The sequence below is a fragment of the Cydia pomonella genome, chromosome 16 (assembly GCF_033807575.1).
Source record: "Cydia pomonella isolate Wapato2018A chromosome 16, ilCydPomo1, whole genome shotgun sequence".
In the NCBI taxonomy this organism is placed as follows: Eukaryota; Metazoa; Arthropoda; class Insecta; order Lepidoptera; family Tortricidae; genus Cydia; species Cydia pomonella.
This window is the reverse complement of record NC_084718.1, coordinates 19,910,826-19,982,914: the sequence shown is the minus strand read 5'-3', so window position 1 is coordinate 19,982,914 and position 72,089 is coordinate 19,910,826. Positions and strand designations below refer to the sequence as shown.

The 72,089-nt window shown below is 35.9% G+C and overlaps 1 protein-coding gene across 1 annotated transcript; it reads left to right on the top strand.

Annotated features, from left to right (window-relative positions):
* The first annotated feature begins 27,917 nt into the window (after positions 1-27,917).
* LOC133526149 (protein charybde-like) lies at positions 27,918-30,401 on the top strand. Its single transcript, XM_061862633.1, has 3 exons — positions 27,918-28,257; positions 28,513-28,858; positions 29,062-30,401. Exons 1-3 carry the CDS (start codon positions 28,203-28,205, stop codon positions 29,144-29,146), a joined length of 486 nt encoding a protein of 161 aa, XP_061718617.1. The 5' UTR covers positions 27,918-28,202; the 3' UTR covers positions 29,147-30,401.
* The last annotated feature ends 41,688 nt before the right edge of the window (positions 30,402-72,089 follow it).

The following is a 72,089-nucleotide window of genomic DNA, read 5'->3' as shown; positions in this document are numbered from 1 at the left end:
TTAAACATGAGATTTAAGAGGGAAGAATAGCTTTGAGATTCTAACTAAATAACGGTGCTTTTAGGGTTCCGTACCCAAAGGGTAAAACGGGACCCTATTACTAATTAGGCTTCCGTACCCAAAGGGTAAAACGGGACCCTATTACTAAGTCTCGGCTGTCCGTCTGTCCGTCCGTCTGTCCGTCTGTCACCAGGCTGTATCTCATGAACCGTGATAGCTAGACAGATGAAATTTTCACAGATGATGTATTTATGTTGCCGCTATAACAACAAATATTAAAAAGTACGGAACCCTCGGTGAGCGAGTCCGACTCGCACTTATCCGATTTTTTCTATGTAATACCATTTCGGCCGGGAGAAAACGGTTTCCACTAATTATGTAAATCTTAACTAATAACTTTGATTTTGATGTCGATTGCTTCATCAAAATATATCTTAGTAGGGTATTATCGGATTCGCTTTTTTGAAAATAATAATTGTTTTGCAAATTAACCAAGTAGGTTACTACTTTTTCATTGTGTTAATAACATACTAAAAAACATGGGGAATGGAAAATACTTACAGGTGGAAAAACATTTTCTCTTTTTGTATGGACGTCCGTCTTAGAGGCCGTTATCGATTTTAGTCGCTTTAATGTCAAATTGATAGATTTAGCGCATGAAATTGTACACCTTTTGTTAACTATTAAAAATAACAAGTACTGGTTTCTATTAGCACGTCTTGTTATCTTTCATTATAATAAATCATTTTTTTGAAAACAGACTCACTTAATTAGTTTTTTTTTTCTGATGGACATTTAGGTAAACGCGCGTAAAGCAGTGATTTTGTCGATCTTATTTGTAAATTTCGTAAAGTTTGGACTGCTAAAAATGGTAATTTTGTATTACACATATCCTGTACTTCAACTTTAATACACTACATTTTTGTTATTATAAATTTGAAGTGGTGTAAATGAAAGTTAGACGAAATCAATTTTATCCTGAAATTACTTCAAAACAAGTGACAATTTCTCTGAAAATTGACTTAATTTCAACGTAATTTTGATACTTCAACAATCTACAACATTTGCTGAAACTGTTCTTATACATCATTTTGTATAATTTACTACCATAATTTTTTGATGCAATTTTAAAAACTATCTCTTCTCGTCACCTATTATACCGGGGACGCTCGCTTGCGACCTCATTATTAAAAGGCAAGATGAAAAAACGTGCTAATAGAAACCAATACTTGTTATTTAGATATTACGTAACAAAAGGTGTACAATTTCAACAACTAAATCTATCAATTTAAAATTTTTGCTCTAAAATCGTTACCGGGCTCTTGAGTGACAGAAATCGGCGACACAATTTGCCCAAAAGTTATTTAATTCTCAATCTTTATTCTTATAATTTAAATCAAGTCGTTTCTTATGATATAGGAGGCAAACGAGCAATATCGCGAGTTGTAAGTAACGATGAGTGATTCAGTAATTTCGCCATGTATTCGCATAGCAACAGTGGGCAGTGAGTCAAATACAATGAAATTACAGTCAGCGAGGCGCGCGCGCATGACGTGTCACGACGTGTCACGACGAGTCGTTACGTGGGGGGGTGATCCATATTTAATTGACGTAATGGTTGTTACAATTGTGCTGTTACTAGGTTGGTTGCTAAGCGGACATGTCTGTATGTTATGACAAAATAGAAAGCAGTAGTTTAAAAAACGGATTTTTAGCATAAGCAATAAAAAGCGGCCAAGTGCGAGTCGGACTCGCCCCTGAAGGATTCCGTACCATTATGACGTATTAAAAAAAAACAACTTATTAGATCTCGTTCAAACCAATTTTCTGTGGAAGTTTGCATGGTAATGTATATCATATATTTTTTTTAGTTTTATCATTCTGTTATTTTAGAAGTTACAGGGGGGGGGGACACATTTTACCACTTTGGAAGTGTCTTTCGCGCAAACTATTCAGTTTAGAAAAAAATTATTTTAGAAACCTCAATATCGTTTTTGAAGACCTATCCGTAGGATACCCCACACGTGTGGGTTTGATGAAAAAAATAATAATTTTACGACGTATTAAAAAAACTAGTTACTAGATCTCTTTCATACCAATTTTCGGTGGAAGTTTGCATGGTAATGTACATCATATATTTTTTTTAGATTTATCATTCTCTTATTTTAGAAGTTACATGGGACACACACACATACACACACACATATTTTACCACTTTGGAAGTGTCTCTCGCGCAAACTATTCAGTTTAGAAAAAAACATATTAGAAACCTCAATATCATTTTTGAAGATCTATCTATAGATACCCCACACGTATGGGTTTGATGAAAAAAAAAATTTTGAGTTTCAGTTCTAAGTATGGGGAACCCCCAAAATTTATTGTTTTTTCTATTTTTGTGTGAAAATCTTAATGCGGTTTAAAAATTAAAAATAAATAAATAAATAAATATTATAGGACATTATTACACAAATTGACTAAGTCCCACAGTAAGCTCAATAAGGCTAACTAGCATTACAATTTACAAATAAAAAGTAAAATAAAATAAATAAATAAACATAATAAGCACAACATACGGTCAGCAGTGTTTGACAACATGCATGGACGACTAGACGTCCACCGGACTAACATAAGGTTGTCCCAGCGGTTAGCAAACACGCTCAAGATGCGATTGGGACTGCCGCGCAGACGGGACATGAGCGAGGCTCACCTTCACCTCAAGACGGCCGCAAAGCTGTCTGCCCTGGACCTGGACCTGTTTGCCGAAGAAACATGCCAGACGAGCTACAATGTCGCGGCAGCCCCATCAGCATCCGAAACGCGTTATTGTATCGGACGCGAAGATCGCTGTACGCTCTTTGCGTACAATTGACCCACAGGCTGCATGAGTAATAAGATACACACACACACACATACAAGGCTATAAAAAGAGTAATCTTAACTTTTTCTGTGCATCCCACAAACCTGCGGGCCAACATATTGCCTCGCACGGCCAGCGACCTTCGCTCCCATTCAAAGACCAAGTCTTTTAAGTATTATACCTACTTGAATTTGACTTGCATTTTTTACCAATTTGAGCAAGTAGAACAATAATCGTGGAATATATCTGCATCAAAAATGTTGACAGACCGTTCCGGGTATCAGACATTCGAAAAGAGAACTGCTTAGTGCTTACCTGTATTATGAAGCGCTTTAAAAGTCGAACGAATGGGTTTTAGAGAGCAACGGTTTTGGTAACCAAAGCCTTACGAAATACCCCTTCCAAAACCCTCGAAGGGGATACCGGACCGGTCCGTGGCGAAAAATCGAACAGTGCTTGAAAGATTATGGTAGTCGAAGTGCATCATAATCTTCCTAGCATCATCCGAGTGTCATCTTCAAATACGGCATTCTGTGGGCCTACCGCAATTTGCGAAATTCGATTTTCGCGGTTATAGCCCCAGGGTTGACTGCAGCTGCATCACTGTTGCAAAGTCTGTAAGTAAAACCTTACACCTGCGCTGCCAGAGACTTGTACCCTTTTTCACTAGGGCCACAGAAATATTCTTTATTGCACCAATAACAATTAATTTGACATGTAAAACTACAAAGATTTTTAAACTAAATATCAAAGTGTTCTCTTCCAGACAACCTATTTTATTAATACACTATAAAACTTAAAACCTAAATCTAAAAATAAATAATACTAAACTTAAAATAAAATACTAAAAAATATCCCCCTGCGGCATGGTGCCGTAGATACTGGCAGCATTTCCTCGCTGTATTGCAGGACTAATTCTTTGAGCGAGACTAATTCTTTTACTATTTGTAAGAATTGTTGTACCTATAATATTAAATACATACCTATTTAAAACATTTGCAAAGTACTCTTTATCTTAACAACTGTTCAGTTCATGTTACATGTTTATTTCATACAGAAATACTTATTATATCTTCTAACCGTTTTGACCTAATTAATCAGCTGAAAAATAAGGAAATACATCACGGATACATATAACATAACATTATTATATTTGACCGCAACCGTGGAAACCTACTTAGTACAATTCTATCAAATACGTTAGGTATTAATGTAAGTACCTACTTCCTTTTCCGATTACTGACTATTGGAGGTCATGACTCATGACTAATATACACCTCATTATTTCTTAAGTCGATTATATTACATTATATACAGTGTGTAAATAAAATACGGGCGATAAATTAAACCAGATATAGAATCTATCCGTGTAATAACTAATTAAGAAGTTTTTTTTTAATTTACACTTAATTATAACGCCGTAATTATTTTTTGGAAATTTACCGAGCAGCGATATACTGCAAACATTTTACGAGACATGAAATCTAAAGTAAGTTTACTATAAAAAGCTCGTATCTCGGTTACGAGATAAGATCGAATCGCCGAATTATTTTGTATGGTAATATTTTCTCTGTATTTCTAAGGAAAAAATATCTCAATATACTTATTATCTATGAGTTTAACATGTCAAATGAATTGTTATTGGTGCAATCAAGAATATTTTACTTACTAACTTATGAATGAATGAATGAATGAAAACCTTTATTTTAGGCAACTAAAGGCCCGTAGATAAATAACTTAAATTTAGAATAGAATAGAATAAAATCAACTTTCTCTCCATGAAAATAGAATCAATATTGCTTGTTTGACGCAATAAGCGTTGACAGCACAGATTTTATACATTTTTGAATTCGGAAGGGGATACCCTTTTATTTGTAGCGGTAGCTCTGAAAGGGGAACCCCTTTCTAGAGCTAAGCAAAATGAACGGATAATCAATTTAAAGGGAATCAAAATCTTTGGGGCTGCTCGATAAACGACTAAGCCGGTTAGAGACTATTTTCTGAGAAGGGCTGGACGGGTCCCTGCTTTTCACCACGGCTCATGGAAAGCCTGAGGTCCGCTCAGCAACTGATCCCAAGAGGCAGTTGTTTTCGTTCATAGAAAAGCGATTAGTGAAAAAAAAAAACAATTTTTTTTTAAATCAAACCCAGGAATTTTACAGAGTTAGAACCTGCGATCTACAGATTGAAGTTATGGTAGGTAATAAGTCTTACCACTAGGCTACCAACGTTCTTTACCCCTCGGCTACCAAACTTGTAAAATATTAAATAAGTTATCTCAAAAGCTGTTCTCAGCATTGTTACTAACAAATAACAAAGTAAACAAAGGCTCGTTAACTTGACCGCTGAAGTTTCGCTGAAAGGGATTAATTGTTCCAGTGACTAAATACCTTTTTGTAGCCAAGTTATTATTAAGCAGTAAAGTTTGAGAACAAACGGAAGCGTGTGGTGCAAGTGACAGGTTTGAACCTTTTTTTATGAGATAAAGTAACGTAAAATATGTTCAAATTATTGGAGGTTGCATATGTGTATGCTGGCACAATAGTAAACTTATTACGACACATATGTGACACTGATAGCAGCAGTGGGTAGTGACCCTGCCTACGAAGCCGATGGTCCCGGGTTCAAATCCTGGTAAGGGCATTTATTCGTGTGATGAGCATGGATATTTGTTCCTGAGTCATGGGTGTTTTCTATGTATTTAAGTATTTATAAATATTTATATATTATATATATCGTTGTCTAAGTACCCTCAACACAAGCCTTAATTGAGCTTACTGTGGGACTTAGTCAATTTGTGTAATAATGTCCTATAATATTTATTTATTTTATTTATTTATATAATGACACATGTTCGATTTTATAACAATATCTAGTTAAAATAACAATTATAAGAGCCTCGGTAGAGAGTACCATTTTGTACAATTTGGTGTTGGAACTCTAGGTCCATGGAGTCCCAGCGCGCACAAGTTTTTTCGCATAAATCAAAACAAAAACTTCTACCGAATATGCCCTTAAACGAATCCCCCTATTTTTGTTATCCCCTATGTGTGTTGTACATTCTGTATTGGTTGTACAATTTTTTCACACCGATATCTCGGGATCGCTATCGCTACAACTTGTATTTTGTGACCTGCGTAGGCGTTTATTTGCCAGTACTATTAGATCTACTCCGCTACGCACATATGTACAAACCTTTATTCACACAACCTCCTATCTCACTCCACATCACAAACAAAACGCAACTCTAACATCTTAACAATAAAGTTCATTTTTAAACGAGATTGATATTTCTGCGTCCTGGAAAAGTGTGGGAAAACGTTTCAGGAAATGTAATCTAATTTGAACCTTAAATCAACAACGTAAAGTACTTATTGTCTTGTACTGGTGTTCTTGATTATTTGAGCATAACCTAAGTTGGTTAAGTCGGCTAAATGAGCGTTAATGAGACGTAATGGTTTGGTTTGTACTAATTTTAGACTACTTTGAAAACTTAATTAAATGAGTTATGTAATATAATTGACTGTACGTAGTATTATTTATGGGTACAATTTAGTTGTTATAGATCGTGTCATTCACGAAGACGCGTGGCTTGACTCCAATTCTCATATAATTAAAGGTTAGATTTGACAAATCTGCGCGCCATCGTGGATGACACGAACTGTAAAGGAAAGCCGATTGATAATTTTATAGTAAATAGTAGTATTTAACTGTACCCCTAGTATAAACTATAAATGTATTCGATAGGGAAACGTGATGTCCGCGTTTAAGTTAAGTCTCATTTTGTATGGGATTTTGAGTTTCCAAAACGTCCCGCTTGGCGCGCTGTTTCTAAATCCCATACAAAAAGAGACTTAACGCAAACGTGATGTACGTACAGTCAAGTGCAAAAATATGGGTGTACACATCTTACTCACAAATATGTCCCATAGCATCTTATTCCAGTGTAATAAGATCGTAGTACCATATTTATGAGACGATTCTCTCAACACATATTTTTGCAGCTGACTGTACGTCACGTCACGCTATCGAATAAATTTACACTAGGGGTTCTGATATACTTAGGGTCTTTTTCATAATGTCCAAGTAAAGTATTGGATAGGTAATTAACAAATAAATTAACTGCCAGATGAAACTACCTTAAGTTGTAAAGGTATTTATCTACCAGTTAAGCTTATTTGAAGAGTGAGAAAAGCCAACGATGACTTTATTCGTCAGATAAGTGGCAATTAGCTTATTCAGGACTTTACTTGGACATTGTGTAACAGGCTTTAAAAATGATAACATTCATATGTATATGTATGTATGTATGTATTATACTTTATTGTAAATAGAAATAAAAACACGAAAAACACAGTTACAGAGTAAATTAAATACAACAAAGGCGAACTTATTCCTGTATGGGATCTCTTCCAGTTAACCTTAACTAGATGTAAGGTAAGATAAGGTGACTTTTTTTTGGTGCCTACTTAGGCCTTAGAAATCCATAATGATTAAAGACAAAACAAATCCCATACAAGTCGCAAGTGAGTACTAATCAAAATCTAACATACAAAACTTTCACAGATCCAAAATAATGTGTTCTTTGATGCCGCCAGAAGTGGCGGTCCGACCAAAAGGTTCCCAAAATCGATTTAAGTCGGCAATCGAACCCGGTACCCATTGCTCATCTACTAATCCTAGTGAGGATAATCGAAATGTTATAGAGCAAAGCATATTGAACTTAATTGTCACGGAAATAAAGTCTAAAATGAAATGATGGTAATGGTACAAAGTTATTAGTTAACAGTATAGGTGGGAGCCAGAGAGGAAAACCCATTCATTTGTTTTTGTTGTACTAAAAGCTGTAATAGGGAGCGTACATGAACTGTAGGAGGCAGCACAGGAGCCGTGGAGCAGCGCAGGAGGAGATTTTTGGCGCGAGGCGTAAATGTGATGTTTTTTGTTCCGATGTAGCCCACAAGATGGCAGAACCTACTATGCACAAGAAAACACGTGACGTGTAAATGTGCATGTTTGTGGTTACGATGTAGGCCACAAGATGGCAGACCCTCCAACGCGCACGGCCCTTATAGAACTATAAGTAAAGGATTAGATTACCCATGTCCTAAAATCGGAACTAAAATTGCATAAATTTCATTTTGCAACCATTTTTCATGGAATCCAGATGACAGACTCAAAAAGTTCTTAGCGTAACGTAAAATAAACAAAAATATGTTTTGCCCGCAACAAAGACCCTTACATAAATAACAATACACATTAAGAATATGAACTAAACTACAGTCTCGCGTTTCTATAGCACGAAATCTAGGTCTGCTTATAGACAGTAAGCTGATATTTGAAGAACATGCACTAGAAACTCGTCAGCAACTGTTTTTATAGCCTTAAGGTATTATATCGCGTCCGTGGTTTTATAAACGTCGATTTACGCATAAACCTTTGTGAGACGCTTATTATTACTTAAAGTGAGTTACGCTGATTCCGTCTTTGGGGGGTGTATGCTGGCACGTACCTCGGTATTAATGCAATGCATTAAAAATGCTTGTGCCTGTCTTTGCTTTTCTCTTCCTAGCTGTTCTCACATCACACCATTTTTAAACCGTAATAATCTGTTAAATATGGAAGCTAGACGTACTTTACACTTTGCATCATTGCTTTTTGGAGTCATTCACGTTAAACAGCCGTCTTATCTATTTGAAAAACTTAAGTTTTCGAAGGGTCATGTCGTGGTGCCCTCAGACTTAGCAGCGCGCAACACAGTACGTCCGCTTTTCGTGGCAGCTTCCAATATGCTGCAACGAAGTGTTGGAACAATTTACCGCCACCAATCAGAAATTGCAAATCCGTTACCTCTTTAAAGTACAACCTTAAAAAGTATTTACTCGTAACCCAACAAGTTTTATAAATAAGCGGACGTAGTAAAAAAAAATTGTAAATTCTCCCTCTCTCTCTCTCTTCCTTTCTTACACATGTTCTGTTCCTGTCTGTTGCTATTCTGTTATATTTTAGTTTTAAGTTTTAGTTTTTAATTTTGGGTGCCATGAAAACCAGTGCCGCGTCTAACAGACGAGCGGCATCAACTGAGCCTCATCCTATTTGGTGTATGTGTAATTATTTACTTTGTTGTTTTTATGCCAAATAAATATTTTTCTATTTCTATTGTATTTCTAAATAAGAAATTACGCTTCACATTAACAAAATAAACTTGATTATTTTGGCTTAATCAACTTATCAATCTTTTCGACCTCGATTTTCAACAATATTTAGTTATTCTAAAATGTGTGTTATTACAAATACTTTATAGACTAACTTACATATAAATTTCATAAAATAAATACTATTTTGGCGACAAAACTATGCATGTGCGGTCACGTCTGAAAATATCGATACGGACAAAGTGCCAAAAATATGTACACACTACCCTAATATAATAACTCCACGGCCGATTCGGCCACGGCGACTGCTATCAACTCCGTTGCTGTCTCTGGTGCGCTCGCAAGTGACTGATGTAGCCGATCTTGCTACTAAAAGTTCGCGAACATTGCGGGCATGTGAGCACACCATTTTCGTAATTATAGTGCGTAGCCGCGGGTGGTCTGGCTTTTATATCGTCGCGCTTGGCGTCCAGCTCTAAGCGCCGACGAGCTTCGAAATCAGCTACTTTGGCATTTACAGTAGCCCGCCACTCCATTCGTATGGCTGCCTGCTGCTCCCATCGCGAGGGCTCTATACGACACTTTTTCATGTGCCGCTTAAGCACATCTTTGTACCTGAGGAATTGGCCACCCTGTTTCCGCTTGCCTTCCTCAAGCTCAGAATAAAAGATGCGCCTAGCCACACGCTGGTCGTTCATCCGTGAAACGTGACCGCACCAACGAAGCTGACGTCGCATGAGGTATACCTCGATACCACCCACATTTGCTCTACGCAGCACTTCGGTATTCCGAACACGATCAGACCATCGGATCTTCAGTATTTTGCGTAGGCATCTGAGGTGGAATCGGTCCAGCATGCGAATATGGCGGCGATAAACGGTCCACGTTTCAGCGGAGTATAGAAGGTTAGGCAGCACGACTGCCATATAAACGGATATCTTAGTGGCCAGTTTTAAGTCGTGTGAGCTGAGAACCTCTAACTCTAACTTACCAAAAGCTGCAGCCGCAGCCCCGATCCTGCTGTTAATTTCAGCATCAAGGTCGCACTTGGATGTTAACGTGCTCCCCAGGTAGCGGAACTTGTCTACCTGCTTCAGCTGGTCCTCACCGAGTCTAACGACCAGTGTCTGTTGACTGACAACGTCCAGCGACATCACCTCAGTCTTCTTGACACTGATCTTGAGCCCAAACCTGCGACAGGACTCGTCGAAACTGGACATGAGCTGTTGCATGCCTTCCGGGGACTCAGTCACAAAGCACAAGTCGTCTGCATACATGATCTCTGTGATCACTGTGTATGAGACTTTTGTACGTGCTTTAAATCTGGCCAGGTTAAAAATGTTTCCGTCCATGCGATAGCGGATGCGAACACCCTCAGAGCATGTGAGTAGGACTTCTCGGACTACGACAGAAAAATACAATGCGAACAGAGTGGGTGCTAGGACGCAACGCAACCTTGCTTCACCCCGCACGTAACGGAGAAGAAGTCCGATTGTTCGTCATCGGTAGCAACGCAGCACTCCATGTCGTCATGTAGCAGTCTCACTAGCCTTACAAACTTCTCCGTGCATCCAAGCTTGCCCAGAATTATCCATTGTTTTGGCACTATGATCATGTCGATGTTTTCAGACGTGACTGTACAAGCGTTTGATACTATAAAACATAATTTTCTTCATCATACATTCGCTAATAATACAAATAGTCTGTTCTCCCTAACAACAATCGATCGAATCAAAATCGCTCTGAACAATAACTGTCAGCTGTCCACCCCTACTGACTGACCTTGAATCCTCATTTCTAAACTCATCCTTAAACTTCACATTATAAAGTTCAATTTCAATTGAACCAATTCACTAAACTATTAACTAAATAATGTTTATAGTAAAAAGGACTTTAAGTAGTAAAGTTAAGGTTAATTTTAGATTGGGGAGTTTCAGTTAGCAACAGAGGGTGATATGTTCACGCTATTATTTTGTTCGGTGGATATCAGAAAGGTTAAGTTGTAATAATAGCTATTAAAATGAATACGGTTTGCTGACGGAATTGTTTGGAAGTGTTTTTATGTAATAAATGAAAACAATGGGAAAATAGTATCTGTTTTGAAAAATATTAATGATATAAGTAAAAATGCCACGAATAGTAGTTTTGGCCGAATACCGAATGTTCGGTAAAATGTACATAAATAAATAAATAATGAATAAATATAACTATTTATATAGCAAAGCGTGTACCATGGATACTAGGCGACGATATACATAATTGTATAGATATATATGTACATGATAAATAAATAAATAAATAATTATAGGACAATATTAAACAAATTTACTAAGTCCCACAGTAAGTTTTGTCAAATCTATGTAAGTCCATACATTAGGTTAACTGGAGATCCCTCTTAGGGATAAGTTCGCCTTTGTACTACACATGTACGTTTTATCAGATGTAATCAATATTTCTTTTTTCTCGTACAATAAAGTGTTTACTTACTTACATATTTGTACTTGTGACGTCTTTGATTAATTCAAAATTCCAACAACTCTACTAGGGTTTCACTTGAACTAACTTGAAACAAATCTATTAATACAATAACTTCAAACTATTATTCTAAAACACCATCATTCATGCTAAATGGTACTATTATTGTACCAAACTAAAGTTGCGTCAATCCGTTAGACCGTCGAGTGAACAATTTCAATAACTAACTTAATGACAAGCCGTGAAGGGGTAAGTTACAATATTGGTCAAGTTTGTGACGACTTTGTATGCTGTGAGAATAAGAAATAGCCAGTGACTACTAGTAATTTAGAATAAGATTAACTACCTGAGTGTTGTACAAAAAAAAAAAATACAAAATTGTTTATTTCTTAATAAAATACATTTTACACATATTACTATACATATTACACATATTACATATTATTATTTTATTTTATTTTATACATTTTTGTGTGTTGTGAAACTTGTGAATGCCGGCCGCGGTGGATATTCGGCCGGGAAAACGTCCCACTTTGTCGCTGTCATAAGGACGCCTTGTCAGGTTATTCGTATAAAGATACAAGCAGATATCGTCCATATTGCAAGTGATAATGTGGGACGTTTTGCCGGTGGTCACAGTTTTAGTCCAAAAGCTTGCTGATCTAAAATTAATGCTAATCTTCGTTTAGGCGGGACTGTTTGAATGTAGTAGTTTTATGGCTATTTTTATAAATGGAAGGAAAATACAAATTCGTAAGTATACATAATACGTCGTAAACTTATGTACCATAGTTAGTACTGTACTATAGTTTGGTGGACGATAACTACTCAATGACAAGCCGTGCAGGGTAAGTTACAGAAATGGTGAAGTTTGTGACGACTTTCGTCCATCCTTTAAATTACCTCAAGCCACGGCTTGTCATGGAGCAGTAACCGTCCACCAAAATTTTGGATATATTTGAAAATAGGAAATAGTTGACAATTGTAGAAGATAACCAGCAACTACCAATAGTGATATTTGGAATTGGAACAACCTGACAGCAGTTTAAAAGTATATTTTTGGAGTCAGGAATATATCGTAACAAAAGAAGATGAAGTAGAAGATTCGACCACATATTTCTAAACTTCAGGCATTATACTGTGAAGGGTAGAAGGGTGCAGTAGTATCAGTTTCACTAGATATAAATATAAATGCTAAATTAAAATAAATTATATGAGTCAATTTTGAAACGCCACATTGCTTAGACAAAGATACGTGAACAAGTAATTTATACCTATATTAAATTTAAATTTAAATGAGCACCTAATTTAATGTGAACGCAGGCTATGAAGGCATGTATTCCCCCTATAGCTAGCAAGTAATTTTAGTTTTTATATAAGAAAAGAGATAGGTACGGGCTGAAAAACAGCGCTGTGCAGTCACCAGACTCGCGGCAAATGCTGAGTCCCGAGCCCATTGTCGCACTTAAGAGTTTGAATGTAAACAATAGCTCTATATGGTATATTATCATAGTTCTCAAAAGCTGTATACTTATTGCTACTGTGCTGTAATGAATGCTTATAGAGTGGTTGACTGTTTAGTCGAATCAAGTTGCTCAGTCAAAACGATTAGTCAATCATGTTTGCTGCTGCTTGCTGCATATTATGTAATTATCTTTCATGAAATAAATCATCTAATCTAATCTAACAAAAATTCCTATTAAAAGCGTACATATTTTTAATAATAACTATCCAAAAACAGCAAATATAGCTGAAGGGTGTCGGGGGTGACAGATGTGTTTTTTTTTTGCCGCGCCGTGATTGGCCGAGGCGGCGTGTCGTGCAGTGACGTTGACAGTTATGACCGTCAGAATGTATGGCTCGAGGGGAGTATGGTAATGGTAGAACAAAGCTGTTTGTATGAGAGCGTTGCGGAACTTTACTGAGCGAATCAATTTTTAGACCGACACAATTCTGATATTTAAGTCTTTGTTTGATATTGCGGCGGACTCAATAGAGGAACTCTTAATGTTGTCATTATGACGGATGAATCAAAAATAAAATTATTAGATATACAAAAAAATCTAAGCAAAATGTATCGCTTATAAATAATAATTATGTTATATACGTTAAAAGAAGCGATTTGCTCTCCGATAGACCAAAAAATTTGGTAGACAAATATTAAATTGGAAACGTGATATCATGGATATTTTTAATAACGCCCTCTAGGGAGGTCTTATAGTTGATTCGTCCTTGTGATGAAGATAAACACTCTATTTCAACGATTTTTAGTCGGTTTTGAATCTAATTGATTTAATTTGGTAATAAAAGCTGCCTATACAAATAGCTTGCTGATTTTCGTTAACAATTTCAATTTATCGGAAAGTATACGAGTATCAGGCGACAAATTCTGAAATCGGCCAATTACTTAATAAGTATCTGGTTGTTTTAGCTTAGTTTCTAAATTCTATATTTTATAGTATTCCTTACAACCGGATCTTGATTGGACTATGATGGTATTCTTATAAAATGAGGATGTTAATATTTATTTAAAAACTTTGCTAGAAATATAAACCACGATACTTCCGTTTTAATGTAAAAAAATGTTTAATTTATAAAAGTATCATAAAATGAATTTTTAAAAGTAATTATTACAATTAATATTGTAAACTAAAACTAAAATATGACTAAATTAAATCTAAACTAAAACTAAAATAAATCTAAAAATGGCCCCTGCCCCTTTCGTTTTTAATTTCTTTTGTTATATAATTAGACGTACAAAGGATATATGAAATTAATTTCATTTGATATATGTCGTATGACACATCAACTGCGATACAAAATCAGCAATTATAGTGGAAGTGACTTGTGAGTCATCGAAGAAAACCTTCACTCGCATAAATATACGATGCAACTACACAATACTAAATGCTGATTTTGTACCTATGTACGATTTATGAGTTACCCAGTATATAGGTGTATGTATGTTCCTATTATGTACATCTTTTAAAAGTGACGTTCGCCCTCGCATAAATTACTGACATGACTTATCTGACGAATAAAGTCATCGTTGGCGTTTCACAATCTTCAAATAAGCTTAGCTGTTAGATAAAATGCTAAGATTTGCAGAAAGTTTATTTACTCACAGACTTTGTGAAACAGATATAGCTCTCCTTTTTTTTTTTTTTTTCTAGGGGGGAAAATGCATTCCGCATACCACCCGGGTGCGGGGGGCGACCCGAGTGGTTATGTGGGACTCCCGTCCAGGCTAATGAGGCCGACGGTATACCCACTAAAAACCCCCCATATGTCACCTCGCCGCCTTATTGGTGGGGTTACGGGAACGCTTGCGCACTCATCCGTGACCCCACCGGCGGCAGCCGCCCGCGAGCGGCTCCCTCGCAAATGCCCGAAGGCCCTTCACGCTAGGCGCGCCAGATGGTTCGACGCGCCTTCCTCTTCGGCCTCCGTCCTGCAGTGTAGCGGACCCCCCCGAGCCCGCCACAAGGAGGCCACGGGCGCCAGAAAACTCCCAGCGCCCGGCGGCAGATGAGGTCCATGGTTCTGCCGCAAACCACAACTCGGCTGCAGAGGACAGGGAGAACGGCACACCGTAATACCGACACTCCTCTTCCTCTGCAGCCCCACCAACGCCGCTACTGCGGAACGGCCCCGCCAAGGTCGCAGGGGATAGGGAGAGTGGCGCATCGTGATACCATCACGCCTCTTCCCCTGCGATCCCACCTCGGCCGTCGAGGATAGGGAGAACGGCTCACCGCAATACCGACACTCCTCTTCCTCGACGGTCCACCTCCAGCGCGTCACAAGCAGGCTCACCAAGCCCACTTGGAGCGTCCTCCTCGGGCCAGCCCGCACCTCAAACAGGCCGGCCCTGGTTGCCTCTTCGCTTCACCGTGGGTGACCAAGCCACGGCTACTAAGCCCCTCCACCACGACAAGGTGGGCAACCCGCGGGGGGAGATATAGCTCTCCTTGCATCATCCCACTCAACCCGAGGTTAACCGGTTCAACCATTAAGGACCACTTGCACCATCCCACTAACCCGGTTAACCGGTTAAACCTGGAGATACCATGGTTACCAGTACAGTCAGCATCAATAGTAGCGGATGAAACAACGCGCCAAATGTATCTGATATTCCGGATAACTTTTCCAAATATAGATAAATATACATTCAGGAGTATATCTTTTACTGTCTTAATTGTTCTATATATAGAACCACCACATTTTTCTAAGATGTTACAGAACGGTAGATACTTATGAAAACTTGTTTGATCCGCTACTTTTGATGCTGACTGTACAATTTGACACTGGGTTAACGGTTTAACCAACAAGTTAGTGGATAGTGCAAGTGGCCTAATTCCAGTATCAAATTGTACTGATAATCACGGTAACTCCAGGTTTAACCAGTGGAATGGTGCTTAGGCTTAGGGCCACTTGCACCAATCAGTAACCTGGAGTTAACTGATTAAACCTGGAGTTACTAGCATAATTTGACAATGAGTTAACGGTTTAACCAGTTAACCCCGGGTTAGTGGGATAGCTACGTATAGAATGGTAGATTTAGATATTTTTGGTAGTAATTATGCCTACATATACAGAACTAAGTTACCTTAGACCCAACCCGTCCCACGTTTCCACGGAACCCTGTAACCCCCATCGACCGTCCTATAATGGCCTCCTTTGACACATAAATCATAACAATGGCCCCAAATGCCCGTAATCCTGTATATAATGTAATTATTCTGAAAGCCGAAGGTAACTTATGAGCCAGAAACTGAATTGATAATGTGGGGGTGAAATTAATTTTGGGATTAGTGCGGTGTGACATGAACATTGAATTTGGTAAGTATTTTAGTTAAAATTCATCATTTTACTGGCTTGAATTCTTAATAGTCTCAAGTGTAATGAAAACATGTGAGCTTTTGGTAGAGGTTTCCATAATATTTGCCCCATTTTTATTCTCTTCAGTGTTTAGTTTCTATCAAGACCTAAGTTTCTCCGAGACATATCGCCCGACAAAACTTAAGTATCTAAAACACAATGTAAATCTGAAAATTTTATTTGGAGCATTGGGTGTTTTGCACAAAAACTTAGTAGTTAGATTCATAAATACTGATTCATTTTAACGGACGATCAATTTACATTTTCATAAATATCAAAGATTTAATTTTAACATGAAAAACACGACGTTCCCGAATTTGTATGATGAATGTGAAACAGAGAAAAGATTTTTTTTGTGCTTACGGCTTACAACTCACGACTCATAATAAATAATAAATAAATATCATAGGACATTATTACGCAAATTGACAAAATCCCACGGTAAGCTCAATAAGGCTTGTGTTGCGTGTACTTAGACAACTATATATATAATACATATATATTTATAAATACTTAAATACATAGAAAACATCCGTGACTCAGGAACAAATATCCATCCTCATCACATGAATAAATGCCCTTACCAGGATTTGAACCCGGAACCATCGGCTTTATAGGCAGGGTCACTACCCACTAGGCCAGACAGGTCGTCAAATAGTCTAACTTATAATAGACATAAGACGGTCTCATTGTCATCGAGACCTATATTGAAGTGTAACCACTAATAAACCACAGCATCGGGCCACGTTTGTGGTTTTAATACATTTGTAACCGACTATACAATTCAATATAAAAGGTATTTAGTTATTATGTTAACGGCACCAATCATGGGACATTTAAGAGAAGATTTGGAGTATTTTTGATATTTAACAGACATCTGTAAAGTTTTTTCCGGTTTATGCTTTAAAAGTTGAATGTCCAATTCGTCCTTTATGTTTTCTATGTATTTAATGAAAGCAACTGCAATTGGTTTCAATATTATTAACCAATTAAAACTATGGTTTTTTGTTCCAGTCATGGGATGTATGATTCATTTTCAAACTAACAAATATCAATGAAAAATTAAACTTAAGCAGCTCTATGGCTTTTGTTTATGGTAAAATGTTGCCAGCGATTAAAAACTGATGGTAAATACTTGTTTTACAGAATTTGTCTATACCATCCCATTACTGGTGCCTGTTCCATTATAGGGGTGTTTACTATAGGTACAGTCAAAAGATTTAATTTGTGACCCATTTCGTACCTTGTCACAAAATTGACGTTTAGGCTGAAAATTAAGATCAGCATGTTGACACATCTTAGGAATGCTTAAACGAGTAAACTAGATCTTATTCTGCTCTTAAATTTAATTTCCTTTACTTTTTTTCATTAAGTCAAAGTAAAGTAAATTCTTTCCCGCAATAGGCTTGTAAAAAAAACTTGCGTGAAAAGAAACACTTCTTATAAACCGTCAGTGTTCACTCACTACACTGCACTGCACTTCCTACCTTTTGTAATGAAACACTTCACTTGACAACTTAATACTCATTTATTCAGAAACCAAATTTACCTTATAAGGGGCTGTAGAAAAATCTTAATAGCGTGAAGTAGCCGATAGAACAGCGACATCTACTGTGAAATTGGGCAACTATAAAAACTAAACATACTACATTTAACAGTCAGGATTTCCTCGATTTGATCAGAGAAAGACCGCCGAGGTCTATCCCTTTCAGCACCCGATTCTACTTCTCCCTTATACTCTTTTTTAATCTTCTTTCACTTATAAAATGAAATATGAAAGAACGAAAGAGGTATGTCAGGATCGTAGCAAGTGGAAATCCGTGGCCTCTGCTTACTTTTACGTGTTTTTTCATTTCCTGTCTATTTTTAAATGTATGGTACACAATAAAGAATATTTACTTACTTACTTACTTACTTACTTACCTCTCCGGGAATTAGGCATGACTATATATACGTACGAGTATTTATGTATGTTAATTTAATTCCCTAAATCCATTTTGAAACAAAGAAAAACAGGAAACGCCACGAAATCATTAAAAATGAGTTTGATAATGGAAGCGGTATTTATTGAATTGTTTGTGATTGTATATTTGTAGTTTTCTAAAAGCGTTCTAGCATAAAAACACCACTTTCTGTGTTCCACAGCATGACACCCTTCTCCCCGCACCCACTATCCTAATCTCGTCTATAGATAGCAATTAACTCGCTTCACGATTACGAAAAATGTGTTAACTGGACCTGTGTATTCAGATACGATCTATGCTAAAGACGAGCAAATAATAAAAACTGTAGAACACATTTGATAGAAAATAAAATACTCACCTTGCCATGCTTATATATTTTAGCGATCTGTAAATTTGTACGCAATCACCCCTAATTTTACACGAGATTGCACAAAATATAACTTGATATATGCCTTCCGTCTAAAACTCCATTCTCCATGATGTCTATAAGGATATATAATATCTTACAGGAAAAATAAATGCGGGCATCTCGCTCGTTTTTTCCCAGAACGTGCAAGTTGTGGAATGAGCTACCTTCTGAGGTGTTTCCCTTGCGCTATGACATGGGGTTCTTCAAGAAGCAGGTTTTTAGGGTTCTCAAAGGTTGGCAACGCATAAGTGGCTCCTCCGATGTTGCTTATGTCCATGGGCGGCGATGACTGCTTCCCATCAGGCAGCTCGTCTGCTCGTTTGCAGCCTATTACATAAAAAAAAAAGGAAACCAGAGAAAAACATTTTCTTGGTAAACTAATGAAATTTTTATTAAGCGAAGCATATTATTCTACAATGAAATATTTAGATGAAAAAATGCTAAAAAACATACACTAACACATACACCTACACATATTAAATGCCTTTCAATATTAGGATTATTTTAGTTTTTAGTTAACAGATAATTGTTGCGACGCCCTGACAAGGTTCATGTTTGAAGCTCTTATGTTTACGTTCGACGTGTTGCCTCTCTGTCGCACCTGTAAATTCGTGCGTAAGTGTGATAGGGAGGCAACACGTCGAACGTGGTTCGCGGTAGGCCCTCTGCTAATTTTACTATAGTTTAATGCCTTGCCCAATATTCCTTTCACTACTATTAGTCAGGAGGTAAGAAGTAAATCTTGACAGTTATAAATTGACTCTTATAATACCACTTTTTTGTACCTATATCCAAGATAAGGTTAACACTTCCATATATATAAGGGTTAATTCTGACAAAATTTATGTAATTCTTACTTTGCTCTGTCTATAGTATATTTACTAGCTCAGACAACGTGAACGCCGCCGCTTTGTCGCCAAAATCAAATAAGTAATAATAAGTTTTTGGCAAAAATTTCATTTTTGGTACAAGCTTTTATCGCTGACTGTACTTTTTTTCCAATAGTAACTAATACTCATCGACACAATTCTAAAAACCCCAAACACAATTAGGTTACTTTGTTTTATCACAGAGTTCCTATGGCCACCTCCTGTCTCCATCATCAGATCATCTCGATGGTACCATAATATTGCATTGTCACCCGACTTACATATGTATGCAAATTTTCAGCTTCACCGGATACCGGGAAGTGGGGCAAATTTAACTTGCAAGATTTGATTACAAACAGACAACGGTCAGGTGAAAGTAAATAAAAGCTTGTAAAATAGAATTTTACAGTACAAATGGGGCTACTTTATAGCACTAGTGCGAGAAGTAGCATATTACGTTACTGTGTCGAACATTTAAAGGGCCATATGTACTGTAATGTACTATTACTGTGTTGGTATTAAAGTAGAACCTTTATTTCCTGAAATAAATAATTCATTATTGTTTCAATGAATTATTTGGTGTTGCCTCTTAGCATTTTTATGCTACGTCGGTGGCAAACAAGCATACGACCCGCCTGATGCGAAGCAGTCTCCGTGGCTTATGTACACCTGCTACTCCAGAGGAGTTACATGCATGTTGCCGATCTTCCTAGCTTTAAAGACTAATAGGTAGAAAAATACTTATTATTACCTACTCATTATTTTTAAGACCTTGAGACTTATTTAAGTGAAACAATGATATTGCAGGCGGCTTAGTTTGGAGATTGCCATTCTTTATTTTTCCTTGTCTCTGCTGTACACGGAAGCCAGATTGGAATAAAAAAAACATTTGGTGGTTTCATTTGCAATCTAATGTAGAATAGTAGTATACAAATGTGTAGATATAAATCTGTTTTCAACTACTCATATGACGTTTTTCTACTGTCATATACTACTGTATACTGGGCTACTCCCTTCTTTGGAAAACGATTTATAGACTGAAGGTAGTAAACGCTTCAAAATCGTTATAATACCAAAAAACCGGACAAGGGCGAGCCGGACTCGCCCATTAAGGGTTCCGTACTTTTTAGTATTTGTTGTTATAGTGGCAACAGAAATACATCATCTGTGAAAATTTAAACTGTCTAGCTATCACGGTTCATGAGATACAGCCTGGTGACAGACGGGCGGACGGACGGACGAAAAAGCGGAGTCTTAGTAATAGGGTCCCGTTTTACCCTTTGGGTACGGAACCCTAAAAAACTAACACTTAGGGTAGGCCGAGGCGAATCGTATCACAAGGCAAATCGGATCACGGCGAAAAATCCGTTAATATTTGGAATATTGCAATCAAATGGGTGCACTAAAATTGCACCGTACATCTCTCCTTTAAGTCTGCGACGCCAGTCATAAGCAATATTTTAAATATCAACAGATTTATAGTCTCATCTAATGCGCTCTGTGATCCGCCTTCACTAAAAAAAAATAGATAGCGTAGAATATACCTAAGTTTAAATTATTAATCTATTCTCATAGAGTTGTGTTCCTGCCGGTAAGTAAGGTTGTCAGAGCTCAACGAGGGTGCGGAGTGTTAGGGTTGGCAACGCGCATGTAACTCCTCTGGAGTTGCAGGCATCCATCGGCTACGGAGACTGCTTACCATCAGGCGGGCCGTATGCTTGTTTGCCACCAACGTAGTATAAAAAAAAATCGAGTGGATATTGTTCTTGTATTATTTTACAATACGGCGAAAATAAGATCAGATATACTTACTTTGCCCCACACAATGATACTTACTTTGCCCCACACATTGATACTTACTTTGCCCCAAACTTTGATACTTACTTTGTCCCACATGTTGATACTTTGGCCCACTCGAAGATTCACCAAGCTTTACTTCTCTCCTAATAATATCAAATTAGAATCACAAGCGCTTTCGATCCTCAGATCAAAAAAGGGTCCCTATATACCCATACATTATTCGATCCTCCCATTTCCTTACGTCATAGTAAAGGTTACAAAGACTACGAAAAAAGATAAATATACGAATAAAAATGTGTAGTGAATTAAGACCCCTATTCCCCGTATATCTTATATGACTTTAGATTATCATATAAACCAAACAGCACACTCATAGAACAAGATTATTAAGAGCAAATAGAAAGCCTAAGCTTAGAGTGCTTACTCCATACATATGTAGATAAAAGCTCATTCATAATAAGAGTTAAAAGCTTTGCGAAAACTTATTTGTAATAGGATTTAAGCTTAATTAGTATAAAGTTTTAAGCGAGTTTTAAACCTTTATAAGTTTCACCTTACCTCCCGTACAACTTTTTAATTAAGTAATAAGGTTTAATAATATGGCTTACGTTAGAACGGACGGTCCAGAGGCATCCGACACTTCGTTTTCAATCACCGGTCATAGAAAATGAAGTGACGGTTGATTCGGCCCCGACCCGGGCCGTTTTAGCGTGAGTCATCCTTTAGGTAAGGAAACTGATGGAGTGAGCACTAGTCTAAGCTTACTTATTTATCTATGATTAGGTATACTCGTGTATTCAAATAGGTCAGCAGATTAACAGCTGTCATTATGAGCCAGCTCAAGTGGTCACAATTTATCGACTTATCTAAACGACTGGTTATCGCACGCCGATATGTTGGCACACATTCGAATTTGATAAGTAATGCTCTTGTGATAACCCAATATGACCAAGGTCTCTAATTTAGGCAGAAATTAAAACACAATTTGCTTTAATGGTTTTATTTTTAAATTTGGAACATACATCTTTGATAAAGATTAACTGAAAGACAAGGATTTAACATTTAAAATATAATTTACACACAAAGATGATTGTTTTTGTAACACACGTAAGATAATATTTTTAAAAAGAACGATATTTTATATACTAAAAGATAAACGTAAAGGATCAAGATTACAAGAAGAAAAGTAATTCCGTTATCTTTATTGCCTCAATAACAACACACTTTTTATGTAAAACTACAACGAAATTAGAAGAAAAATAAAACTACGTAACAACAGGCGGTTATATTGCTAAAAACAAAAATACATTATTTTAAAAATATTCCAAACACACAATATTAACAAAAATGATAAACTTAAAGAAAAATACGATAATATCAAAACAATAGCAGACACGTGTGACACTGACTAAGAAACTCGACACAAACAAAGCTAATTTAAAATTGCTAATAAGTGGTTGCCTAAACTTGGCACAACGTTTACACGGGCATTGAATACTGATTATGGCCAACATTTGCCATGGAAATGAGCAACCCGGCCGAATACAAATGACTACACTAAGCTGCAAACTCGTGGTATTTGAATAGATGGTTAAGGATTGGAACCAATGTTGTTGGATAGAGCTCCTGAATAAATATTAGCCTTCATAACAGAGTGAGGCAATCTAGGTGATGTTTAATGCAGTGAATTCATTAAGGCCTAAAATAGTTATTTAAATTTATAAATAAAATAAATAAATATTATAGGACATTATTACACAAATTCACTAAGTCCCACAGTAAGCTCAATAAGGCTTGTGTTAAGGGTACTACACAAGCCTTATCCTTAAGTTTATACGATGAATACACTGTTAATAACAGCAAATTCTAAGTGAACAGGTTACGTCTAGTGTGGAGTGCGGCATAAATGTAATACTCTTATTATTCTATTCCTGATACACACATTTAGTAATGATAATACATACTTTCTTAGTGCACTACTTAGTATTTAAAATGCTAATGCATGATGTCTTTATGTAGTTAATTTATATTCTTTAACAAAAAAAGAAAGGAAAGGTTCGAAAAATAATGAGAATCTTAAAATAATTCTTGAAGACGAATATATCAAGAATAAAGGGCTACTTAAATGTAACTTGGTTGTGAAACCTGCCTGGACCGGTCGGGACAGGCCCATACGGGACGTCACACGTCCCATCTCGTGTGTGGGTCCACAAAAGGAAGCTACCTGCTCAAGACTATTGTCAAGAACTTTATTGCAGGTTTTATTATAAAACGGCCTTCCCAAATCACGCGACCCATAATAGTGATTATAATAGAGGATTATAAACGGTGATTCTGATTTTAAATAATACTATAATGCTTGAGCGTAACATGGGAATTGGGATAAAAAAATCCTTTGTCGATGTGAAAAGTTAACGAACTTTAAAAGTTTTAACTGTTTACCTCACGATATACAAGTTTGCAGATCGTATTGACTTTAATCATACGTTTGTCGCTCGTTATAGTCCTGACAATGGATATTTGCTTTATTATATCACAAAGAAAACATTGCCGCCGTTTCTTGATATCATAATAACGTCATATTAATAAACTCGTTTCAAACAACGCTACTTTGCGAGTAAGTTTACTTAAACGATAATTTGCTTTACATTTATATTCAGATACCTACGATGATTCAAATTTATTTTGAGCGATGTAAATTGCAAATGAAGTTGAACAAGTAAACACATTTATATACAAAGTCCAAAACAATGGCAGGGAGTTGTCAAAAACCTTTGGCCCAATTGTTTAATTTCGCTGAATTCGATGCCGGAAATTAAAAGCGAATGGACACAATGCCGTAGGCATCTATTTTGATTAAAAAGCTAAAATCCGTGCTTTAATCTAACCTTTTTGCATATAATACGAATTTTACCTACAAGTGTGATTAAATAAATTTGCAAAATGTTACTTACGAATTGAAGCACTTAGTATTTTTAAAAAAATTGCCTATCTTTCTCAATTAGAAAAACTAACGTGGTTTTATTTAAAAAATATATAAAACTATCCTAACACATGTTTTTTTAACTTTGTGTAGTTATTGAACAGAAAACTTCTGAAACATTTAAAACTAGGAATCGGTAAAAATTAGTGTATGGAAAATTGGAGACACATTTTTGATAGATTCAACATAGGTATGGGTAGATAAGTTTTACAAATTTTAGTTTAATAACCACAATTTACAAAATTAGAAAATAAATAAAAAAGTAGATAGCCTAATACTTTTTTATGAAAATATCAATTACTTCATTCTATATCAGTTCTAAAGATAAAGTACTAATCCAACTCGCAATTTACAAAATTATCTTTGTCCTGCAACTGATCACTTTAATGACTCACATATAATTTACGCTAAAGCAAAGACAGGACGCGAGTTAGCGTGAATAATTGTAATTAAAGAGCAAACAATAACTCATTGTCTGGATGTCATATTGTTAAACAATCGCCGTTTGCTAATATCCGACCATTCTCAGACTTGGCAGTAATGGGACAGTTCTAGGCAGTTTAGAAACAAAAAGGTATAGGTATAATGCGCTTGAAACGGTAAAGACAAAGGTGTTTAAAATGAAAGTTAAATTAGACAAAGGCAAGCTGATGAAAATAAAGAATGTAATATTGAATAAAATATATGTTTTAACAAACGTTTTCTTTTAGATATAAGTAAATAGATTAGAAAGTTATCAATGACAAGATTGACACTATGACTCTACTAAGGATCTGGTTACTTTAATTGCACTAAACTAGAAAATCTCTTAAACAATCTATATTGACTAACTAAACTAAAATATAATATTACAAAATTAAAACTAAAATGAAACCTAGAAATAAAATAAAATTATCTACTATAAAATATACTTACCTACAAAAAAAAAACTTGTATGTCCTGTATACTTTGTTGTATGTTGCTATTGTAAGCTTATTCTGGGTATTACATATATAACTACCAGAATTGTAATTATTTTACATTTAAAAAAGGTCTCTTGTTAGTTTAATGACGTCTTGTATATAGGAAAATGCTTTTTGCTACATTTTCAGATCACAAAACTGAATTAAACATTTTTGATGTTAGACAAAGGCATTAGAAAATTTACTTAGTTCACTCTTGACTAACCCAAAAACAGTAAACAATATTTAGTAATTTTTTCTGAACCCCTCAATAAGCCACCTAAACACTAAAACCCTTTTATTTGGTAACAATACCGTTTTTAGAATAAATTCAATTTCTTTGAACAAAGCCCAGCTTGATGGCATGATTTTAGTATAACTTTACTCGCGTTATACGTACCTATTAGAAACTTAAATGCTCTCAGTCACGTACCTCGTAACCCGATTACGTGCTTCTTACATCTGAATCTGCTATTTTGGGAACTGTTTAGTTTCGTTCGGTATATCGGGTCTTATCGCTACGGTTGTTAACTACTCAGATAAAGCGATTTGGCGTCGGTTTCGACATTTTTAAAAGAAAACTGTTGGAATTAACACGATTTTGTCGAAATTTTCTGATTACAAAGCCAATACCGTATCTAATTTTTTGGGAGTAATTAATCACTTTTCAGTATTATATTGTTTTGGAAAACAATCTCTAAATAAGTAAAAACCTTTTGAACAGATCTCTGACTGATAAATTCACCTTTAAAGAAATTTTTAATTGACTTAGGTATTTTTTAATATTACTTATCTTGTTTTATCATGTCCATTATCCATATGTAGATAAGACAAAACTTATTATTTCATTACTAACTGCCCGATTCGAACTTATAAAATTTCTTCAAACAAAAACGTCATTTTTCACACTGACATATCCAATCCATATCGTATCTTTAGGAAATTTTTGACGTATGTTCGAATCGGGTTGTAAATTGATTCAGGTTATTTTTTATATTCTTTTTTATACCAATGACTTAACGCACTATCAACACCAACAGCAAATTTTATGGATAAACAAAAAAGTCACTCAATACTCAATACCTCGCATTGAAATTGACTGATGTTTTTCCAGCGCTATTATGAGCGTGAGTCATGAAGGCCAACTCGCCGGCCGGCGCGGCCTAGCAACCGTTTTTACCTTTTCTTTTTTACACTCCGTTTTTATTGCTTATGAGTTTTTGCGCTAGATTACACTGATTGTTTTGAGCTTCGTTATGAAGCTGATGTGAAATTGACGCAAAAACTTCAGTTAAATTTTCAACGAGTTAATATTGTACGAAGTTTTTGTCGGGGTCTACTTAATCATCTAAATCCTGACTTCTGTTAATGAGCACACTCGAAATCAACTAATAATCTTAATTCAATTTAACTTCTGTTACTAAGCACATTATTGTAATGGTTTCCTAAACGTAAAATTTTAAAGCTTCGGTCAAATGTAAAAGATGTTTTGGTTGACATTTTAATTTCAATTACAATACATTATTCACTGGGGTTGGAGGGACCGAGAAGTTGTTCGAACTTTCGCGATCTGATGCAACCGCTGATAGCGTTTCAACTTCTTTAATTTCCGTTTTGGTTTTTTCTTACTGATCATTTTTGGAGTTTTTGAAAGTTTGCCTGAGAATAATTTTGTAAGTTAAATTGATTTTTATAAGTTGGTGATTTGCTTTTAAACTGGAAATTTTACGAACACTTCGTCAGTCTTGCGACTTATCAAAAATTTCCTTTCGGATTTACTTACAGTTTTGATGAGTTTCTTAATAGTAGATACATTTAAATGTCACTTTCATAAGAATCTTCTCAGAGACTTATATCTACGTATCGATTTCCAGGTACCTAAGTTTACATACTTATTTCGTTACAAAATGTATTTTTCAATGGCAAATTTACAATTTACATCACAATGTACATACATACAGTTCATTCACTATTTTACATTTATACACAGTTTTCATTATTTTAAACAAGTCTCAAGTCCAACTTATAATTCACATCAGTTCCATTATTAACCTTATAATGAACACCTTAATTAGATACTTATTACATACAGTACTTACATGGTTACAAAACCGGCTATCATACACAGAACGAAAAGCACTAATCTCTTTATCAGCTACCTTATCTATGTTTATTGAGGACGTCTGTCCATGAGCCAGCCACGCCGACTCGTCTGATATATCCTATAATCCTACCTGATGCCGGTTAAATACGAAATTACAATCGGCAGAACGAAAACGGTTCTGTGAACAAAGAACTTTCGAGAAACTTACAAACTAAAAGTCCAGGAACGTACTTATAACTACACTTTCGTAACGATAGTCCAATATTTAACACTTTGAAGGAATATAAACGGTTATATCCTTCAGATTAGGTAGGATACGTATACCGGCGTATGTAGGACAAAGAAGCCGGCCGGCGCGCAACGGGACGACCGGCGCGGCTGGCGGGCGGCGGACACTGGCGCGCGGGGCCCCCGCGGCCGCCCGCGCCTCGCCTCCCGCACCCCCGGCCGCGACTCTCTATATAAGCACGCGCTCGGCGATATTTCGTCAGTCCGTCAGACAGAGCGACAGGGTCGGGTGGGTCGAAAAGTGAGCCGCGGGCGAGTGACGAAGCCCTGTGGTTACGAGATCAGATCTGATGCAGTGTTAGCCTTGGACGTTTTCATTTCCCATCGATCTCTCACGATACACTAGTCGGTCGGTTGAGTGCGCATTCGCAGTACAAAAGAGACTTGTGATATTTTTCTAGTATATAAGTTCCGGGACGGAACGCTTTAATTTTTCGTATTAAAAAGTGTACAATATAAGTAAAAATTTGGAAAACATGGAGATATTGCCGGTCACGAATCAGTTTAGCGGAGTGTTCAACAGTGAAAAAGGTGAGGATGCTTGACTTTCTATTTGCCGCAGCCGGCTTTCTAGCTCAGCTGTTGCCAAGCGGCGCGCGCAGCTCACCGATCAGCTGACGTGACAGTCGCGCTGCGCTTACCACACTGCGCAACTTTACTTGTATAACTTTATCTTTACATTAACTTTCCAATAAAAAAAACTTACTTTTTTTACGTTAAAATTTCAACTTAGCAACTTTTTTGTTTTTGAGCAATAGTTTTAAAGTTCCTTCTCTATTGTTATAGCTTGGAATGGGCCGACATGGCGGGACGCGCCGATGCCGGTACCGACGGAGGCGGCGCTGGCTCAAAGGCTCGAGCGCGAGCTTCGAGCTGCCAAAGGAGCGAGCGAACTCGCCGCTGCCGAGGTCCTAGTACCCGCCGAACTTTTGGCGAGGGCGGCGCGGCAGTTGCTAGCCTTAGCCGAAGGCGAACCCTGCGGGTCCCGAGGCGCGGCGGTCATCGTGGATGTTGCTGGCAGAAGGCTGGCCGCGTTCAAGATTGACCCCAACATGCTGACCACGCACGAAATACATCTGCATCTGGAACATGATGCGACGAACTGGACTAGCCTGTTGCCGCAATTTTTAAAGTAAGTTTCTTCTCATAAAACTTTTACTCCATGTTATCAAAGTTTTATAACTTTTTACTTGGACTACCAATAGAATCAAATTTAAGTACTTTTTTCCAAGTTCCTAAAAAGTTTTTACACCAATTTCGTTTCCAAGTATCAGTTTAATGTCAAAGTATAAGTTAATTGATGTGATATTAACAAAATGTTTTCTATTGTTACAGAAATTTAACGCGAGGCGGCACCATCATTATCAGCCCCCAGTTCACGATAGAAAAACAAAAGCTCTTCCGAAGCGAAGCGGAGTGAACCCGCGATGCGAGTCGACTGACTGCCCTCCTCGATCTACGTATCGTTATTTTAACAAATATCAATATTATTATATGTATATTAATTATTATATATTTTTAATAAGAGAAAAAAAAGCACAGCGTGATATGTAATGTATAGTTGTAGTGTAAGCGAGCGGGTAGGCGCAGAGTTGTAAAGAGTTTGTTACTCCTTCTTGAATTCAGTAACTGAATCCAGGGAGGTGTAAAAAGCCCTTAAGGCGCGTTGGGGCGAGCGAGCGGCGCGGCCGGCCGCCGGTCGGCGTGAGCCGCTCGCCCGCGTCGGCGCGCCCGTCCCACCGCTGCCGCCGCCCGCGAGCCGTACTTACGTTATCTCCGTGTGTAGGACGCCAGGCGCGGCGCGCGCCCGATCTCAGCCTGCCGCGCGTGTGATACAGAATGCCCTGAACGATTTAGTCTTAGGTATTATTTTTTGTTTCGAGTTCGATTCTATTCTGAAGTTGTAGGATTCGTGTATCGTATTTATTAGAGGCGATCTCCGAGGAGGTCAGATATGTGTACGTTTTTCGTAATGGTACTAGTTCGTACATTTGTTTGTGATACTACTTTTGTAATGTATAAAATTTAAAGAGAAAAAGATACTATTATGAATGAGAGCACGCATGCAGATAATAATGTTAGAGGTGTATTATAGTGCCGAGAGTGAACGGAGGCAATGAGAGAGCCAGCGAGGGGCGGCGCGCGCCTGATGGTTCTTTTTGCACCGCCATGTGGGGCAAAATAGAGCCCACGCGCGGGCCGCTACCCCGCTAATATATTGCAAAGATCTCACGTTATATTATAGTTATTATTAAAAGTATTAAGTTATTTAAGTTAATATAAAAGATTGTAATTTTTTGTAAGTTTGTTTTGTACCGCCGAGCACGCTCTGGCGGTTTGACAAAAGGCAGACGATGCATTTTCTTCATCCAGTGTAATTAATACATATAATGTAAATCAATAGCCTAACCGTTTTAAAAGGAAATCTAAATGTTTGTAGGGTCCAGTGTTAACGCACAATACTTATCATAGAAATAGAATCACTTTCAACAAAAAACATTTTTAAAAATGCTACAAAAACATTTTACTTCTAAACTTGAAATGTCGACATATACAAAACTAACAATAATATTAAATGTATCAATTGTTTATAATTGATATTTATTTGATAGACCGTAAAAGAAAATGTAGAAATTATTGAAAAGAAAATACATAGTTTCAATAATGGATAACAATGGTTTCAATGATCCTTTCCCAATCCTGAGCTCCCAATCTGATATGAGATCTTCGAAAAAAGGCCTGACTTTTCTATTAGCCTTATTAGAATGCTATGGATATATTCCTAAGCGTCGAAAACAATCAGTCCATGACGACGAAAACAATGACATCACCGCATCAGCAAACTGGTTGAAAAACAAAAGCGGAGCGAAAAGAAAAATACTAAACTGGCCGCCATTTTCCACATTAGCATATCGAATAGGCCCGAGTAAGATTTCGTGACCAGTTGAGACCGGTTCGAACTAGATGGGCGCTAGAACCGGTTTCGCTGCAACCCCATCCAGTAGAAACATACAAACAAAGCCATTAGATATACTAGTTTCGGCCGTTTCTACGTATATCTCGATTCCACGATGGATAACAGATGCATTTACATCGCCTTTTATAATATAAGTACTACATTGCTATTGCGAGTTCTATTTAGGTCTTACAAACTGTGACCAATTCTCAACTTTATTTTACAGACATAAAACACATTTTGCGTAATACGTCTTGTGATTTATCACATACTGACTTGCCAATATGGTTCGTATATAGATGTAGAAGAAATATAGCTTCTTATCTTGGTCTAAACTAAATCAACATTAAAGCCTATTAAATGAGTATAAACTTGTGACCTAGCGACCGGCGTTTAATAAAACCGATATTATCAGTCATAACAAAGAGTAAAATACAGTTTAAGTAAACATAGGTGACTAAAAAAAAAAAAGATAGGTATATTATACTTAATTTTTTAAAAATGCTAAAAAAACGAAGCCTAGCACGTGGTGTCTGATTTAGGTACTTACTTATAATAAAAAATAACTACCTACATATTTATTGTAAATATTGTCAGGAGTTAGAACTATTTAGTATATCTCAGACCGCATTTTGCATCTTAAACTATTATCCATATACCTAAACTCAGGAACAATAAAATAATTAACAAGTTAAAATAGTAGTTTAATTTAAAGTAATTAAAACTCGAGGTTGTAGAGATACCCTACTCTAGGCGCGTAAATTCGGCAAGCTATAAAAACAAGATGGTTTCCATTTTGACCAAAACGCCGTAAGCGTTTCGAGTTTGGGCCAAAGTTACGCCGTTTTTGTAACCAACGCGATCGTATAAACATTATTTAACCGTTTTTAAAACTGGGACACGAGTGTTTGAAACGCAAACATGTGCTGAACCAATGAGAGAAGTCGCTGGGCATGTTTAATTTAAATTTGTAATATTTGGAATTGATGAAAGGCTCCTGAAAGCAGATGTGGTAACCGTGCTGAGTTAAAAAGCCGTGGTTTCATACTCAATCTTTAAAGAGGCACTTTTTAACTTAGTGGTGCACTAAAGAAGGGATTTAACATAGTAAAACTAACACTAAAACGCTAATTGAGTACTGGTATAAGTACATGGATAGGTTCTTCTGGCTGATTTAGAAGTAGGTAGGTATACAATTTTTTATTCGCAGTCAAAATGTCGGTTTCTTTTTCAAACTGGCTTGATAACAAACGTAAGAATCACTGCAAAATAAGTCAATAAACTTTAGAGATTGTCAATCAGGCTTGTAAATATAAATGCAATTTCCGAAACCGAGATATTAAAGTTTCGAGCGATATTTTATCGAGCAAACTTTATGTTCAAACAATTGCATTTCTTTTAGTTCTAAACATGTGACACTGCTTTTTTATGCTCTTTATCTTAAATTCAAATATAATTAATTCAAATTTTATATCGGCGCTGGCAATTGAACAGTAGTTAACATAGGGTCGTATGCTTGTTTGCCACCGACGTAGTATAAAAAATAAAAGGATCTAAAACATTTTTTAGTCTACAAGTTTTGTTATTTATTTATTTTTGAATTAAAATAAATAACTTTTAAAATGCTTTTATTTCAGACAACTTTTTGGGTCCATATCTTGTTAGTAAAATTTTAAAACTTAAAAATATAACTTACTACTTATATTTCATTTCAATAAAAAGTTATAGCACGCAACGGTATCATTAAATGAAATGACGGGTTATGCAACTGTGTTAGTTTACCATAATTATTATCTACAGGGCGAACCCTTTCGCTAAAATTATACATTGTTATACTCATTACTTATTCCTTAAATGCGGGCAACTTTGCCCAGTTCAACCTATTCGAGGGTAACTTTGACCCGTATCAAAACTATGTGTTTTCATTATTTATTCACGTTGCGCTACAGAAAAGCGTCATAATACATTGTAGTTGAGAGATAATCTGTCCGATCTGGGGCCCATTTCTCGAGCCATATTAGGCTAATATTATTAATATGTTGTCAAGGAAACCTGTACGATTTGACAGTTTGTGAATTAATCATATTAGGGCCTGTTGCACATTGTCCAAGTAAAGCCCGGATAAGCTACTTGCCACTTATCTGACGAGCAAAGTCATCGTTGGCGATTCACAATCTTCAAATAAGCTAAACTGGTAGATAAAGTGCTAAGTTTTGCAGGAAGTTTTATCTGGCAGTTAATTGATTCCAATACTTTACTTGGACATTGTGAAACAGGCCCTTAGGCAATACTAATCACCGTTCAAGATAATTATGGACCCCTGATCTCTTTTGAGCTACCCTTGATACGTTGATTAGTTAGGTACCTTGCATTAAATTTAAAATGTAACCTATCCCTGCTTATTAACTATTTTAGTTTTAATAGGTAGCATTGTTTCTTTTAGGTCCCAGGTTCGAATCCCGGTAAGGGCATTCTTTGTGTTCATCACTAATATGTGTTTCCGAGTTATGAATGTTATCTCATATAATAAGGTTCATGTGAATTCAAGTAGGGCTTGTGCACAAATCACGCGAGGTTCGAGAACCCTTTCGAGGGAGGGTGTTCACTAAAAAATCATGACAGATCACGTTTAGAAAGTTCAAAAAGTAGCCGAAAAAACCTCGCGTGATTTGTGTACACGCCCGTATTTCTCTCGCGTTGGTGAGAAAAAAATGTGGTGTTTGACTCGGTGGCAAAGTTGGTTTAATCTTTGTGCTTTGAAACCCTCGCAACGCTTAAAATTCTATTTTTCGAACCACTAGCACAGTTTATTTTAAGTCTTTCGCTCGCTCCGCTATTAATATTAGTTTGAACAGTTAACAACTTTACCCCCTTATAAAACATATATACTATAACTATAGATCGTGTCATTTACGAAGACGCCTGCCTTAACTCGTAATGCCATGTAATTAAAGGTTAGATTTGACAAACGTGCGCGTCATCGTGGATGACACGTACTATAATTGTTTTTATTCGAATATCTAGTCCGCTAATCAAAGTGAAATATGCCTTGACGTAAGTAAACATACTGATAACAAGCGCATATATTCGCAACTAACATTAAAGTCATGCAAAGTAAACATTCTCTGACTCATCTCGGGTGGCAACAGTCGAGTTATTTTGCAATGATTTTTATGAGAACGACCGAGCCGGATAGAAAAAGAAACTGGAAATATATTGAACTGGTTTAAATTCAGATTGCAATATAAGCAACCGCATCCTGGTCAGTTATGAAAACTGTTGAAGTCGTCAGGGTGCCTAGCCAACATGTCAAGATGTCTCTTTATTACTCTTACATATTAGTGCGATAATATTGGTGGTTTTTAGGCTTCCGTAGCCAAATGGCAAAAAACGGAACCCTTATTGATTCGTCATGTCCGTTTGTCTGTCCGATTATGTCACAGCCACTTTTTTCCTAAACTATAAGAGCTATACTGTTCAAACTTGGTAAGTAGATGTATTCTATTAACCGCATTAAGATTTTTACACAAAAATAGAAAAAAAAACAATAAATTTTGGGGGTTCCCCATACTTAGAACTGAAACCCAAAAAATATTTTTTCATCAAACCCATACGAGTGGGGTATTTATGGATAGGTCTTTGAAAATGATATTGTGGTTTCTAATATCGTTTTTTTCTAAACTGAATAGTTTGCGCGAGAGACACCTCCAAAGTGAAAAAATGTGTGTCCACCCCCCCCCCCCCCCCCGTAACTTCTAAAATAACAGAATTAAAAATCTAAAAAAAAATATATGATATACATTACCATGCAAACTTCCACCGAAAATTGGTTTGAACGAGATCTAGTAAGCAGTATTGTTAATACGTCATAAATGGTACGGAACCCTTCATGGGCGAGTCCGACTCGCACTTGGCCGCTTTTTTCTTGCAACGGTTGTCATGGTCGCAAGGCCCCCTAGTAGCTACTGTCGAACGTTTTGAAACTTAAATCATGGCAATTTCGATTGGCGATTGACGACAAAGGACTAACTTAAATGCATGATGGTTGGCCTCAACTGTACGTTTCTCCAGGAACTTTCTGCCTCGCACAGCTAAACTGTGGAATGAACTGTCGCCTGCGGTATTTCCGATACGACCTACAAACCTTCAAGAAAAGAGCGTACTCCCATATGAAAGGCCGGCAACGCACTAACAACCCCTCTGGTGTTGCAGGTGTCCATGAGCGGTGGTAATCGCTTACCATCAGGTGAACCGTCTGCTCGTTTGCCTCCTCTATCATAAAAAAAACTTATGTTTCTTAGACCATGGGGACCTTATACATCTCCTAACATACGGCCCGTACTAATCTGTCCGATCTGGGGCCCATTTCTTGAACTATATTAGGCTAATATTATTAGTGTGTTGTCAAGAAATTCCGGCCCGATTCGAAGAATGATTAAGACACGTTTAAGATCTTTAAAATATCGATAATTAAACGACATGTCAGAATTGACGTTTATTTCGATTCCGCTGTGATCCCAGTAAGATCTTCTATCTACTCGACGATATTTCTAACGTCAAAGTGACATTGGTTGCCCGAATCGAGCTGTTTGAGTCAATTATACGACATACAATCGATATCTAAATGAGAACTTATCGTTATCGTATCTCATTCTTCGAATCGGGCCGTTAATGTATAAACCTTGGAGACTATACGTCTCTGTAATATTTTATCATATACTTGAATTTGGATACATACTAGTTCTGTATTCTGTAGCATTAGTTTATGAGACTGCTAGTTTAACAGTCCAGACGCGATTGATTTATTTAGTATAAATTTCATTTTGACACTTGGAGAGACTTTACACCTCCAAATATTATTAGTATTAGAACTCTGATATTGGGGACCTTTTACATCCCCAGATTTAATATACATATTTTTAACCATAGAGACTTTACATTTCTTTTGTATTGTAGTAATTATTTATTTTAAAATTATTATAATGTAATGTTTACCCAGGTATGCTGTTGTATTTATAAAATGTTTTTATGTACTTTTCATGTAGCTATATGATGTTACTATAAATGTTGTATTATATGTAAAAGGGCCCTTGAGGTCTACTTGCAGAATATTTTTTTGAATTTTGAACGGGACCCTATTACTAAACTCCACTCTCCGTCTGTCACCAGGCTGTATCTCATGAACTGTGATAGCTAGACGGTTAAAATTTTCACAGATGATATATTTCTGTTGCTGCTATAACAACCACTACTAAAAATAGAATAAAATAAATATTTAAGTGGGGCTCCCATACAACAAACATGATTTTTTTGCCGTTTTCTGCGTATTTAGGTTTGCGATCACAATACCTAATACAAGATTTAAGAGCAGGTTTTGTAAGTTTGGATTAGACATGCAACGAATATTCGGCTAGAAGTTTTACCTAAAATGAAGTAAATTAGAACGCGCGCGTGCGTGCGCTGTGCAAGTTGCAACTTGTTTCCCGCTGTAGGCAGTCTTTGATAGAAATTGCGCTTATTCTGCACGCAGTGCGTATTGAATTGCGGATTTTGTAGTGCGTTAGTTTTCGTAGTGTGTGTAAAAAAAATTGTATTATTTTTCTCATGTTTATGTACAGTCAGCATCAAAAGTAGCGGATGAGACAACGCGCCAAAAGTATGTGATATTCCGGATATCTTTTCCAAATATAGATAAATTTCTAGAATTCGCGATCAAAAGTATATCTTTTACAATCTTTATTGTTCTATATTAAACACATCACTTTTTGTTAAGTTGTTACAGAATTGTTACCTATTGATTACTTGTAGTTTGTTACTTTTTTACCCCTCGTCTGCCGTTATCTACTTGTTAACGTACTATTCGGTATTCGGCCGAATACTATGCCACTATTCGGTATTCGGCTGAATAGTGAAATTGCAGCCGAATAGGCCGAATACCGAATAATGGCCGAAATTTCGTTTCATCTCTAGTTTGATGCAGATACGGCTCTTTAAACTTACTTAAAAATAAAAAGCCATGATAAATGATAGGCCACCAAAAGAACCATAATAAGTACCGCTACATTTAAAGGTTATAAAGTAAAGGGTTAGAAAGGAAACATAAGACGTTTTAAAATTAAAGCAAGCCGTGACTAAATGATTGTTTTTCGACCTTCTCCGCGGTTTGATGTTTCTTTTACTATTTTAGATTGAGCAGTATAAACAAGTTATCTGTTACTTATAATATTGTGTCTATTTTTACGTAGTTTTAATATATCTTCCGGTACGTGGTCGCCACTCGAGAACCATTCTGCCCCATCGGCCATCGATTCTGTGAGCAATGTGGTCTGGCAATTCTCTGAGCTATGTCGACAACTTTGAAAGACGCGTGGGAAGGCCCCAGACTAGATAGACCGACGATCTGGTTAAAGTCGCGAGAAACCGTTGGTTGAGGGCGGCAAATAACCGTTCGTTGTAGAGATCCTTGGGGGAGGTTGTCCAGCAGTGGACGTCTTTGGAGGAAAAAAGTTACCACTACTTTTGAGGTTATAAAATGTCTAATCTGAAAAAACGGACGGTAAAATATGAGTACTAGGTGACGATATAGATACATACTTATATAGATAAATACATTCTTAGACACATAAGTATTTACCATTCAAGATCTTCAACATCATCATCAAATCATCTGCATCGAGACTTACCATCAGGTGAGATTCTGGTCAAATGCTTACCTTTCTCCAATAAAAAAAAGCTAAAAGTCGATTCCACCAGCCAAAATGAGGAAACATTTAAAAATGTGTATCACTTATCACTTACTTTGCCACTCTTGTGGATTAAATGCCACTTTGTCAGTAGTTTTTCAAGAATAAAATAAGCTGGTGTTGTGAATATTAAATGCCACTTTGTCAGTAGTTTTTCAAGAATAAAATAAGCTGGTGTTGTGAATATTAAATGCCACTTTGTCAGTAGTTTTTCAAGAATAAAATAAGCTGGTGTGGTGAATATTAAATGCCACTTTGTCAGTAGTTTTTCAAGAATAAAATAAGCTGGTGTAATGAATATTAAATGCCACTTTGTCAGTAGTTTTTCAAGAATAAAATAAGCTGGTGTGGTGAATATTAAAGGCCACTTTGTCAGTAGTTAAAAAAAAAAATAAGCTGGTGTGGTGAATATTAAATGCCACTTTGTCAGTAGTTTTTCAAGAATAAAATAAGCTGGCGTGCTGAATATTAAATGCCACTTTGTCAGTAGTTTAAAAAAAAAAGCTGGTGTGGTGAATATTAAATGCCACTTTGTCAGTAGTTTTTCAAGAATAAAATAAGCTGGTGTGGTGAATATTAAATGCCACTTTGTCAGTAGTTAAAAAAAAAATAAGCTGGTGTGGTGAATATTAAATGCCACTTTGTCAGTAGTTTTTCAAGAATAAAATAAGCTGGTGTGGTGAATATTATTTTTACAATACAGTTAAAGATAAACTTGACTTCATATTTTATTCCGGAATGTGATTTTTATTTCAACATTTCTACGAATGACGTATTACCTAGTTATACCGAGTTAATAAAAATAGGGCCACACTTTTCTTTCGTGCACTAGAATTAGTTCAACTATCCGAATAATTGTTATTGGTAGCAATAAACGATATATCCATCGGAGATAGGCCTAGAAAGTTATTGCTGGCCGCTAGTACCCACTAGCAATAAAACTACCGTTAACCTACTGCGTCTGATAGCGGTGCCAAATTGTACATGTTTTATACATACGTAAACTATATAACAAACATTTCTTTCGATAATAATTATTTCACTATGTTAGTAAATTAACGACCGGTCTGGCCTAGTGGGTAGTGACCTTGCCTATGAAGCCGATGGTCCCGGGTTCAAATCCTGGTAAGGGCCTTTTTTATTATCTATGAACATTTTAGAAAAAATCTTTAGATCCGGTCTTGTGTTATTTTTTGTCTATTATTTGAAAATATGTAGATATATTTAAATTCACCATACTACATTAAGTAAAACACACAATACAAAATGGTAGCAAATATATAAAACGCCATTATCGAGTACATCGATGCATACATCGGATAGAAAATAGCCGCCGGCAAATTTTGAATTTGCCGTGAGGACGATACGGAGGAAATGAGCCAAGTGCGGCACTAGGGGAACTAGAAACGAATTCACTTTAGAAGCATTCCATGATCGGCCATATTGTCTACCGATGTCCCGTTCAAACGCGGTTTTTCTAAAAATTTGCAGGTACAAGAGTTTCCTTTTCTGTGACTAATGGTCAAAATTATGCACAGAAAAATAAACGCTGAAAAAAAAGTTGCAACACAGGAAATAAAATGCGTACGTACGGGACAGCCCGTGTAATGCTCCTTTATTGAGTGACTATAGTAAATTGAGTATGAAAGTAGACAGGCTACCTGTGCTGTCGGTATGTTAACAAAACCGCGAAATTTCCACCTGGAAAAATGTCGGAAATTTCTCTTCTTTTTGGAAAGCGAAAACCAAAATTCACGAATTGCGGGGATCTTTCTCTTTCACTCCAATGAAGGCGTAATTAGAGTGACAGAAAAAGATGCCCGCCATTTGCGAACTTCGATTTTCACGGTTATAGTCCTGTAGTCCCGAATCCCGATACATTTAGCATTTGTCGATGTAACATTGTCATTTTGGCTCACACTGGAATTATTGTAATAAACCAAGTTACTGATAAAATGAGAACATAACAAATTGTAATATTTCGTTTAATTATGCAAATGGCAAATTTAATGCGAGTTCAGACTTTTGCGTCATTTAGGAAAAAACAATTGTGACCGCGGCCAGCAAAACGTCCCACTTTGTCGTTTGCCATAAGGACGAGATGCTTGTATCTGTATACGAAAAACCTGTCAAGGCGTCGATATGGCTGCGGTCAAAATTTAAAATATATGCATTTTAACATACCTCCTAAACAGTGAAGTAAGGCATTTTCTTATTTATGAAATGTTATTTTACTAGTTTGTAAAAAAAGTCAAATTGATTAGAGTTGAAATTGAAAAGTAAATTAGAGATACATAGAATAGAATAGAATAGAATTTTTATTGGTATTAATCATACACTGTCAGTTACATTATAATAGTTAATAACAAAATGATGATAAAAATTAGATAAACATGTCAATAAATCATTTAAATGCACTTAACTATAAATTAATAATGTCAACAAATTATATAAAGAAATTAAAAACAATAACAAAAGATATTAATTCAAATTACCATCATAGAAACGACTTATAATTAAAAAATAATCATACCATACCAAATATCATACCAAATTACATTTAATAATAATAGCTACACCGTTACAAATACACGTAACAAATTAATGTCGATTGTGAAATGCGATGTCCGCTATCAAAATACAAATATATCAATTTAATTCTTTCGCCGTAAAAAAACTAACATAACACATATTTCCGTCTTCGAACAATAGACATCATCTACGTTCTGCTCGACGTATCCCAAATTGATAATAGTAAAAAACTGTAGCGGTCAAAAGTCTTCTATCTCTGTCGTAAGATTAAGTTCAAGTAAAGGGTAAAAGAGACAGTGATATGTTGAATGTTCTTTTAATATGATATAATGAATAACGTGGGGCAAAAGCCATAGATCAATCAAAAGATTACCGACACAGATGGATCGATTGATCTTTGCCATAAGCCTCTTCAGGTTTTTAGCTTTCTATTGAAATTTAGTTTAGATATTAACGACGTCAAAAGTGTGGTGAATAAGACAATCAGGTGGAGTAGTGATGGGACGTTTTTACCATTTTCTACCGGGTACCTCAATCGGGAAATGTTGAGGTAATTGCTAGCACGGGTCATCTAAGTCACAAATTCATGTCCAAGGTTCTGAGTCATTGAGCTGCGTCAAAAAGTGAAGGTCAGGTCTTCTGTGCTTCCAGGGTAGGCATTGTAATCAAAGATTGATAATTTTTTTACTTTATTTTTATTAGTTATAACCTTATAACCACATTTCTCATAACTACTTATGCTTTTTGTATGAGATAAAATTTAGTTTTTAGTTTTTCTCATGGTAAATGTAATGTGCAGCTAAACAGCTGCGCAACACCACTTGTCTTTTTTATGTATTTGATAAAATACAGAAATACAAACGTCACAGAGTGGTCCAATACAAGACAACGAAAATAATTTCGACACATTAAATTCCTTAACCGTACCTACTAGTTTTTTTTGGTTATCTACAAATATAATGTTTGTATTGCATTGTCATGACTAACACTATTTAGGTACTTCTAGAAACATAGTTGCCTTAGTCATTATTTAGGGATAAGTCTGTACATATTAACATAGATATAAGTGCATACTAACATATATTATATCTATGAATCTAAAAGTAACTCGAATTAAAGGATTTTATTTATTTATTTATATTGTATTAAGTTAGATAATCTCTTGAAAAAAATAACTGAGTTTTTTTAGCTCAATTAAGCACTATATTTAATATTTGATGTTGAGATAAGGGCTTCACTGACTCGGGCATGACACGACGGTTTTTAAGACGAGACGTTTGAATCAAAATCATTCATCATACATGTTCTTGATCAAGATGAATATGTTTTTGATTGTTTTAACAACGAAAACAATCACAACATACATATGACTCCTTGTTTAGAAGATGTAATTAAAAAAATACCAATTAAAATATAGGTGGTAAATACAGACAATTGTTTTGCTCAACTAAAAAGTAGTTTCTATACAATCGTTATAATATCAACAAACAATACTTGTATTTTATTAAGTTTAACAAACTTTAATCAAAATAGTAATAAAATCATTTTCATACAAATTATATATAGATATTTTTTTATATCATATTCCTAAATCGAAGTTACACTGTGTAACAGAAAACCAATGGTAACGCACCCACGGGATGTTACAGCTTACAAAATGAGATTTCGGTCCGAGCTAATTTAGCGAAGTATGGTTTACTTCGCGCTGCCGCTATCGACATGACTGCTATATCGATATTGAAGTCGATTAGCTACTGCTATAGTCGATTATAGTTGATTGTAGATGGGTGAATCAACTATTTCTTGTCCGTCAGCCAGGAAAAAATAGTAGTACACCTGGGCTCATACCATCCCAAATATAAATGTTTTGTAAATTTATATGCTATGAAATCAGGATTTAAAGAGTGACCCAGGTGACCGTAACAGTGGCAGTGACATAATACAGTTGATTCACCGAGTTATTGTTTGATTTTGATTGAATAAACATTTAGAATACGTTTTATACAATTGATGAAATTTAGATAACCATTAGGTACCCATTATGTTTACATATTCAGACAAAGTTAAGATTATTCGTATAGTTACCCTCTTTGGATTTCTGGTCCAAATAAATTACTTAAAAACAAGTATATATATCTGTCGATTTTATTTTTTGTAGGTACCTATATTAAATTTGAAATGTGGGTAGGTAATATGTCATGTAATCATTGAGATTTATACCCACAAACGTAAAATATGGGTCAAAACTTTTTATTTTTCTCGATTGACCCAAAAAAATGTCAGACGTTACGTAAGTGTCTAAATATGAAATTTTTGATTTCCTTGGTAGAAGGTAGAAAATAGAATTTATTATTATCAATATAATATTTTAATACATACATTGTTATTCATGTTCATACTTAAAGTTGTTCATTAATTTGTGTTAATACTTAAAGTTGTACATTAAGTGACTTTTAAATGATTAACATATAAATTTTAGATACTTCGAAAACTTCTGTAATCCATTTATTACCCATTTATTACCCATTCGGATTAACGAGTTACTACCATAGTTAATCATTAACAGTGATTTACGAAAAAAGCCAAAATATGTAAGTTATTACCCATATCAGTACAAGGAAAGGCACTCAATACTGCTGATAAGGTTTATCTCGCTTGGCAACGCTTGCCAAGGTATTTCTAAGTGTAAGCTATTTCCAAACTGGTTATCGAGGTATCAATGGTAAAACTGAGAATCAAACATTATTTGTTTAAGTATCTACATTGTGTAATTCATATATTTACCTTTAAGTTATTTACGTTAGAGGAAATAGACAGACAAAAAACAATACTTATCGTTAATATGTTATGATTATGATAATCTATATGATATATATCATAATAATAAGAAGTTTTTGGCAAAAATTCTTAAAACCCGAAACACAATGAGGTTGCGTTGTTTCATGGCCACCTCCGGTCTCCATCATCAGATCAGCTCAATTGTACCATAATATTGCATTGTCACCCGATTTACATATGCATACAAATTTTCAGCTCAATCAGATATCAGAAAGTGGTTAAAAATAATTTGCAAGATTTGAAAAAAGTTAAGTACATACGAATAACATATCAAGTTAAGTAAAAGCTTGTAAAAAAGGCTTGCTCTTATGCCGATTAATATTTAAAATCGGTAATAAACAAACAAACAGTTCCTATTAAAATTTTCTTGAATATTAATTTGATAATTTAAATCAATTACAATTTAGTTGACTTACATTTTAGCAATCACCTAGATAACGCATACAGATCAACGTAAAAACAATTAATTTAGACTAAAACGAGGAACTTATTTAATCCCACGGATGTAAACTAAAATTTCTTTGTTACCATGCACGCAACTTACACAATTTCGTTACCCGTAGCGCCATCTATCGGCGGGCGGCGGAACTAAATTCGTTTCTAGGCGGTCGCTGGGTGCCTAGGTACTATTGATTCGCGCAGTATTGATTTAGGAAGGCTATTTTTAGCACAGGAGATAGCTGGTGACAGTTCATAGGGACTTCATAATGAGATGAAGTCTTTTTATTCATGGACTGGCGTTGTGTATATATAAAGGGTCTTATTTTATTTTTGCTGCTAATAATAACAATTAAGTAGATATTTAGTGCAAAGGATTATAGATTTTGGACAATTTGGAGATGAAATTAAATATCTATTTCGTGTACAATTTTATTAATATCGTGAAATTAAATAGCAAAGATAAGCCGTACACAAAAAAATATGGGTTTACAATACAATACAATACAAATACTCTTTATTGCGCACCTAAATATAACAAAACAATACAAAAAAAAAAAACAAATAAGCAACAAATTTTAAGAAATATTTTCTACGAATGTTTTTTAAGAAATTTTGAGTAGTGACCTTGTCGATGAAGCAAGAGGTCCCGGGTTCGAATCCTGGTACAAGCATTTATTTGTGTTATATTAGAAATATTTGTTCTCGAGTCATGGCTGTGTTCTCAGCATAAGTATATAATTAGTCCTATATCGTCGCCGAGTACCCACAACACAGGCCTTATTGGGCTGACTGTTGGACATTTTTTTTTCTTTTTTTTCGCCAAACTGAGAACAGTTTGAGTTAAATCATTAATTTACAATGCTTAGTCTATTTAGTTGTGTAAATAAGTTTTGCAAACAATATATATCTATTATGTGAGTACAACAATAATCTATTTAATTTATTTATTTATTGTTGTTATATACATAACTTGCGGGTTTTTTAATTCCAAATATAATAATATTACGGATGGATGCATTTTAAGTAGGTATAAAAATGACAATATCGCAAATGATTACTGTGAGTTGTAATTTATAATATCTTAAATAAAGTCTTTATCTCGAGGTTGATTCTAATCTAACAATTTGTTATGAGTTTGATACGACCTTGATTATCGTATTGTTGATTGTTGATACACGCACGACTTTTACTTCATTTTGCATGCACAAATCAGCGTGAGCGATTTCCGAGATATTAAGAGGATAGGGGAGCTGAGATTTAAATATTTTAGGTGAATATATCCGTCTCGCTAACGGAAGCGGTTCCTTAAACTACTCGTAGTGTCCTTAGCACACTACGAGTAGTTTAAGGAACCGCTTCCGTTAACGTAACGTCAACGTCAGGTTAGGTGAAAAATCTTGCATAAAAATCTCAAAAAAACGATATTTCGTACTCGACTGTTTCCTCCTCCAAAAAGTTAATCAAATGTAACAAAATTTTGAGATCTGAATGGTAATTAACTTATCTGTATCGGACTGTTTTGCTTTTTAAGCTAATTGATGTCAGTTTTGAATACCATGCTTCTCTTTGCGGCCTAGTAAATTAGGCCGTTTTAGCCAATATTTGAAGTGCACTTAGTAAATAAAAATATCAAAAAAAGCAAAACAGCCGACACAGATATAATAATAATTAATAATAATAATTCAGCCTATATACGTCCCACTGCTGGGCACAGGCCTCCTCTCATGCGCGAGAGGGCTCGGGCTATAGTCCCCACGCTAGCCCGATGCGGATTGGGGACTTCACATACACCTTTCCAGTTTTCTTCACCGAAAAGCTAGTGGTAAATATCAAATGATATTTCGTACATAAGTTCCGAAAAACTCATTGGCACGACCCAGGATTTGAACCCGCGACCTCTGGATTGAAAGTCGGACGTCATATCCACTCACTCGGCTACCACCACTTTTTTTTAATAATAATGATCTGTGTTGCTTGGGCCCTGCCGCGCTGCTGGCGGCATCCTAGGTTAGGTTATTTGTAATGTGTTTATATGTATTTTGTAATGTTTTGTGAGTGTTTTTATATTTTACTTTTAGGTAAAAACTGTGAAAACCAATACAATTTTAACATTTCGAAGCACACTTGGAGCTAAAGTTTAAAACTATAATTATTAAACTAAAAAAAAACAATAATATAATTATTATAGTTATAAAGTTATACAAACCTAAACTGAACTAAATCCTAAATCTAACCGACACACAAAAACTATCCGCACAACTCGCCCCGCGCCCCTCCAGACGAAAAGGAGCCCATCACGCTCGCCGCGTTGCCACGTTTTACTTTTATAATTCATATTATAAATAATCTAACCTAAGATTTGAAACGAATAAAGGGAATAATCTGTGTTGAAAAAAACATTGTTCTAGCTTCAAAAGACGGGGGAAACAGTCAAGTAGTAGTTTAACAGTGCAGACGCGGTTTATTTATTTAGTATAAATTTTATTTTGACACTTGGAGAGACTTTACACCTCCAAATTTTATTAGTATTAGTACTCTGACATTGGGGACCTTTTACATCTCCAGATTTAATGTGTTTTTAACCATAGAGACTATACATCTCTATTGTATTGTATTAATTATTTATTTTAAGATTATTATAATGTAATGTTTACCCAGGTATTGGCTGTTGTATTTATAAATGTTGTTATGTATTTTTCATGTCACTATATGATGTTACTATAAATGTTGTATTGACTTGTAAAAGAGCCCTTGAGGCCTACTTGCAGAATAAATTTTTGAATTGATTTGAATTTGAATTGAATTGAAAAAAAAAAAGTCGAGTACGTTTTTATGGAGAAATGACCACTCCTGTTGCCGCTTAAATCAGAATCATGCCCCTGGATTGTTTACAATTGTTTTAATATAGGAAATGAAAAATATGAAAGTATATGAGATAAATATGTTTGTATAAATAAATGTGGAGTTAGTAAAGTAAGTAAGCGGTTTCAAGCTTGTGTTTACTGAACTTTGATAAACCCGATGACGAGTCAAATTATCTCTTCTGCTTTTAATATTTAATTAAACAATAATTATCATCTAGAAATAATGTGTTTTCTGTAAAGAAAAACAGCGTGACAAGCCGTCATAACTATTTTATGAGGGATAGCATAAATCGGCGATTTTTAAGCAATGGCGACATACATTCGTGTGAAGACACCCTTACAAACAACCACGACAAGACTCGGACTGTCATATTGACAGACAGATAGAAATAAACCGGCCAAGAGCATGTCGGGCCATGCTCAGAGTAGGGTTCCGTAGTTACTCTTCCGTCACAATAAGCTAAACTGGAGCTTAAAGTATGGTAGATTGTTAACCAAGGGATGAACTGTGGGTGTGAAAAAAAATGTTCACCCCCACTTTACGTGTAGGGGAGGTACCCTAAAAAAAATTAAATTTTTAGATTTTATTGTACGACTTTGTTGGCTTTACTGATTTATATATCCATGCCAAGTTTCAGCTTTCTAGCACTAACGGCCACGGAGCAAAGCCTCGGACAGATAGACAGACAGACAGATGGACATGGCGAAACTATAAGGGTTCCTAGTTGACTACGGAACCCTAAAAACGAGGGAATTATTACACATGTATTTTTAGATTGTTAGAAACTAATAGTGTATACATCCTGATGAGTAATGTAAAAGTGCAATAAACGTTGTATGTTGTATCCTACACTACACGGTCGTTCTTCAATGTTCCTGCTATCCTCTCACTTCACCTCCTAATTAAATAATAAATACATAAATATAAAAAGACAGTCTTACACAGATTGACTAAGTCTCACAGTAAGCTCAAGAAGTCTTGTGTTATGGGTACACAGACAACTAAATAAATACTTAAATACATACAGAAACAAATATTTATACTCATCACACAAATAAATGTCCTTACCGGGATTCGACCCCATGGCCATCGGCTTCATAGGCAGGCATAATAACGCGTAATATTTGGTTATAAACGAACTATCAAATAAATTCCTTTTTGTTTCAAAATCGATGATCAATGTTAGCTCACGAATCAATGTAACCCGAAATAACGTTACTTACCTAGTTATTTAGGTATATTTGAATTTGTCACGGTATACTAATAGATTTATTGCCTAAGGCAGTCTTATCCTGGACTTCTGGTAAAATTAAGACTTAACCTAATATTTGCTGAGTTTATAGCCCTTGGTATTAAGGAGTATTATTTTTCAGATAGGACAGTTTGTTTAAGTATTTAAAAATCTCATTCCCCTGGCCATACCGGTCTCATTTTTGATGACTGTGTAACTCGTGACAAGTTCTATTTACAACCAAAACAGCTAAGCGCAATCTCCTGAGATATTGAGAATATGTATTGCCAGGGAAATGATATTCCAGGGGAATGAGAGTAGAATCTTATGTAACATTTTATTCTCAGTTTTAATTAAGTAAGTAAGTAAATGTTCTTTATTGCACCAACAATTATACATTTTATATACATGTAAAACTACAAATAAATTTTAAAGGAAATTAGAACCAGGTAACAACAGCAGGTGGTCTTATCGCTAAAAAGCGATCTCCTCCAGACAACCTTTAGGTAGCAGGTAATGTAGTACCCATACAAAAGTCAACAGGTAGTGCAAGGAATTAAGGATTATTAATTTTGGTTTTAATAAATCCAACCATGTGAAAACGCTCGTTACTGTTTTGTGGAGAGATTTTGTCTGATTTTTCGTCGACTGCATCGCTTCGACGAACGTGACCGCGAGGAAAGATACCGGATTGCCCCCCTGACCCGCTTGACTGATTTCGCATCCGGATTCGAAAATTTACATTTAACATCAATTCAATTCAATCAATTTCTTGCACCCACATAAGTGATTGCTATTTATTCATTTTGTTTAAAGTTTTACACATTTTTTTAATTAGGGATTTTTAATGTTTTTTCTACGTAGAATGTGGAGATTCTAATAAGAGAAAAGAAATTTACCAAAAAATTCTCACTGTAAGAATAATGGCACTCACATTTCTGTACCTATTTAAGAATTAAAATAAAACAATAAGTAGACAAAAACTTTTAAGTATTGTTTCCTAGTTATTTTGCTACTGTTTTCTTTATACCTACGTTGCATAACGGTGAAGATGCGAGATGCGAAAAAATTATGAAATTATTTTGACACCCTTTATTCTCCTATTAGAATCAAAAGAGCTTGTGAATCAGTTTTAAAATAAAATAAATAAATATTATGTTAGATTGTACATTGTGTAACATTTATTTATTTTAGTGGTATTTTGTTATAGAAAATAAGGCCTAGCAAAATTAAACCTTTATTTATTTATTTAAACTTACACAGTAAAAATTTATAAAAGGCGAACTTAATGCCAGAAGGCATTCTCGACTAGTTAACCCTTAACATAATTAATTAATAACAAACATAAACATCATAATTTATATAAGTATATAGGATAGCATATCGCACCACTATTCTAATTTAAAAAAATAATAAAATGCAATAAATGTGTTGTCAATCAAAATAGACGCCAGTCGTCAATACTACTCAAACGGTTAATCGGAGAGACGCAATCAATTTGTTTTTAATATAATTCTGATACGTCAAATGTAAATTTTACAATGAGGTCCATGGCATTAAATAATCGTACGATGCATTCGATCGATAATATATTCTGTACGTCATTTCATTGCTTCATCAGATAATATCAATACGAGTATAGATGTAGGTGTTGAAAAATACTTAAAACGAAAAGGCGGCCGCTTCTCCATACAAACATAGTCCCCATTTTCATCTCTGGATATTGACATTATGGAAAATATGTTTACATAATTTGATGTATATTAACCATAGCTATGCCACTGCGTTTGACTTTTTTTAGATTTTTTGATTACTGTAAAAACTAGGAGCGAAAAACAGATTTCATACAATTTTTTTAACGCTTCTAACTCTTATAATAATTAAGAAATCGAAAAAATCAGTAGCTGTGGTTGATATACAATAAATTGTGTCAAAATATTTTCAATAATGTGAATATCCAGAGAGGAAAATGAGGACTACGTTTGTATGAAAACGCTATTTCGCACGGGTCCTAAACTTTCGTTTTCAGAGTGACACGAACCTGCTGCTATAAGTCGCTTCCATACAATCCAAGTCAGGTTCTCATTTTAAAACGAAATGCCCAAATTTCATGAAACATGGCATGAAAACATTTATATGGTATTGTTATGATATACACCGTGGGCTGGTAAAACCCGACAGATTTTAACATGAGGTCATGAGAAGCAAAAAATTTTATATAAGTTTTGGGACAAAAAATTTTTATCAGACAAAAATTTTTTTTTTTGCGTTTTCATCATACGACACGTTATTTCTTCTTACATCTTGGCAAAAAAAAAATTAATTAGTTACAACGAATAAGTATAGTTTTTTTATTTACACTAAAAATTGCGAGTTTCTTATAAAACTTTTATTTTGACGACCTGTCTGGCCTAGTGGGTAGTGACCCTGCCTATGAAGCTGATGGTCCCGGGTTCAAATCCTGGTAAGGGCATTTATTCGTGTGATGAGCATGGATATTTGTTCCTGAGTCATGGGTGTTTTCTATGTATTTAAGTATGTATACATATTTATATATTATATATATCGTTGACTAAGTACCCTCAACACAAGCCTTATTGAGCTTACTGTGGGACTTAGTCAATTTGTGTAATAATGTCCCATAATATTTATTTATTTTATGTCTGCCAATAGGTATGTCTAGACCAAGTCACATAGTAACAGCGTCGCAGCCAAAAAGGAGTTATTCACTAAGTTATTACAGAAACATTTTTTTACAAAAATTGTCATTATCTCTAAAACAAGACCGGATTCAGAAAACTTTCTGTGACATTTTAGTCTTTAAATGCGGTCAAGAATACTGAGAATACATCTTTAAAATCCGTCGGGTTTTATCAGCCCACGGTGTATTATGTTTAAGATGAAAGATAACAGTTGAATAATAATTTTAATGTGACAACATTATTGCATTACCTCGATTAATACAGGGGTAGTTAGGAAAATAATATTATACTACGGGAAACACGGTAGGTAGTGGGGACACGGATGAGGTTGGACAGCCTCGTTCTCTTGGGTCGAGGCAGTCAAAGAGAACATCGTGAAGGATCGGTCAGATCAGGGTATATGCAAGTACCCCCATTGTTGTATAAGTAATTGTTAGAGTATTTAACCATAAAACAATGATCTTCACAGTATCAAGAATATTGCTAGTACAGCGGCGGCAACAGTAACACAACTGCACTTGACATTCGAACGTTATCTTACGGGGCTGTCAACACCCAATGTCCTTGAAATTGATGTTACTTAAACAGTTTTTTAAGAAAGACTATTTGTTTTAGTCAAGTAAGAAAAATGTATGTTCATATTAATTATATTTCAAAGACCGTGGTTGTATTCGATACATGATTGAAAGAAATCGGCTCGATAGAAAATAATTGCAAAGATATTATTGGTCTTAAAATCACAATTAAACGGTTCTATGTCTTTATTGTTTTGACTTATGGGTCTGCAATTAAAATCACAATTTCAAAACATTTATATCCAAACCGCTAACGATAATATTACACTAATAATCCACTTTTTTTATGTAAATAATTTTCTTATTATTCCCTTGCCCAGGCTCAGTAACATGCGACAGTGTTATCTCATTTACTCCGATACAAATAGACAGTGTGCGCGCTTTAGGTATTGACAGCCTCTTAATAGTAATAAACAACTATTAAACGACTTAATTAACAAATATAAGTACCTAGAGTTTCATATAAGAAAATAAATTAACAAAAAAACTATAAAACACTTCAAACACTCGAGTGTTATCTAACTATTAATAGGTTAATCGGTTTTCTCGTTTTCTATTATCTAAGTTTAATTCAGGTTAATTTCTTTTGATATAATTAAAATACTGTATTTATAAATAAATATCAAACCCATTATGTCTTTTATTTATGTCATTGCAAATCTAGAGCAGAGTCCACCGTACAGAAAACCGCAGCCAAATAGTACTAGACCCTACTCATAGTGTAGTGTTCCTGCCGGCCAGTAAGATTGCCAGAGCTCAACGAGGGTGCGGAGTGTTAGCCACCTCTGGAGTTACAGGTCTTAGGCTACGGATCCTGCTTACTATCAGTAAGGTGTGTCTGCTTACTATGAGTAAGGTCTAGTACTATTTGGCTGCGGTTTTCTGTAAGGTGGACTTCCCCAGTTGGGCTCTGCTCTAGATCTGGAATGACATCCGCTGTGCTGTGCCCTACCACAAAGCGAATACACTTTTAACTGAAAATGCACATAAAGGGTAAAGTATCGTCTGACTTAATAGTCTTTGCGCATGTTATCAATGTTGATTAGGGCTTAGCGATAACAGCGATAAGTCGGTGCTTGGCTCCGAGCTACGCTAGCCTAGGTTTGGTCAAAAATTATGCAATTTACGTATAGCTTATGTTCACATTTAATTATTTGAAAGCTAACGTAACTGAACTACTGAGAACATATATAATATACTTATTACAAAACTCAATCTAAACCAATGTTGACATAGCTCAGATAATTGCCAGACTTAAGTGGCAATGGGCAGGCCACATTGTGCGCAGAACCGATGGCCGATGGGGCAGAAAGGTTCTCGAGTGGCGACCAAGTACCGGAAGATGCAGCGTGGGAAGCCCCAGACTAGATGGACCGACGAACTGTTTAAAGTCGCGGGAAACCGTTGATTGTGGGCAGCGAATGACTGTTCGTGGTAGAGATTATTGGGGGAGGCCTTTGTCCAGCAGTGGACGTCTTTCGGCTGAGATGATGATGATGAAAACCATGAAAAAAAAGATGGTACAACCTACCTACAATACAAGTGTGCAAAGAGGAATTCATCAGGTATATGAACATGTCATGAGTATCACTGAGGCAGACTACAAATGAAAAACTGGACAAGTATGAGTTGGACTCGCATACTAAGGGTTCCGTACCATTACGTTTGTTGTATGAGAGCCCCACTTAAATATTTATTTTATTCTGTTTTTATAGCAGCAACACGAATAAATCATGTGAGAACATTTCAACTGTCTAGCTATTCACGGTTCATGAGACAGACAGACGGACAGTGGGGTCTTAATAATAGGGTCCCGTGTTTATCTTTCGGGTTTTATGCTACATAGTACTCGCAAAATAATTGGAAAGCAGACTGAACTGGATAGTAACTAAGAAAAGACAAAAATAGTACAACAAAGGTATTTAAAATAACAAAGTAACTATTAATTTTCCTCATTATTCAAAGCGTTCGTGACAAAAGACAACTACAATCGATCGATTGCATTAAAGCGCTAATGACTGTCCCTAATGACCGACTAATGAGGAACGATTAGCGATAGCCCCACTCACGTGACTTCGAAGGGTTCACACTATTGACACTTACCAAACAACATAATCTTTCGGTTTCCCTGTTACATTAAGGATCCGCTTTTGGCAACCTCACTCTTAAGACAAAAGTGAAGGACCCATGTGAAGTGTGAAATCGTCTTTTCATACTGTTGCGAATGCAACTTATTTTACAAAAATATTCCCAATGCAGTAGCTAAACGCAGCCTCCGCTAGTATTCGGAGGCTTATCAAAAGCACCAATAGGCGCGCTCCACATATTCTGTCGCGGCCAACCAGAAGCACCTAAATTTAAACCAGCTTTTGTACTGATCAAATATTGCAAAATCATTCTCTCATCATCTTCCATATTATCAACAACCAACCTTCTATACCGTTTTGGCAATGAAACCCATGTAACCAGTACATTAGAAAATTATAACACTTCACTATTTATTCGAGTCGTCGTAGTCCTGACCTGCACGTCGGCTATACATACAAACGTTGTCCTCATTTCCTTCTCTGGATATTCACATTATTTGAAATATTTTGACACAGTTTTTTGTATATTAATCACAGCTATGCCCCTAAATTTGTTTATTATAAATGTTAGGAGCATTTAAAAGATTGTATGAAATCTATTTTTCGCTCCTAATTTTTACAATTATCAAAAAACCTAAAAAAGCGCGGGTCTTAATTTTCCTTCCAGGCAGTACTTTTAGCAATTATGTGCAGTATTTGTTACTCACATAATATGAATTACTAACCTTATTAATGCAAATATATCTAAGCATATCATGAGAAAAACAACAAAATGCCTACCTGTCATATCTAGCCGCTAAAAACGGAGTGTCTTATGTCACTCGAGTTCCCTATGAAGATATGACTGTTTCTTGAAGCAGCATAACTTGTTTACTGCACTTTGTGACGTCATTAGATGCAACTTGATACCGGTAATGATATCAGTATCTGACTACTTACTCCTAGGTTCAATTCAAGATAGAACATACATGGTGTTGTGTTTATTATCACACGGCCAATGATATCTACTGGTAATAAAAAATCCGCCAAGAGCATGTCGGGTCATGCTCAGTGTATGGTTTTGTAGTTACCATTCTGTCAGAATAGGCTGAACGGGAGTTAGTAAGTATCATGTATATTGCAAGCAAAAGGGAGTACCTACCTTCGTAGCGCTTTGTACGTCTTTTTTTCCCCCACTTTACGTGTAGGGAAGGTACCCTAAAAAAATTGTATTGATTTATATATCTGTCATGATTTTTTAGTAATTGCACCGAATAGTGTATGCAAATATGAATTTTACTTGGCAACATTCTTAAAATACCTAAGTTTAATATCAGGGTGATGGGTAATGTTTAATGACTTCCCTGGCAATACTTGAGTTAGCAAGTGGCAGGGGTAAGCGGAAGCTAAAGAGAGTGGAGTACAGACTCGCACACTTGGATTGGGGACGTCAAAGAGACGACATCTTGATGGTAACGGGTTGAGCAAAGTTAAAAAGGCATCTCCATTTTATACTTACCTAGAGCAATTAGATATATTTATAATATATCCATGCCAAATTGCAGCTTTCTAGCACTAACAATCAACGATCAAAGCCTCGGACAGACAAACGGACATGGCGAAACGATAAAGGTTCATAATTGACTACGGAACCCTAAAAAGTACAGATTTGACCCCCTACGTTTAACGAAAATAATAGTTTTGGCGAAAACATTAGTTCAGCTCCATACATACCCATAGAAATTGATAACCATCAGAGTTTTCAATGACTGCCGACTGCATGATTGCCGCAAATATCAAAATCATTGTTGCTACCCGGACTTTTGGCACTAAATCCGAATGGTACCTTTAGCTACTTTGTCACTTGCTTCTTAATATATATATGAACATTATTTCAACTTCCAATTCCGCCCCATCCAGAGTGAGCCAGCATGTCTCTGCGCTTTTTACTCATCAGCGGAACCCGCATGGCACATCCTAAACACATAAACCTGCGTAAGGGCCCATAAAATTAAGTGCACAATGACGTTCTACTATATATGTCTATAACGCATCCGTATACGAACCTAGATCGTATAAGAATAAGGTACAAAGTCAAATGACGTCTGCGTTTGTGAGGATGGGCTTATTCATAGCTGAACCATTTACGAATCTTGATTATATAATGTTAAGAATTAAGTATAGCTAAGTTACTTAAGAGCTTTTGGTCCATGAAGGCGCCTTGTCCTTTGTCTTAAGCGCCATACAAGAGGCGGGCACAGCTGGGAATGATTTGTATATAGCGCTAATTCCCATCTGTGCCCGGCGGGAACAGATGGGAATACACCTAATGATGGTGTAGTCTACGGTACCTTTAGAATTTAGAATCATCCAGCAGTCCAGCACTTAACTTGCTTATCTTATATTTAGATAGCCAGAGAATACTCAAGTATGGCAAGATGCAAAAGTCCATTTAGAGGATAGGCCACGGCCGCTTGTCCATACAAACGTAATACCCATTTTCCTCTCTGAATCTGAATCAGAATCTGAACATTGCCCCTATGTTTCACTTTTTTCGATTTTTCGAAAAACAGATTTCATACAAATTTTTAAATGCTCCCAACTTTTATAATAATTAAAGATTCGTCAAAAAACAAGCTGTATCAAAATATTTTTAATAATGTAAATATCCATGTGCGGTGGTTGCCGAGTGGATACGACGTCCGACTTGTGGTGCAGTGATCCAAAGAGGGTCTTGGCCTCCAAAACGAGAGAACGCCACCTGTCCCGATCCTGTGCCACTTCCTGCCAGTTATCGGCTTTGAGTTGGCACAGATCCGCCTGTACACTATCGCTCCAGCGGTATCTGGGCCGACCCACTGGACGGCGACCAGTCGGTTGTCCCAAATAAGCTTTCTTAACACCTCGATCCTACCCATCCTCAGTAAATGGCCGAACCAGCGAAGTCTGTGGCATTTCGTTTCGCCGATGATATTGGGTTCGGCCACTAACTCCTCGATTTCGGCATTCTTACGGATCCTCCAGGTGCCGACATCTCTTTTGTCAACTGGCCCTCAGGGCGGCCATCAATGACCTCATTGTTAGATTGAGCATTTTTCTGCATTTCTGCTAAGGTCTGTTGCCCATCATCTGGGAGTGAACAGAACGAATCATTATCGTTGACTCCTTCGAGCTCGGAGTCACCGTCATCTTCATCTCCGTATAGGCTCAAATCCTCCACGTCAATTTCAAGCTGCTCCTTTGTATGCCAACAGATGATCGATGTGTTTTTTAACTGTTACGTTCAAGTTGGGCACAAATACTTCATATATTCTTGTCCCCAGTTTCTTAATAATAATCCCAACTACCGACGACATATGCCATACATATATAATATGCAGAGAGGAAAATGAGGACCATGTTTGTATGAAAAGGCGGTTTTGGGGCGGCAATGGCCTATCCTCTTAAGGCCTGAAACTGCTTGTACCACTAGTTCTAACTAGATTGTTAATAATTACCAGTTTCCTAATAAGTAACTAAATACTGACATAAAAATAAACGATAGGCAGTCTTATAGGTTGACAGAACTAATGCTTCCCATGGCCAGACGAGTTTTTTTACTAGAAAACATCATGTTTCTTACTTTTCAAGTTTGGAATTAGGAAGACATAAATCGACCGAAATATAAACTGTGATTACCTTTTATATTGTTTTTAAGTTCCCGATATTTCGACGCAGTAACAAAACAATATTTTGACGACCAGTTTGGCCTAGTGGGTAGTGACCCTGCCTACGAAGCCGATGGTCCCGGGTTCAAATCCTGGTAAGGGCATTTATTCGTGTGATGAGCATGGATATTTGTTCCTGAGTCATGGGTGTTTTCTATGTATTTAAGTATTTATAAATATTTATATATTATATATATCGTTGTCTAAGTATCCTCAACACAAGCCTTATTGAGCTTACTGTGGGACTTAGTCAATTTGTGTAATAATGTCCTATAATATTTATTTATTATTATTTATGAATATAGAAGGTAATCACGGTTTATATCCCGGTCGATTTAAGTCTAGTGAAACTAACCGTGAATCCTATTAGAAGTATTAGAACAAATTAAATTCTTTTTAGAAAATATTTTAGTGCCTGGGGCACTGGAGGCATTGGTCACTTTTTAGGGTTCCGTAGTCAACTAGGAACCCTTATAGTTTCGCCATGTCCGTCTGTCTGTCTGTCTGTCTGTCTGTCCGAGGCTTTGCTCCGTGGTCGTTAGTGCTAGAAAGCCGAAATTCGGCATGGATATATAAATCAATAAAGCCAACAAAGTCGTACAATAAAATATAAATTTATTTTTTTTTGAGGGTACCTCCCCTACACGTAAAGTGGGGGTGATTTTTTTTTTGCTTCAACCCTACAGTGTGGGGTATCGTTGGAAAGGTCTTTCAAAACTAATAGGGGTCTTCAACAAACATTTTTTGATAAAGTGAATATATTCGGAGATAATCTCTCCGAAAGAGAAAAAAAATGTGTCCCCCCCCCTCTAACTTTTGAACCATAAGTCCAAAAAATATGAAAAAAATCGTGGAAGTAGAGCTTAAAAAAGACATTAAATAAAAACTCTAGCGGACAGAATCAGTTTAGCTGTTTTTGAGTTATCGCAAAAAGTTTCCCCTTCATAGTAAAAAGACTTACTTTAATTAGGTACTGATTATGCAAAGCCTACTTGTTTAACTCGCGTGAAAGGTACCGTTTCATCCCTTGGTTAACAATTTACTATACTTTAAGCTCCAGTTTAGCTTATTGTGACGGAAGAGTAACTACGGAACCCTACACTGAGCTTGGCCCGACATGCACTTGGCCGGTTTTTCTTAGTATATGACATTTATTTCAGTTTATAACCGTGAATCATTCAATACTGTTATTGAAATTTGGAAGAAGAGGAAAGAGGACGATCGACTTCATATAAACGTAGTCCTCATTTTCCTCCCTGGATATTGAGATTATGGAAAATATGTTTACATAATTTTATGGATATTTTCGTTTTTTTTTTATTAGTATAAATATAAAAGTTAGGAGCGAAAAACAGGTTTAATAAAAATTTTAAAATGCTCATAATTTTTATAACATTGAAAAAAATCGAAAAAAAACAAACGGTCAGGCATAGCTATGATCAAAACACATCAAATTGTGTAAAAATATTTTTAATAATGTTAGCATCCGGAGAGGAAAATGGGGACTACGTTTGTATGGAAAGGTGGTTTCGGGGCGGTCGTCCCCTTTCGTTTTAATGTAGATGGCGCTAACGGCTCCGTCTTCTTTAGCTATATCTTCTTTAGCTGACAATCTCGGAGGACATTTTTTTCTTAAAACAACGTGGTTTGGAGGGCTACTTCACCAAAATCATTCTAAGACTTGGGTTCATGCTGTATCTCTGGGGCCTATTTCTCGAACGGTATTTAGTCTAATATTATTAGTGTGTTGGCTAGACCGGAGCAGGCATGTCCCTGGCCGGGAGCGGCGTCTCTTGTCTTGTCTTGTGTTGCCATGGTAACCCATACGATTTGACAGTTCGTGGACTAATAATATTAGTCTAATACCGTTCGAGAAATCGGCCCCTGACCTGATATTTACCCACACTAGCGCTTTTTGAGCGTCGGCGTCTAGTCAGCGCTATGGAAAATAGCGTCACTGCGCAGTTGTGCTAACGTAGCGTCGAACAGCAGCTATAGAGTTGACTAGACACCGACGCTCGGGAGACGCTAGTATAGGGTGGCTCTCAGAGTTAATTAGCTAGAATCTAATTAGAAAAGCAATCCGACGCGTGGTCATTGTGGTCGCCCTGACGATGGACAATTAGCTCATCGGATCGGAAACCTAAACTGGACTAAACCGCATTGTGGCCTTCTGTGCTGGGTACAGGCAGCCATTAAACACGCAGTCATTTTGTTCCTCTGTTTTTATATACTATACCTTCGAAATTAGGAATTTGATGAAGTATAAGTGCGAAAAATAAGAAATTCGCAACGAGCGGGGATAAATTAAAATACGACAAAAGCTGTATTACGTACGATATCATTCGATAGGTCTTTAAATTAAATATGACAGTCATATTGTTAAGCATATTTTTTTATTCAGTGAATGCTTTAGGAAATAATCGCTCCGAAAGTCAAAAATATTATGTGTGTGTGTGTGTGTGTCCTCTAAAAATTCAAAATATAAAACGATTGGGCGAAAATTGTTAAGTCATTAATGAGTTAAAAGAACAACTGATCTTACAAAAACGACGTTAATGCCGCAAAGATATTCTCTTTTTTGTATGACTTTTTGTCAGTACAAAAAAATCTTATTAATAAGTTTGAAATATATCTATAATAATACAATATTTTTTAAGAACAATAATAACTGCATCAATAAAATGCTCTGAGATTCAGATGATATTTGTAAAACTTGACAATTTTTAAAAGTGCGTGTTGCTAGGCCTATTTGGATAAAGAATATGACTTTGACTTTAACATTTTGGACAGAATTGTAAAATACATGTGAGTATTAATGACATCGACTGTAATTCGTGGTGTCCTGTCCGACCGCAGATCCGGTGCGCAAATAGCACTTGGCAGGTGCGCACGCGCATCCATGCGTTAGTTGTGAGGGCAGTAAGCTAGAGGCAAGTCAGTCTTTTTGATGGCAATTGGCAACACACATAGGAGGCGTAATTGATTGTAACAACAGGTTAAAAATTTGATCCTAGCGATAATAACCTTCGATCTGAATCCCTTAGTTTTCTAATGTGTTTTGTAACTCATCATATTAACAGCAACGGCTTTAAGCAATATAGTATCCTATATTTACTTCAAAGTTCATTGTCTTCGAGCATTTTGGCATGAAAGTTGAACAATTTTAGGCCATAAACTGGTTTTCTTAAAATTTCTGACCAGTTTTTAGAGACGTCAAAGACGAACTCAAGCGTGCAGATTTCGTACATGGATAATCCTTCACAGCAATGGAGTAACAAAAAAAGGTTTTTAGACTAGGTTTAACAAAATTATAAAAAAATAAGTGGTCATTTCTTTCAAAATCCGGTAGACCATAATGGAGATAAAAGATTGAAGAACCGATAGCAGTTTGTGTTATAAGATAAGATAAGATAAGATAAGATAACTGTTTATATGCAAGAATGTAGGTACATAGGTTACAAGATGTTAGGGTGATTATTCGGGTTTCCATTTACATTCAGCCATTTATTGGCGTGCAAAATTGTGTCGCATTTTATACGCACAGTAAATAAATGTCAACATATCATAAGAGACTAGTTAGCAATCATAACACTATCTTATATAAATTAGAAATACATACATCAAATTCATTTACAATTAATTATATGTCAAGTTACCATTAACAAATCAATTAAAAATAAAATTATCATAGTATACAAAATAGAAGAAAAACATCGAAAACAAACCAACATCAATATCGTGAGGAAACCTGCATACATCTGCGAAGAAATTCAAAGGTGTATGTGAAGTCCCCAATCCGCATTGGGCTAGCGTGGGGACTATAGCCCGAGCCCTCTCGCACATGAGAGGAGGCCTGTGCCCAGCAGTGGGACGTATATAGGCTGAATTTTTTTTTTTTATACAAAATAGATCATGTTACATTACCAAATTTCAATTAATAGTCACAAATTTCATATAATCAAATGTTAATCTAATAGAAATTCATTTACACTATAAAAACACTTATCATTTAACCACTTAGTAAGCTCTTTCTTAAAGATTATTTCTGGTAATTCTTTGAATTTGTCCGGTAACTTATTATAAATTTTTAATAAGTCTATCTATTGTGCAAATGTAATGATAATGACTCAAAATTTGGCAAAAATTGATGAAAACCGCGGGGAAGCCCGGCCTTAACTTAGTTGTGTGCAAAAAGGCTAAGTTTTGGACCCGGGTACGTCCTTAAACTACGTCCAAAAGAGAGGTATGGGCATTGTGAATGTCATCTCGCTTTGTGTGGTAGGGCACAGCCCTCCGCCTTACAGAAAACAGCAGCCAAATAACACTAGACCCTACTCGTAGTGTTGTGTTCCTGCCGGTGAGTAAGGTTGCCAGAGCTCAACGAGGGGGGGTGGGTCTATACCCACCCTATGGTCGGCAACGCGCATGTAACTCCTCTGGAGTTACAGGCGTACATAGGCTACGGAGACTGCTTACCATCAGGCGGGCCGTATGCTTGTTTGCCACCGACGTAGTATAAAAAAAAATAGTGCAGTGCTTTACTATCAAGGGCACAGTTTTACTGTTTCCACAGCCACTGTGAAACAATAGTGTTAACGACCATTTTATGTGTGAAATACGTTTTTGGGGGACCTAATAATTAGAATAATTTTACTATTAACCGCATATCTGATGTTAAAACAAAGCTATGCATAATGCAGGTGAGAACAATATAACATTTTTATTATAAAAACGTCGTAAAAACTACAAATTTACTAAAAACTTCTAACATTTTAAACCGTTACGTCACACTTTGTGGTATACTTAACTTAGTACCAAAAAAGCATAAGTGCCATGTATTTATTAGGAAGTTATGTCATATAGTTTGGAGTGGTTTTTAGTATAATTATACTATATTCGTAGGGGGCAAGCAGCTGCGATGGAGATCAGCTGTTTCATTGAAGGTATATTAATAATGGGGTTTTTAAGTTATGTCCTTCGAAAGAAGGTCACTTGAGTCAAATGCTTATTATTAAAGCCGGCTATGTGCGACAACGCGTAATAAAGGGGTTCTTTCCTTTAACCTACAGAAAAGTATGTACCATAAAACCACCTACCTGTAGTCCATAGTTCATAGTCAATTAAATTAATTAACAATATGCATTGTGTATGAAATCCAAAATACATACATAAAAAATCATAAATTACATATTCGTATTACACAACAATTAAGAAAAAGTATTTTGGCCCTGACAAACATAAATTCTTCCCGTTTAACTTAATTTTATTTTCATATAAGTAAGTACTTTACTAAAATCTGAGAAATTGTTCTAAATATCTTTTTACTTACAAGTTTCTTCTTTTTGTGGTCCGAATTTTTGTCTTAGCGACATTCAAAATATTTTTCTGCCCTCCGGGCGGAAAGCTCCCGCTGCGCTAAACGAAGTTGCCGCTTTCCGCCTCCGTCGAGCAGAAAAATAGTATGTGCATCACGGGAGGAATCGTAGGACATTCCATCCCGCGTGTTTGCCATAATTTTACACGCGGCAGGCAATATCCTACTTTTCCTCCCAAGGGACACAAATAACTAATTAAGTTCGCTAATACATGTCACGGTGACAAGGTACAAAATGGTAGTGATATTAGATTCCTTGGCCATACCTACATGTCAAATACATACTTACCCCTTATTCATAAAACTTTACGGGCCTGATTTAGTTAAATTATGTTTTATCACTTTCTAACAAATACAGAAGTCAAAATGACAGATAAAGACAAACGACTAATAGCTAATTCAGGCCAGTAACGCATTTATAAATAACGCCATTAGTTCTTAAGAGGCTGTCAACACCCAATGTCCTTGAAATTGATGTTACTTAAACAGTTTTTTAAGAAAGACTATTTGTTTTAGTCAAGTAAGAAAAATATGAATTATATTTTAAGGACCGTGGTTGTACTCGATACATGATTGAACGAAATCGGCTCGATAGAAAATAATTGCAAAGATTGGTCTTAAAATCACAATTAAACGGTTCTATGTCTTTATTGTTTTGACTTATGGGTCTGCAATTAAAATCACAATTTCAAAACATTTATATCTAAACCGCTGTTGAGTAAAATATTACACTAATAATCCACTTTTTTTTATTTAAATATTTTTCATATTATTCCCTTGCCCAGGCCCAGTAACATGCGACAGTGCTATCTCATTTACTCCGATACAAATAGACAGTGTGCGCGCTTTAGGTATTGACAGCCTCTTAACAGTATTTATAATGTTAATGCTACAGAAATAAGTATCATTTTTATAATTTCAACTATTGAACCTTAAAACAACGATATTTATGAGGGGAATATCGTCTTCGTAAATGGCACAATCTATATGAATCCTTTTATCGATAAAATGATTGTAATATTTGTATATTTTCATAGAAAAAATACATTCACGACTTATAACGCCAGAAGGTCAGCGAAGCTTGACGTTTAGCTCACAAAAACTATATTTAACGGATAAAAACATAATAAACATTATAACAAATTTATGATTATGTTAAATAAGTTTTACACGTGCCGCAATACTTAACGAACTGGACTGTAGCCTTCAGACTTGGACACAAACTGGCCTCTGTTTGCCTACTGTACCGTATATTGGACAAAAGCTTTACATAAGATGCCTCACGTGTACTGTACAGAGTACACCTGGTGCAGTACACAGATTGAGGAACAGTATTCTCATCAATACAGACAGACATTAGGCTACCGTACACCTGGGCGGGTTTACTAGGGTTAAAGAGGATTTGAAATGTAGGTAAAACTTTGTAGCCCCAGTAAATTTACTGCCATCTTTGGACGCATGATTAAAGCTTTTAGAACGCCAGTTGACTTTGAGCCTTATTCTTTCACTGATATGTGTTAAATTATCAAAAAGTGGCGCCATCTAAAAGATCAAAGGCCAAAGGTATGGCGGCATCGTTTCCAGCAATGGCACCACAACCTTTGGCCTATGCCTTTTTGATATTTAACAAATTTAACCCATATCAGTGAAAGAATAAGGATCAAAAGTTTTAATCATGTGTAGCAAGATGGCAATCGGCAGTAAATTGACTGTTTTTTTTTATATAAAGATAGGCAGGCGTTTGACCACGATCTCACCTGATGGTATTGGTAAGTGATGATGCGGTCTACGGTGGAGCACGCTTACCTATGAGATACCTATTTACCCTAGCCTTGAAGAGACCCAGATTGTACTCATGCGGAAACACAGACTCGGACAGGGCATTCCACTCCTTGGCTGTTCGCATAAGGAATGTTGAAGCAAAACGCTTCGTGCGTATTTGTGGAATACGTACCATGAAGCGATGCCGGAGTGCCGGCCGATTGTCTGGTAGTCTGATGGTGAAATGGGGACGGAGGAATAAGGTTATAATAATAATAACTGTGGCTACAAAATTTTCTTTGACAATCCACCTATATTTGAAATTCACTTTGCTATGGTCCAATAGTAGAAATTACGTTCCAAGGTTCAATACGTAATTAAGTATCATTACCAATGTTTTATTCGGTTATGTCTGTGTTTTTTATTCCATTTGTGATAATAGTTCGACTTAGAACTGCGTCTTTCGAATAATAGTTACATCTAATTGAAGATATGCGAGTTAGTTTTGGATTACATGTTGGGTACGGATTGTTATAGACAACATTTAGTCTTATAAACGTATTGTCTTGTATTGTCTTATAAACGGATTGTTGTAGACAACATTTAGTCTTATAAACGTATTGTCTTGTTGATGGAGAGCCCGATAATTTAGCTATGATTACTGACGATCCATTGCGATCCAATGTAGGTACAATTCATATAAATCAGCGACAAATAGCTAGTGGCGGTCAAAGTACCTTTGTTACCATAGAAATAAGGACTGCATTATTATTATTATATTTATTTATTTGTATAAAAATGGGTATACATAAAGGATCTTATTCTGTAGGCAGTTTCTCCATTTTCAGCGTATTACAGACATACAAATTAAACTAACCTTCCAACTATATTTACAGAACTTATATCTATATTTAAGTACATTGCTTCGTTACGAAATGGCAAAGTGTTCCAAGTTAGTGTAATACATTTTTTTCTAAACACCACCTTAATAGTTTCGCTTTAAATTGCAGTAAGTCCAATTCCTTCAGTTCATTCCTCCAGTTACAAATTTTTGTGCACATAAATACTATATTTTTATTAACAAGGACAGAGGTCGTTCCCGGATAATGTAGGTTTAAACCATGTAATGCTGGCTGTATATATTTAGATCATATTTAAAGTGTATTCATCCTTACTCCTATCCTATCATATAAATAAACATTTCTCGAAGACATTATCACACTCTTCTCTGGAATTACACAATAATCAGCGCTTAAAATATTGTTGTAAGTATAATTTTTTTTTTCTCTTTATTAGGGTAAACAAACAGCCACTACAAGTAATACTTACAAAAATAATTACTATATTGTTTACAATATGTGTGGCCCACAGCGATTACCACTGATTGATATAAATTATATTAATTCAGAGCGAAAGCTAAACACCGACAGTCTTAAGGACTCTTGGTGTCAACAACAACATAGAATGGTTGGTTATGTATTTGGTAAGTACATGAAATACGGTACAAGAAACTAGAAGAAGTACTTAGTTTATAGGGTGTGTTAAAACATCAATAATACGTTTTTTATAAACATTCAAACTGCAACCAAAAATATCTACGTGATTAAATTTTTTATTGTAAGTGCTGACAAGTCTGCGCAGAGGAGCGCGCTCACCAGCGTGCGTGCGGCAGCGGCCGGTGACGAACAGTTGGTGCGGGCGCGCCTCTCGCTGTCTACTGCGGCTGGGTACTTTATAACTAAGTTTATTGTTAAGAGCAATACAGTCAAACTGATTATTACAAATGCCGTTTAATACTAATGCTTCAAGTAATGAGTGCCTAGAGCTAAGATCTAACATACAATATTTCTTTAAAATTTTAATATTTCTTTTAAATTAATTTAAACAACTCACAAATATTGAAACCAACCAAATAACCACGGAAAAATATAATTTCTAATAAGATTTCCATTAAGAGGCTGTCAATACCTAAAGCGCGCACACTGTCTATTTGTATCGGAGTAAATGAGATAGCACTAATGCATGTTACTGGGCCTGGGCAAGGGAATAATAAGAAAAATATTTAAATAAAAAAAAGTGGATTATTAGTGTAATATTTTACTCAACCACGGTTTAGATATAAATGTTTTGAAATTGTGATTTTAATTGCAGACCCATAAGTCAAAACAATAAAGACATAAAACAGTTTAATTGTGATTTTAAGACCAATCTTTGCAATTATTTTTTAATTATTTCGTTCAATCATGTATCGAGTACAACCAAGGTCTTTGAAATATAATTAATATGAACATATATTTTTCTTACTTGACTAAAACAAATAGTCTTTCTTAAAAAACTGTTTAAGTAACAACAATTTCAAGGACATTGGGTGTTGACAGCCTCTTAATAATTGCAATAACGAACGTCATCTGATATTACGATGTCTAGATTGTCTATGAAACGTCACGTTTGTTTACACGATAAAACACGTAAGGATGAATATACTTTAAATGTCTACGTACCTCCTTCCCATAACAATCTTACTGTTTCTCACCTGACCGCTGCGCGCGCGCCGCGAACTGTGTCAAGGCTGCCCGTACATGAACCCGCGGCTCTTATTTATTATAACTATTCGTAGCAAACACATTTAATTTAATACCTGCTCCGAGGGAGTAACGTGTGATATTCTGGTTTTAGCGTTTTGTTTTTATCTGCGAAACTTTAGGTATGAAAATGAAAACGGAGTGATTGTGGTCTCTAATACGGAGTTTAGTCTGTTTAAAGGGCACCGTGGCTTAAATTTAAAAAAAAGTTAGTATTTTATACAATCGTGTTTAGTTGCCTAAGTAAGGTACGAGATTGAAAAGCTTGATTATATCACTATTGTATACAATACTTCTACGAGTCATCTAAAATAATACTTTTTTTTTTACTATATAACCTTAATTAATGAAAATTGGTACTTACTTAAGTATCTCAGTAGACAAAAATGTAGTACAAAAGACATAAGCACGCGAAGTCCACCGTCCGCCCGTCCCCCGTTTAGTCTTCTATGGGAGCATGGCGGCACGTGATTGGTAATTTTTGTTTATAGTTGACAACAGCGTACCGAAATAGTACATTACGATACAAGTGCGAAAAATAGGAATTCGAAACGAGTGGCGATAACTTAAAACACGAGTTGCGAATTACCTATTCGCACATGTATCGTACAACGTTTTACAGTACATATGGCCCTTTAAATGTTCGATACAATAACGTAATATGCTAATTTTCGCACTAGTGCGGTAAAGTAGCACCATATGTACTGTAAAGAATATTAAAGTTGAGTTGGGAGCACATACATGAAAAATACTTAATTACTATTTGTACGAACTCTTAATGCAACCATTACAGTCGACTGGTAGAAAAACCTATTCAAATCTGCAAAATACTACAACCGGCCAACACTCATTAATTTTTTTCATATATTTTATGTCCACATATTTTATTTTATACCTGTACCAAACAGAACTCCGAAGAAGCAACGTGTATATTCTAGTTTCTGGTTATAGCGTATTGATTTGATCTGAGAAACATTAGGTTTGAAGATTTTTTTTTTTTTTTTTTTTTATCTTTATTAAAGAGCTTTGTCACTGTTGTGACGATGTCGCTCTGTGCGTATACAAACATGTGACTTATCTTCTACTTAATCCTAATGAAACCAGCTTAGTTTGGGTCTATATTTACCTACAGTCAGACCGAGATAAGTTGGCAGCAATTTTGACAGCCTAGACAGTGCAGATGTTATTTTAAACGTCAAACTTCTATGAAATAAAACGTTTACATAACACTTGCACAGGCTGGGCTATCAAAATCGCTGCAAACTTAGCTTGGTCTGATTCTATCACATTTTTCATACATTTTCTGCTTTGGTTTAATTACACCTTAATTCCGTTTTAACCATTCACTAACCATTAACATAACATTTAACTATTCATTATTTGCCACCGACGTAGTATAAAAAAAAAATCCTAGATCTCAAAACGGAATCCTGTCAAAATACCCAAATCCCAGAAGGCCTATTTTTTTCTCAAAAGACTACTTCCCAAAATGCCTAAACTTCAAAACGATGTGGTGTCATAATCATAATCATAATCATAATCATAATCATAATATTTATTGATAATATAAATTACATGTCACATTTTATACAGTATATAAAGATTGTAGATTTGTATTTTAACTACATAATGTATCTTATAACTAAGTTCCTAATTTAAAGAACTCCTTATGGTCGTAGAACGCCTGCTCGACTAACCAAGTTTTTAATTTGTGTTTAAATACTGCTACGCTTTTAGTAACTACTATTGAATAGATGTAGTGGTGTCAAATAAGTACCTATTATTTGACACCACTACATCTCAAATTACCTACATTAATCAGTCCTATTTCATCCAATTGGTATTGTCTTTAGCTGCAGCAGACTGTTCAAAATAATTGTTAATACGACAAAGTTTATAAAAACGCACTTTTGACATAAACTTAATAATTATACTTAAAAAGGAAGTGAAACAATATTTTTATAAATTAAAAAATATGTATATCAGGGATCGGAACCGGTTTTTTGGAAAAACTTTGAAATAAATATATATTTCGGTTTATTTTATACTCCAAATATAGGACTCAGTTGTGTTTTTAGATAACGACTTCGTATTATTAGATTGCCCAATTAGAAATGAAATAATTAAAAAAGAACGAAAAATACCGTTTTCGATCCCATACAAAAAATACCGGTTTCCGATCCCTGATATATATTGCTGGAATTACTTTATAATTTCGATTTTTATCTAGTTTTTTTGTACCTACCACGTATTTAAGAATTCTATATATTTTATTTTTTGAGCCTCGTTGTATTTACTATTTTATTACAGGTATTGTAAAGTACCTAGTAACAAAATACTATTGCTTCATATCGTATATATCCTACCTAACGCTTATGCTTGTATTTTTATCAATTTTCTGTTATATACACCGTGTTTTTTTTCCGTTAATTTCAAGGGTGCATCCCTGAGCTTAAATTAAGTAACTTTCTCAAAGACACCGGTATTCTAATTAACTCCATTTCGTAGATAATCAATAATTCATTTTTATCTTATAAGGCCCTTACGAGCGTGTACACTTCCCTTAGGGCCTATTTACATATTGATTAGTGTTTAGTAGGAGTTCATCAGTTTAAGGCTTTTATGGCCTAAATACATGAAATCTGAAATTATGAAGCTAGCAGTGGCGGATCGTTCAAAGAACTCGATTCCCACCGGCTTGTCTAATTTCAGCCCGTTGAGTACTTTCACGATCGGTTCATGGAGAAAAGGAAAGCAAAATTAGCTCCGGGTTTCCTATGGATATTTGTGACGCGCCGCCACTGGAAGCTAGTTTCAAATCCATATTTATTGCATAAAATCAAAAACTGAAAAATAGACATAGCACGTTCATCCACTCACGTCTTCAATTATCACGTGACGCAAACGCATAAGTTATTTCTAGCTCAGGAACTAAATAAACTCGGTTCATTGTATGATGACAAATTAAAAACAGGTTACGCATGCGCGGGTGAAGAGTTATCTGCTGAAAGCATCAACTTCGACTTGCCACCGTGACTGAAAAGAACTATGTAGTACTACATTACTGCTTTGTATGAAAATACTGTATAAAGGTCGAAAACACTCTTAGTATGAGTTAAGATTACGTCTTTCCTGTGGACACCATTAAAAAGGCATTATCAGGGATGATGGCAAGACACCTTATAGGGTGTCCTTAGTTCAATGGAGCTTGGGACGGATGTTAGTGTGGGATGCTACCTGCGTAGACACAATGGCACCGTCCCACCTCCAACGGACTAATGTAAAAGCGGGCGCAGCGGCGGAAAGCGCCGAAATTTTGAAATGTCAACACTTGTGTTTTAAAATTCCACTTTTTTAAATGGATGGCTCATTTTCTATCCTTTTAGCTTAATTTTGTTTTAATATTCAACATGTATCAAGTGCCCAATTGGTATTTTGTTCTTCGTTGCCAATTACCAGTTAGCAACAATAATGCAACAAATGCACACAGCGCAGTTATTACTTCTAATAAGTAATGCATGGGTTAATCTCATAATTACCGGCGCAATTATATATAATCGCAACAGGAAGCCTTAGTTACGTATATAAAGGGTAAATAAAGGTTTCAATGTGAGTAGTGTAAATATGTATGTTCCATCTCAAAACTATTCCGCCAGAGGGCGCCACTTGGTAGTTCGGCAAAGATCCGCCAGAGGGCGCCACTTGGTAGTTCGGCAAAGATCCGTTAGATGGCGCCACTTGGTAGTTCGGCAAAGATCCGCCAGAGGGCGCCACTTGGTAGTTCGGCAAAGATCCGTTAGATGGCGCTACTTGGTAGTTGTTCATTGATCCCCGTCAGATGGCGTTACTTTGTACGTGTAAGTAAGTTAGTTATCGATGAATTTAAAAAGTTCGGCAAAGATCCGTTAGATGGCGCCACTAGCCCCCTTCCCGCCGCCTCCCCGCCCTCCCCCGCCGCTGCCCCTGGCCCTGCGCCCCTTGGTAGTTGTGCATATATCCTCGCCAGTTGGCGCTACTTTCTATGTTTAAGGTATTTATCTCCCGAGGGAAAACTTCGCTAAAATAGATGGCACCACTTTGTACGTGTACGACAAACAAAAAGTGACGAGGTGGCCTCCAGTGGCGAAGGTCGGATTCGAACCAGCGTCTTTAGCTAACCGGGGCGTCTTTAGCCAGTTAACGTCATGAACCCCTAGGCCACCCCGTCACGGTGAAACTGGTCCTAATTTCTCGTTTTTTGGCTCAATTTAGGTATTTATCTCCCGACGTGTTGCATCAGCCGCCACCGTGGCGCCGACGGCCACCTGCAAATTCCTACGTGGGCGTCGAGGTCGATCGAGATAAGAGAGAGAATAAGTTAGATTTAAAATATGCATATATATATTTATATATTTATATATTGGCGCTACTTTGTATGTATCTGACGCCACAGAGCACGTGTACGCGTCAAGGTCGAGGTCGATGGCCTCGGCTCGCTCCCGGTGCGGTTGGTTTTGGAGCTTGCGGTCAGCAAATATATGGACTTTGTACTTTTCCAACTGCCCAATAAGTTTGTTTTAAAATATGCATACGGGCATATTTGCAAGAGCACATAATATAGAGTGGTTACAACCGGATAGAAAAATATATTTTTCTTGAATACCTGGGTATTCGATATTTATCCAGGTACTAGTCGTAATGTTAAACATACATGTTTTTACTTACATTACGGGATGTTTCATGTTAATCTAAAAGTTGTAACTATTTCTAGTTACATCTGGTAACATTTACATCACACTTTTTAGAAAAGGGAGTTTCTAAACCTAAGTATGTCGTTAACTAGCAAAGTCGAGTATATCTGTATGTGAATAATAAATAAATATCGAATATCCAGGTATTCAAGAAAAATACATTTTTATATCCGGTTGTAACCACTCTATATTATGTAATAGGTATTTTTTAGCTGACCTAATTCAGATTCCTGGTACTGGTGAACTTATTTATACCACGTCGGTGGCAAATACTGTCCGCCTGATGATAAACTGTCACCGTAGCCTATGGATGCCTGCAACTTTAGAATTGTTACACGCGCATTGCCAACACTTTAAAAACCTATACACTGCTTTTTGAATTGGGAATGGGAAATTTCCTATCGCTCGTTGAACAATAATGTGGAGAAATGATCATGTATGCGCAGGTGTGTAGATAGATAGGTATACTGAAATAAAAAAAAGTTTAAAAGTGAATGAGTAATTATTTATTTACCAATCATTTAGCTATTTTACAATGTCCCCATGCAAGGGCTTTATTACCATCGTTCAAAATGAATCTCTTTTCATCTTTACCACAGAGAATTTTCTTTCTTCTAATTTGAGTGTACATATTGTGCTTATCACTAATCAAATTATACATGTTATCATAGAGAGTTTTACTCAAGTCTAAACAGGTATAGTATTTATTAAAATTTAACCTACGTACAGCAGCGGCGTTAACACCTTTGTTTTTTTTTATACATTTAATTTCGTTATTGTCATCAGAGTCTAATATATACGCATACATTTTTGCCCTTAACGCAACAAATTCTCGTATTATTCTTCCATTGTTTTCATCCTTCATCATGCCCACAACCTTTTTATTGACTTGTGGTAAATTATATACGTTGTTTTGAGGCAAATCTGAAGTGTCAAATCTGCTATGCAAGTCAGGTTTAATGTCTTCGTAAAAGTTATCTGTTTTGATATGATAAACAAAAGAATCGGTGTCCGTGTATAAAAGGCTTACATTATCACCGTATTTATTTAACATGTAATCATAGTGAAAGTTGTACATGATTTGTTTACTCAAATCTAATACACTAAAACCTACATAAATAGGTTTGTCATATACAATTATGGTTTTGTTCATTTGCACAGCTACTAGTTCTTCAGAGAAAATAGAGGCACTGTGGAAATTTGGTCTGGAAATGTAACGATCGAGACCATATGTAGGTTTTTTTCGTTGTTTATGTT

Coding starts and splice junctions, on each gene's coding strand:
- LOC133526149 (XM_061862633.1), top strand. CDS start 28,203: ATGGAGATATTGCCGGTCACGAATCAGTTTAGCGGAGTGTTCAACAGT. Junction 28,258..28,512: donor AGTGTTCAACAGTGAAAAAG/GTGAGGATGCTT, acceptor CTATTGTTATAG/CTTGGAATGGGCCGACATGG. Junction 28,859..29,061: donor CTGTTGCCGCAATTTTTAAA/GTAAGTTTCTTC, acceptor CTATTGTTACAG/AAATTTAACGCGAGGCGGCA.